Consider the following 63404-nt stretch of genomic DNA (forward strand, 5'->3'; position numbering starts at 1 on the left):
GAGCCCTGCCCTGGGCACTAAGGGTACAATACAAATTAGGTAAACATGATCCCCACCCTGCCTGAGCTTGACAGGCTAGTGGGAGACACAGATGACAAAAGAAATGTTCACATGTTGAGGTATATGGGGAAGTCATTCTGGCTTATGCATGAGTTAACTTGAATTTGATGCGAACCAGAACAGTGTGTTTGTGGCCTATCAAACATACATTGTACATCTGCTCTAATTATTAAGGAAAAGGGCACATTGACCAGAAGTAAAGAATGTCCATGGTAAAAATAAAGATGAGGGCTTCCCTGGCGGCGCAGTGGTTGAGAGTCTGCCTGCCCACGGGTTCGTGCCCCGGTCCGGGAAGATCCCACATGCCGCGGAGCGACTAGGCCCGTGAGCCACGGCCGCTGAGCCTGCGCGTCCGGAAACTGTGCTCCGCAGCGGGAGAGGCCGCAACAGTGAGATGCCCACGTACAGCCAAAAAATAAATAAATAAAAAAAAATAAAAATAAAGATGGAATACCTCCCTTCCCAGAAAGCCAATGCTGGTACTCCTTCGATGATAAAGACTCCCTTCCCACGTGCCAAGGCCATACTGACTCACTGTGTATGTGCTGGTCTGGTTTTTTTTTTTTGAAACCTTCAAGGAATGTATCCCTGACTTGTTTGATGTTCTTTGTTCTGTGTCGAAAACTGTGCTTTTCTAGAACAGTTCCCCAGAGTTACCTGAGAGGCTGTCTTCCTGGCTCTAGTCCTCAGTTTGGCTCAAGTAAAACTTTATTCCTATTATAGATTGTTTATTGATTATTTTTGTCGACACAGATAAGTAAGGAAATGCTTAAAATACAATGGGGAAATGCAGGGGCTGGGAGACCCACCAGGACCTAGACCAGGGCCCTGATGAAAAGCTTCCTGGAGAAAGTGACAGGTAAGCTGAGACCTGAAGAAGGAACAGGAGCTGGTCAAGAAAAGGCCTGAGAAAGAACATGTCAGGCAGGAAGAAAAGCACATGGAAAGGCCCTGAGGAGAGAGAACAGCAAACCTGAGAAGCCAACAGCAGGCCTGTGTGGCTGGCTCAGAGATGCCAGGTGGAGAACTCATGAGAAATGGGCCTAGGGGATAAGTGCCATATGTAGCCCCTGGAATGCAGCAGAAAACAGAAAACAGGGAGACAGCTGCCACCCTCAAGGACACCGGCAGGAAAGCCAGTGGTTATGCTGTAGAAGTGTAAGTTCAACCCTGAGAGTGAGCCTAGGGCAGTGTGGGAGCACGTGGGAGTAGTTTTATGCTCAGCCTTGGGGGTCAGGCCTAGGGCCCAGGACATGAGGCTCAGGGATACATTCGGTGTATCCACAATACCCTCAGCCTCTGAAAACAGCTGGAGGATGAACGCTGAGGGAGCAATCACGAGTGCACCTTGGTTTGACTGCAGCTTACCTCTAGGAACATCTTTTATTCTGAGGGTGAGAACAGCTGGGCTCGAGTGAGCTGAGCTCTGCCTAGTTTTGTTTTTTGTTTGTTTGTTTTTTTTGCGGTACGCGGGCCTCTCACTGCTGTGGCCTCTCCCGTTGCGGCGCACAGGCTCCGGACGTGCAGGTTGAGCGGCCATGGCTCACGGGCCCAGCCGCTCCGCGGCATGTGGGATCTTCCTGGACCGGAGCACGAACCCGTGTCCCCTGCATCGGCAGGCGGACCCTCAACCACTGTGCCACCAGGGAAGCCCTGCCTAGTTTTTTAAGTACCAGAGTTGTGGCTAGAAGCAGCCCTGGCTAGAAAAGCAGGTGAGGAGAGGGAGCAGTAGACTTGGCCCCCGGATCCCTGCTGTAGACTTAGGGGTGCAAGTGGAAGAGCACGGGATGAGAGAGGGAAGCAGATGTTGCAATGATTTATTGCCAGTGATTTATTTTATTTAACAAACACTCATCTAGTACTTACTACGGGCCAGGCACTGTTCTAAACACTTAACAAATTTTAATGCCTAACACTCCTAGGAAATAGGCATGATCGTCAGTGTCATTTTACACATGGGGGAAATGAGGGACAGAGCAGCTAAGTGCCTTGGCAAGGTCAAACAGCAAGTGACAGAGCCACCATCAGAACCCAGGCAGGCTGCCTGCAGTCTGTGTTCTTCACCACTGAGCTATGCTACCTTCTGCAAAGGAAGGCAGTGGCAAGAGCTAAGAATTGAACCTGGGCCTCCCACATAAGACAGGTGAGAATTCTACCATTCCACCTCCTAGGACACTGATAAAGTGCTAGGAGGCCTGCTCTGTGGGGGTCCCAGGGAAGTGGGAGGAGCCACGGGAAATGGTGGGCACTTGCAGCTTTGGGGAGCTGCTAGACTAAGGCCAAGGCTCCAGGACCGGGGAAGGGCAACTAGGTAAGCAAGAAGGTCAGGGGACCAGGTAAAGTGTGCCAGCCCCTTCCTCCCTTATCAATGTCATCTCTTTGTTTTGTTTTTTTTTTTTTTTGTGGTACGAGGGCCTCTCACTGTTGCGGCCTCTCCCGCTGCGGAGCACAGGCTCCGGACGCGCAGGCTCAGCGGCCATGGCTCACGGGACCAGCCGCTCCGCGGCATGTGGGATCTTCCCAGACCGGGGCACGAACCCGCGTCCCCTGGATCGGCAGGCGGACTCTCAACCACTGCGCCACCAGGGAAGCCCAATGTCATCTCTTGCCATTGTCTCCTCATTCACGATGTTTTAGTCACACTGTTCTTTCCTTCCCCAGGCTACTTGCTGTGGCCTCTGCCGGGAACGACCCCACCACCTGCACACAGACACACAACCCCTCCCCTTTCCCCAGGCTGACCCTACACTCATCCTTCAGATCTCAGCCTCACTGTGGGTACTTCAGAGAGGCCCTCTTGGATCCCATCTCTGAATTAGATCCCTTCTGTTATTCTCTCATAGTAGTAACCGATTATTTCCCCCTTATAACCTATATTATAGGTGATAGATCCACTTGTGCTTAATGCTTGACTCTCCTATTAGACCACAAGCTCCCTGAGGGCAAGGGCCCCACCCTATTCTCACTATAAATCTTGCTCCTAGCATAGTGCTAGGCACATATAGACACTCCATAACATTTTGCTAAACGAGTATACGAATTTAGAGGCCTTTCAGAGACCTACTGGTCCAACGCTTCCTTCCCTCTACCATGTGCCGAGTAGGCAGTCATCTACTTTCTCCCTGAATATTCCTAATGTCAGAGAACTCACCACTTCACCAAGACGCCCATTCCATTTGTGAAGAGATTTAATAGTTAGAAAGATCTTCCTTTTTTAAAAAAAATCTGACTCCCTGTTACAACTTGGTCCTAGTTTGGCCCTCTGGAGCTATATGCAATCAGGACAGTCTTTTAAGCAGTTGTAGAAGCCATCCTGCTCGCCCCTCCACCCTCAAGCCTTCTCTGTGCCACTCCAACAGTTCTTTCAGCTTTGCGAGCCTTGGTTTCTTAACCCTCTCCACCCTGGGCCGTTTTCTCAAGAAACACCCACTTTGATCAGCACTCAGAATGTAGCCTGATTTATGAATTGTCACCCCCCAGCCTCAGCCACTCCATCAGCTGGGATACAGGTACAGCAGGATGATGGAGAGGGTGGACAAAGTGAGAACAGAAAGCTGTTTCTTTCTCTCCAGTGAACTGGGGACGTGTTTCTCCAGGAAACAATAACATTTAACGATGGTTGGGGCCCCGGGCTAGTCCTGGACCAGATGTACTTGTCAGCTGCATTCTAGGTCAAGTGGCCTTTCTGGACCCATTTAATACCTTTTCTCTGGGAAAAAATATGTTTGGGTTCCAAACAACCAAGTTATATATAGACCCTTTAGATAACCAGCTTACAAATTGGGAATTGCTTCTGGAGAAGTATTTAGGTAACACCGAGTGGGAGAGTGAAGGGACGAGAACAGAGTGGGCTTGTTCAGAAAAGTTTCCAAGAGGTTTTTGAAGCAAAGGCGGGGCAAGTGGGAAGGCATACGGGCTTTAGAGCCAGACAAACCTGGGTTCAAGTCCCAGCTTTGCCACTTCCTGACTGCTGTGAGGCCTGCTTTACTTAACTTCCCCTCAGGTTCCCTTCTCTAGGAAAGGAAGACAGTCATTGCAGAGTTGCTTGACACATAAGTGCCGATTAATGGTAGGTATTGTACTGTTTTCAGAATGGGGGTCTTTTCCCTTGACGTGTGGTAACAAGACCCACGACCCACTGAAGACCCTGACCCCGATATGCTGCTGCCCGACGTGCGGGAGGCCGGGCTGTTTACAGAGGGCTGTCCACTGCCTTCCCTATAGAGACGCTCCAAAGGCCGGGGGTGAAGAAAGGGCTCCAGAGGGGAGCTGGGGGAACAAAGGCATTGGGGGTCTGAGTGTCCCCAAAGATAGGTGCTTCAGTGCACACTGTTCCTGTAGAGGTGTGTGTCTGCGCGGGTCCCGTGTGGCTCTAGTGACTGTGTATGTCCAGATGACAATATATGCCAATATATGCCAACGTTCTGCCTGTCAGTGGGACTCGGGAACTTCCCCTCTGTCTCTCAGGCTCCCTTACTCAGCTCTTTGCAGTCCCCAGCCTTATCGCTTAGCTGTCTGCCCTCTGGCCTCTTCCCTTTGTTTACCAACTTGGCTGGCCTTCTCCTCTGGGAACAAAGGAGGTGTTCAGTTCTGGGCAGTGCCTGGCTCCAGCTAGCTGCCCCCATTCTCTTCCCCTCTCCCGGAGCCATGCCCCACCCACCCCCGCCACTTCCTCCATCTCAGGCAGACCCCTCGGTTCAGAGAGGCCCCCTCCCACAGTTCCACGGAGAGGGGAGGCTGAACTCCTTGGCTGGCATCCCCTTTTTCTCACCCTCTGGCCCCCATTCCTGTCCCCGACAAGGTCCCTGAAGCTTCACTTGTCTAGGCTGGAGGCAGCTCCTCTCCCCATTGTCTGACCAGGATTTGGAAGCTCTGGTTTCCATAGCAACCCCTGGGCATTTAATTAAGGGAGGAGGCCTTCATCTCTTCTAGTCTGGGCAGTTCCAAATCTCTACCCGAAAAGGATACCCTGAGGGGGTGAGGGAAGAGCATTGTCCTCCAATATAGCACAGTTCTGGCTTCTCCACAGAGCCCATTATAGCATTCCCAACCCCCCCGGCCCTACCAGCCCTCTCCCCACCTCACACCAGAGCAGGCTGGGGAGACCTCTCAAAACAGCCAGGGCAAACCCCAGGTCCCAGAAGAGCAGGGGTTGGTGGGGGCAGGCAGTAGCTATAAGCCACCCCTTCCCCTGGCTTTGTTTACTGGACTAGTGGATTGGAGATGGGATGGAGTCGAGCGGGAGCTGGTTCAACCCTGGCCCTGTGACCCAACTGCTCTTCGAAGCCCCTGAAATGGAATATAAAATGTTGTATATAAGTTCATTATAGGCTTTTTTCCTGGGTACTGGGTACTTAGCTTTCCTCAGATCCACAAAAGGGATCTGTGATCTCCAACTCCCTAGATCTGCCATTTGCTAGCTGTGAGACCTTAGGCAAATTACTTAACCTCTCTGTGCCTCTGAGTCCTCACCTGTGAAGTAGGGATCATAATTCTTACTTCCTCTGCAAGACAGTTGATATCTGGTGAGCACTTGGTAAGGGGTTATTCTTGTCATAGTGATTATGACAATGAGAGGGGGCTAAATGGAGGACCCCACCCCTCATTCATTCCACACCCACAGCCCCTCAAAGTGACAGGTCTGCCCTCTCAGTAGGAGGCATTCACCTCCTCCCTCCTCCTTCCTTCTCTGCCCCGCCCCAGGCTGCTGGAAAGTGCTCCAGACTCTGATCGGAAGCTGGCAGCTTTCAAGAGCTTCATCATGAGGTGGAATTTCCAAGCTCAGGTCACCAAGTTATCCCAGTTCCTGAAATTCCTGACTTCGATTTCTCAGCTGTTGCCATGACCACTTTTTCCCGTTTCTGGTTAGGTTAGTCTGTGTGTGTGTGTTTCCTTTTCACTGTATTTTTAGACTTCGGAAAAAATAAACACAGTTCACACACTAGCACCTTCCTGATCTTTCGGTTCTTCACAGGCATGGGGGTTGGGGCAGTTCTTTCCATGACCATTCTTCAACCCTGCCCCACCCCATCCATTCTTACCTTCTGTTGAAAATTTCCAGACTTATCCCACCCACCTTCCATCACTGCCTCTCCCATCCCCTCAGCACAGATAAATGTCGATTGTAACATGATTCTGGACTGTATGTGTCTCTGGGTCTTTCATCCTTTCTATACTTTTGTCTTGTTTCCCTCCTGGAAACTTCTCCCACTCTGGTGTTTTTCCCCTCCCTTCAGAAGAGGCAGCTCTATTTCTGCAGTTCTATTTCTGCAGTTCTTGGCTTGTCCCACTGTGACAGCGCCCTGATTCAAAGGAGGAGCTGGGGAGCCAGATGAACCGAGGAACCTGCACCCCACCAATTAGGTTTAGGCTTCGTCATCAATAAAACAGCATTTACCTAATAGAGTTGTAGAGAAATTTAAGTGAAATAATGCAAGGGAAGTCCTGAGCACAGTGTCTTGTAGGTGGCAAAGGCCTTGATAATGGAGCTGTCATTCAGTGAACCTGAGGGCCCTCCAGGACGCGGGGCTACTTCTCAGCCCTCTTTCATTCAACTCCGTCCACATGTCAGTCAGAGTCCTGGAGCTGGACTTGGTGCCGCCAGTGTCTGAAGACACAGGTGATATTGAGAGGTGGCAGAGGAGAGGTGTGAGAAGAGCTGAGAATTAGATTTGCGATGCAAGAGAAAAGGATTTGGATTATTCAGTCTGGAGAAAACCGGAAGGAGGAAGGCAAGGCTCTTAATAATAACGGACTTCAGGGCTCTCTGTGTCAAATTCTGTTTTCTCTCCCTCAGGGAAGAGGAAGTGTTGGGGTGGAGAGACTAAGAGTGGTGAGCAGAAGAATGTTGCAGCTGTGGATGAAACCCTGGCTCAGGAAATCCAAAATCCCTGCCAAGGAAACCAAGGCTCACAGAGGTTGCCTAAGGTCACAAGGTAGTAAATGCTTGAGGTCTTGGACACAGACCTCAGCCCACTGAACACAGAGCCAAGGCTTTCAACCGGCATGCTGTAGCCAGAGGCCAGGAGCCCCAGGCGGTCAGATGGGAGGGCAAGCCCAACAGAGACTCCTAGTTTGCTTAAGCTTCCCAATCTCCAGGAAGTGCTGGAAAGAATGGGAAGTAACGCAGTTACTGGAGACATGAGAACTCTCAGTGAAAGACTGAGTGATTCACCCAGTTCACATAACTAGGAACTGCTGGGAACAGGATTCAAACCTGGGCCACGTGGCTTGAGCCTGGGCTCCCCACCTGTGCTGCCTCTGGAAGCGTTGAGTCAGGTTTTGAATCTGGTGGGGCTGACTCCTGAGCGGAGGTGCTAATGAAGTCCTGTACCACCTCTTGGACCCTCAGAGGACTGAGGATTGAGTGAGACAATGCAGACAGGGCACAGCACACAGGAAGTACCAACATGCTTGTTCTCGTTATGTCTGGCTGGCTCTGGTTCTGCCTTTCCATTAGTTGCTCTGTGTCTGGGTTTATACCTTTGGCCTTCACTAACCTAGAAGCAAGTTTCTGTCCTTCTTCAGTATCTGTCCTCAATAAACAGGATTGTGGGCTAACAGGTGACCGCCTGACCCTCTCCATCCCACCCACTGCCAGACTCTGCTTATCTGGAGCACATCCTTGGTGTGCCCTGGAAGACTGGACTGTAGGTAAGCCGGAAGGCATCCAGAGAGTAAGTCCAGCCTCGCATTTTGTAGATGAGGATGCTGGGGCCCAAAGAGAGAGAGAGTCTGGATCAGGGTCATTCCTTCGTTCTATTAACATTCACCGAGCACTGCTGTGCTCCAGGCACCATTCTAGACACTGGGGATACGGCAGGAAACAGTAGCGAAAAGACCCCACCAAGTCCACTTTATCAGAGTGGAGGAGAAAGACAATCAACAAAAAAACAGACAAAAACATAAGCCAGAAAAATATCATAGTGACAAGTGCCAGAGAACATGAAAGGGAATGGTCAAGTGGCTACTTCAGTCGAGTTGACCTCTCTGGGCAGATGACACTAAACCCAAGAACTAAGGGATAAAATGGTACCAGTGGGGATAATCAAAGAGCAGGGCACTCCAGGCAGAGGGAATGCAGCGAAAAGGCCCCAAGTACAAGTAGAGTACATTGTACCTGGTAAAGGTGAATGTTTTGGGGAACTTTAATTTCAGCATGAATGTGTGTGTATGTGCTGTAAATGTGTATTTATATGTAAATGTATATGTACATAAATTGTGAGTGTGTATATGTTTTAGGCTGTGATGTAACATGTATTTCTGACTATGACTTGGGACAGAAAAGTTTGAGAGCCATGATTGGAGGAAGCAAAAGTTCAGCATGGCTGGAGCATAGTAGGAGAGGGGAAAAATGCCAGGGGGCAAGGCAGGTCATGTATGGCTCTAAAAGAAACTGGACTTTATTCAAAGTGAACCTGACCACATAGGAAGACTTAAGCAGAGGATGGACATGACCTGTGTAGTTTCTTGGCTTTGTTTTAATCTTGCCATTTAGAAATAGAGAAACTGAGTCTCCTTACTTACAGTCATTTTCCCACCAAAACAGGTTTGACTTGCTTTTGCAGGCGAGAAATTTGAGGGCAGGCAGAGGAAAGTTATACTTCTGTCCATCTTTGCCTGATCAAGGACCTCCTGGAGGAACCTGGGAGAGTGGACACACAAAGATTCCCAGGGAGGGACTTTCCTGGTGGCACAGTGGTTAAGAATCTGCCTACCAGCTCAGGGGACACAGGTTCGAGCCTTGGTCCGGGAAGATCCCACATGCCGCGGAGCAACTAAGTCCGTGCGCCACGACTACTGAGCCCACACGCTGCAACGGCTGAAGCCCGTGTGCTCTAGCGCCCGCGTGCCACAACTACTGAAGCCCGTGCAGCTAGAGCCTGTGCTCTGCAACAAGAGAAGCCACCGCAGTGAGAAGCCTGTGCACCTCAAGGAAGAGTAGCCCACACTCGCCACAACTAGAGAAAGCCCGCGCGCAGCAATGAAGACCTAATGCAGCCAAAAACAAAAAAAAAGGAAAAAAAAACACCCCAAAACAAAGGTCCCCAGGGAGGCTGTAAATGAAGGTTGAGCAGAAGGAACTGAGAGAGTGGAGGAGGGTGAGGGATTTGCCACACTGGAGGATGAGGAAGTGGCTGGACATGGGAAACTGGACAGGGAGTATGTCTGGCTCAGGGTTCACATCATCTCCCAGCTGACTCCCATGTTCCTGAGGTCCTCTCCCCCCATAGAATTCCCCCTAGCATGAGGGCTCCCTACCACTCACTCAGCAAGCAGCCACCTTGGTCCTGACCAAGCCCTGGTGATGGCAAGAGAAGGCAGGAAGCCCTACATGCTGTGGTCTCACCACTGTCCTGTGCTCCGAGAGCCTATTCCATGTACAGCAGCTGCACTCACTTTGGCCACATTCTGCCCCTCTGTTCCCCACTCCCACCCCCCAACTCAGCCCAAACCAGACAGAACAAGGCTTCTTCAGGACCACTCTCTTTACCACCTCCCTGTTTCCCCTCCTGCCCCATCCTCAACCGTCATTTTCCTCCTAATTCTTAGTCTAGTTCAGGTAGCTTTTTTTTTCTTTCTTTCTCCTCCTATATAAGCCTTTAAACACACACACACACACACACACACACAACCACGCATGCATTCACTGGTCGTCTTCCTCCATTTCTTGCTTCCATGCCATCCCATTCCCCTAGAACATTGTCTATATCTTGGCCCACCCCTCAGCATTTTATTCTTGTTTTACATCATAGCTCAATGCTACTTCCTCCAGGAAGTTTTCCTAGAAAATTCTCTTTCCTTTTGTTCTTCCTTCTGATCTCTCACCAGATTCATATAACACCACGCAGCTCCCAGAAAGAGGAGCACAAGAGCACAAGAAAGAGAAAAGCCCCAGGAATAGGCCTGGCCTTCATAGCTAGACTTTGGCCTTCTCCTATAGAACATAACACTTTCACAGAATACCAACATCAAACGAGGCCAGCCAATGGCAGCTGCACTCACTTTGGCCACATTCCTCCTTCCAGAGGAAGACCTCTGGGCTTCCCTGGTGGCGCAGTGGTTGGGAGTCCGCCTGCCGATGCAGGGGGCGCGGGTTCGTGCCCCAGTCTGGGAGGATCCCACTTGCCGCAGAGCGGCTGGGCCCGTGAGCCATGGCCGCTGAGCCTGTGCGTCCGGCGCCTGTGCTCCGCGGCAGGAGAGGCCACAGCAGTGGGAGGCCCATGTACCGCAAAAAAAAAAAAGAATAAGACCTCTTCATAGTCACATCCAAACACAGGCAAAAACAAAAACATTGTCCAAACCACAAAAATGAACAAACAGGGACTTCCCTGGTGGCACAGTGGTTAAGAATCCACCTGCCAGTGCAGGGGACATGGGTTCGAGCTCTGGTCCAGGAAGATCCCACATGCCGTGGAGCAACTAAGCCCATGCACTACAACTACTGAGCCTGCGCTCTAGAGCCCATGAGCCACAACTACTGAGCCCATGTGCCACAACTACTGAAGCCCGTGCACCTAGAGCCTGCGCTCGCAATGAGAGAAGCCACTGCGAGAAGCCTGTGCACCACAATGAAGTGTAGCCCCCACTCGCCGCAACTAGAGAAAGCCCGCGTGCAGCAACGAAGACCCAATGCAGCCAAAAACAAACAAACAAACAAATAAACATTAAAAATAAAAAGAACAAACACCCCCCTATCCTAGCTAATAGGAGTGGCTGCTGCTCCTTTACCAATCACAGTGTTAGCCCTGCTTCATTCTTTTTTTTTTTTTCCTTTTTTTTTTTAGCTGTGTTGGGTCTTCGTTGCTGCACACGGGCTTTCTCTAGTTGTGGTGAGCCGGGGCGATACTCCGTTGCAGTGTGTGGGCTCCTCATTGCAGTATCTTCTCTTGTTACAGAGCATGGGCTCTAGGTGCGTGGGCTTCAGTAGTTGTGCCACGCAGACTCAGCAGTTGTGGTTCACAGGCTCTAGAGCGCAGGCTCAGTAGTTGTGGCGCACGGGCTTAGTTGCTCCGCGGCATGTGGGATCTTCCTGGACCAGGGCTCGAACTGGTGTCCCCTGCACTGGCAGGTGGATTCTTAACCACTGCGTCACCAGGGAAGTCCCCCTGCTTCATTCTTATTTAAGGTACCCAACTGTAGAATCCTCCAGCTTCTTGACAGCCTCAAACCCAGAGCAACCTCGCTTCCCTGACCTCTCCCCAAATCAGAAAATATAAATCCAAATCCTAAGCCCTTTTCTTGGATGCCCCATAGTTCCACCATGGTGTGAGTTGTTCTCCTTATTGAAATGAGTCCACAAACCCAATTTTGTTCAGCTACAAGTGCCTGCTGGTGGTCTTTGGCTGGAGGGCGTTGACAATCAAGAACAACATACAGGGACTTCCCTGGTGGCGCAGTGGTTGGGAATCCGCCTGCCAGTGCAGGGGACACGGGTTGGAGCCCTGGTCCGGGAGGATCCCACATGCCACGGAGCAACTAAGCCTGTGTGACACAACTACTGAGCCGTGCTCTAGAGCCCGCAAGCTACAACTACTGAGCCCGCATGCCACGACTACTGAAGCCCGTGCACCTAGAGCCTGTGCTCTGCAACGGGAGAGGCCACCGCAATGAGAAGCCTGCGCACTGCAATGAAGAGTAGCCCCTGCTCGCCACGACTAGAGAGGGCCCGTGCACAGCAACGAAGACACAACGCAGCCAAAAATAAATAAATAAAATAAAATAAAATAATTAAAAAAAAAGAAAAACATACAGGTATACTTGTATTTTTTTTTTTTTTCTCGTAGGTGGGCCTCTCACTGCTGTGGCCTCTCCAGTTGCAGAGCACAGGCTCTGGATGCACAGGCTCAGTGGCCATGGCTCACGGGCCCAGCCGCTCCGCGGCATGTGGGATCTTCCTGGACCGGGGCATGAACTTGTGTCCCCTGCATCGACAGGCGGACTCTCAACCACTGCGCCACCAGGGAAGCCCCTTGTGTGTATTTTTTAAAACTACAAACTCCTATATTTCAGATTTTAAGTGTATTTAATGATATTTTAGTACCAGATTTCCTTTCCTAATTATGTTCTCAGGCAAACTGCCCCACCCCCCTAAATCATCTGCTCTAGCTGGTTGCATTGATTATTCAGTCCTTGGGCACACTTAGCATTTTCCTGCATCTATCCTCTGCCCTCACCACTCTTGTATCAAAATTGAGGTCCAGGGACTTTCCTGGTGGTCCAGTGGCTAAGACTCTGTGCTCCCAATGCAGGGGGCCCGAGTTCGATCCCTGGTCAGGGAACTAGATCCCACATGTATGCCACAACTAAAGATCCTGCACACAGCCAAAACAAACAAACAAACAAATAAATAAAATTGAGGCCCAGGTGAAACCACCCTCTTGGATAAGCCTTCCAGGATCACCTAACCAGATCTGACCCCTCCCTCCTCAGCACTCCTACTGCACTTGGTTTCAATTACCCACCAGGCTTTTGCTTTATCTCCCCATCATTGCTGTAAACTCCGTGAAGACAGGGACTGAGTCTTAAAAACTTGGTTAGCACTGTAGTGGCTGCTCCAGCTAAAAAGCCCAAAGTGTCAGGTGTTCCCATGGCCAGGAGCCAGGGATCCCTGAGATCATGAGAAGTTATGGTTTAGGACTGAGAAGTGGAGCACCTGAGTCATACTAAGGAGGGGAGAATGGGCCTTGCCCTGCTAGACCCCTGGCAGGGTGGCAGGGTGCCTGGGAGTTCTTTGTAAGGATCCCTAGGGCAGAGAAAGTACTGGGTTTGTGTACGCTCTGGTAAGAGTCAGAGTGGATTTGAATTTGCTACCACACTGAGCACCTTGGTATATTATGCCACTGTCCCAGATAAGGACCTTATCACAGTAATCAGAGCCAAAAAAAGATAGGGCAGCCCTGAGCTTTGAATGTGTGGTACACACACACACACACACACACACACACACACACACACACACACTCACATTATCCAGGCTAGTGGTCTTTAAACTGTGTTCCCTGGAGTTTGTTCCTTAGAGGTACGCCAGGAGGGGAGAGAAGGCTGAGTGAGCCCCACTGCAAGTCCCTAATTCTGATTCAACCACTGCAGTTTTGTTTTTCATCTTTTTTCACGTTTTGGAATACTGCATAAGATTTAATTTGTAAAGTAGTTTACTATGAATACATGTTAACAACACCATGGAGGTGCAATCAGCAAAATCCAGAACGTGGAAAACACTATAGAATAAACAACCTGGTTTCTTCATCAGATAAATTGAGAGGGAAAAAAAAGGAGATGGAACCTATGAAATAAAAGACACTTAAGAGCCATATCAATGAAATTCAACGAGTGGACCTTGTTCAGATTCCGATTTAACTAAACCAAGGTGTGACACAATTGGGGAAATTTTAGCACTGACTGGATATTTGGTGATATTAAGGAGTTATTTATTTTCAGTCGTGACAATGGTATTTTGATTATGTTAACGAAGAATCCTTTTCTTTTACAGATGAGTACTGAAATCTCTATGGATTAAATGATATGATGTCCAAAATTTGTTTTAAAATCATCCAGGACTTCCCTGGTGGTCCAGCGGTTAAGACTCCGTGCTTCCAGTGCAGGAGGCATGTGTTGGGGGCGTGGGTTCGATCCCTGATCCAGGAACTATGATTCCACATGCTACACGGTGTGGCCCCCCAAAAAATCCTTTGGAAAAGTAAATAAAAAGTAAAATCATCCAGTAAGGAGGTGTAGTGGGGAGAAGTGGGTGGGGGGATCGATGAAGCAAGATTGTGTGGATGATTATTGAAGCTGGGTGTTGGTTACCTATGGGTTCATTGTATTATTCTTTCTACCTTTTTAAATGTTTGAACATTTCCACACAAGTTAAAAAAAAAAAAAAGAAAAGTTAAAGGAGGGCTTCCCTGGTGGCGCAGTGGTTAAAAATCTGTCTGCCGATGCAGGGGACATGGGTTCAAGCCCTGGTCCGGGAAGATCCTGCATGCCGCGGAGCAACTAAGCCAGTGCGCCGCAGCTACTGAGCCTGTGCTCTAGAGCCCGCGTGCTGCAATGAAGAGTAGCCCCCTTTAGTCGCAACTAGAGAAAGCCCACACGCAGCAATGAAGACCCAATGCAGCCAAAAATAAATAAATAAATGAATGAATTAAAAAACAACAACAACAAGTTAAGGAGATTCCATAAAGAAGATTTGGAATTATAAACTTATTTTTTAAAAAGTAACAGCTTTATCAAGATATAATTCACATACCATACAATTCACCAACTTAAACTGTACAATTCGGTGGTTTTAGTATATTCACAGAGTTGTACAACCATCACTACAATCAAATTTAGAAGTTTCATCACCCCAAAAAGAAACCCTGTACCCATTAGCAGTACTCTCCATTCCCCCAGCCCCTAGAGCCCCAGGCAACCACTCATCTACTTTCTGTTTCTTTGGATTTGTTCTGGACATTTCATACAAATGAAATCATATAATATGCAGCCTTTTGTGACTAGCTTCTTTCACCTTAGGATAACATTTTCAAGTATAACCTTGTTTAAAATTTTTCTGGTCTTGGTGGGAAAGAACAGTCTTATAAATTTATTACTCTGGCTTTGGATTTTCAAATAAAGACACTTGGAAGAGGTTTGAACAAACTTGGGGGATGGAGTCTAACTGCAAAAAAAAAAAAAAAAAAAAGGCTAAAAAACCCTTCTTTAGTCCAAAGCCCTCACATTACCTTCAAGGAAACAGGGGCCCGAGAGAGAAGAGACTCCCAAACACACACAGCTTGTTAAGGGCAGAGCTGGTCCAACACCCAGACCAGCTGAATTTTGGCTCCATCCTTTTTTCATGTTGCCATGCTGCCTTCTGAACACACACACACACACACACCCCACAACTCATAAACTTGTGACCCACAAAATACCTTTGGAGACACATCTTGAGAATCAGCCATGATGGGGGCTGCTCCATCTCCCTGCTCAGGCTTTCTGCTGCTCTCACCTGAAATGCAGCCACTCAGGGAAGAAGCAGTGTTAGCACCAGCTCCCAGAATTTCAATCTCAGTGGACCTTATGAATGACAATCTTATTAGAGGCCAGAGGAAGCTGTTTGCAGAGCAAGAACAGTTTTTACTTATTTGAATGTTTATTTGAAGTGGCTTGGGCGTGGGTATGTGTAGGCACAGGCTGGTAGAGAACATGGGGGAGAGAGAGGGCTAAAGCCTTTGGGGCTGCCATTGGAGGGAACCCAGTTGAGGGTTAAGAGGCTGTATGGGAACCCCACTGATGCCTCCAGAACTGAGTCCAGATGAGACTGAGGGAGGGAGACACCAGGAAAAAGGCTGAGGGAGGAAACTCTAGGCTGAGGCAGACTGTGATCTTACAGCTGTTCCTGGAACGCTCCCAAACCATATTTATGGGCAACTCAGAGAAGCTGTCAGGCTGCTGGAAAAGGGCAAGAAGAGGACAAATTCTATTGGCAGAACATTACCTGAGGGCTGAGGATGAGGCCTGGGGAATGGTAGGGGGAAGAAACTTCCAGAGAGCCTGCCTGGGAAAGGAGGGTAACCAGCCAGTGGTAGCACCTGGATAACTGTCCTTCTACCCTGGAGGTTCCCTGAGGTGATTCCTGATCCCTGGAAGGGGAGCCTTAGGAGATGGGCAGAGGACAGTGCAGGACTTAGCCTCAGAGCCCTTAGCCAAGCAACTTGGACTTGGATGCCATAGGCTTTGATGGGAGGCACACTGGCTAGGTTACATTCTCAAAATACTCTCCATTCTCCTGTCTATCGAGAGCATTGCAATCTTACCCTTAAAGATCTGTCCCTTTGGGTCCAGGGAAGATTTTTAAAATAATTAATTAATTTATGGCCACGTTGGGTCTTGCTTGCTGCGTGTGGGTTTTCTCTAGTTGCGGCTAGCGGGAGCTACTCTTCCAAGGTGTGTGGGTTTCTCATTGCGTTGGCTTCTCTTGTTGTGGAGCATGGGCTCTAGGCACGTGGGCTTCAGTAGTTGCAGCACGCAGGCTCAGTAGTTGCAGCATGTGAGCCCTAGAGCGCAGGCTCAGAAGTTGTGGCACAAGGCTTAGTTGCTCCATGGCATGTGGGATCTTCCTGGATCAGAGCTTGAACCCATGTCCCCTGCATTGGCAGGCAGATTCTTAACTACTGTGCCACCAGGGAAGTCCCCAGGGAAGACTTTTAAACATCCTTCGTAACAGGGAAAATACCCCTGGGTGGGGCAGCAATGATGGTGAATTAGAGTAAAGCTCAGGTGGAACAGGACCCCGGCCATGCTCCAGAGGCACTGGGCTTGACGAGGTGAAGGGACCTAGAGAAGAAGTCTGGGGTGCTCTCACTTTTGTCCAAGGTCAGTCTTACTTCAATCCCTTATCCCCAGGAGGCCTCATCTGGGCTGTCTTCGTTCCTGACTAATCAGTGGGTTATTCAGGCTGCGGACGTACATCCCATGGGTCTGTCTAGCAGAGAGGCAGTAAGATGAAGGGCCCTGAGGGCTGAGGGCTGGCAGGCAGTTACGTAGCTCATCTCAACCTCATCTTGCCCTCCAGCTTCCTAACCCCAAAGTCCCAGTCCCAGTCTTCCATTCTGGACTTTAACCAGGTGACACACGCAGTACATCAGCGTCAGTAGGTGGCAACCTGAAACTGGACCTGTGCCTGATTCATCCAGGAGGCTGAACCCAAGCAGCAGAACAAACACTCCTAAAGCAGCTCCTGTCAGGCCTGGAGTGAGAGGTTGTCTGGCTGAACAGACAGCGACTTTGTTTGTTTTGTACTCCTTGCTCCCATCCCCACTTGCCAGACTCCCTCATTCCTTTCTCTCTGCCCACCTGTGGGTCAGGAGCTCTGTGGGTTTTTTCCAGATGATACAAGAAAGTTTTAAAACTTATTTATTTTTGGATGAAGGTGATTTCTGAGAAAGAGACAGGAGTTGAAGGGGGTCCAGCAGGAGCTGATAAAGGGGTCCAGCAGGAGCTTCTCTGGGAACTGGCTTGGGTGGGGATTAGATAGAACAAAGGGGTCAGAAATTTCTGGGACCACACCTTCCCCAAGGGGTGTCACCTGTCTACAATTTAGGCAAGTCCTGTTCTCCAGGGACCACTCCAGTTTGACCTCACTATCCACATTCTTAGCTAGTTTGTTTTTGACGCTAATTGGTGGCCACACAAGACCATTAAATTTTGCTTCATCCCCCTTCCTACCCTCAACCCCAATACAAATGCAAAACAACGTGGGAATCCCCTTTCAGAGGAAGCAAAGGTGCAGCTTTAAGAGAAAGGGAAGGGGAAAAGAGGGCTCTGACTCAGAGCCTCCTGCCATTGGCTGCTGGAGGGGATCCCACCTCAGGGATTGGCTGTGGCAGAGTCCGCCCCCTCTTGTGATTGGCTCAGCCAGGGTGATATAAGGAGGCTGTGCCGGCCTCTTTTTCAGTTGGAGAGAGACAGGGAATCCGGCTGGGTCCTGTGCCGAGACGCACCTGGCGCAACGTTCTCCTCTCTGAATCCGAGTCCAGGTCCCGCGGAGGCTGCAGCCATGAAGGAGAGACGGGCCCCCCAGCCAATCGTGGCCAGATGTAAGCTCGTTCTGGTGGGGGATGTGCAGTGTGGGAAGACAGCTATGTTACAGGTGTTGGCGAAAGACTGCTATCCCGAGGTGAGTTGCTCGCCCGACCGCTGGCCAGCTTTCCTCCTTGCCCGCATGCCTTCTGGGGGTAGATTCCCACCCACCCAGGGGAGCTGTCTCACCCCGCCCCACCCCTCCCCATCCTCAGCCGCTTTCTGGCTGGAGGACCGCCCTGCCTTAGCTTCCCCTGAGACCTGTTCCACTTCTGCCGCCCCGCAGGCTCCTCCTCACCTCTTCACCCATAGGTCCCCCCCATCAAATCCCCTCCTACCTCCCTTCATCCTGGAGTCTGTTCTTGGGAGAGGGAACTGAAGGCATTTGAGAGTCTGGGGTTTTTTCTTGACGTAATACCTGTCCGTCCCTTCACCCATCCTCAAAGGTTCTATGCGCTTATCCCCAGGCAGGCTTCTGCTGCCCTGCTGGTCCAAGGGGCTTGTGGGGAAAAGATAAAGCGCTAGAATTGGCTTGTGGCCGTGAAATTGGAAGACAGACAAATCTGAGGACAAGAGGATTCCTTGTGTGTGTGTGTCTCCCTGACCATCTAGGATATGGGGGGCTTGTCCCTGGCAGGCAGCCATTCACATTTCTTACTCTGAGATGGAGCAAAGTGTCTGTGCCTCTACACTCCCCCCCCCCCGTCCCATGTGGTCCCTCCTGCCCCAGGTATCCCCTCCTCTCCTTATCTCCTGACACTTTAGTGTCTCACTAGGATGAGCGGCTTCTTGTGTAGCCAGCACTAACTGGAGGGTTACAAGGGTAGGGACACCCAGGGTGTGAATAGTTCCTCTCTTTTCACAGACGTATGTGCCCACTGTGTTTGAGAATTACACAGCCTGCCTGGAGACAGAGGAACAGAGAGTGGAGCTCAGTCTCTGGGACACCTCAGGTAAGACTGCTGGCCCCAAGTCCCCCCCTTCCCCCCCTCCACTGGTCTGCTGCAGCTGCTGTCTTTTAGAAATTGTTTCCCTCTTTGATGGGGAGAAGGAGTTTGGTGCTTGCCAGGAAACGGAAAGAAGGGGACCTGAAGATTCTTTGGTTGGGATTGCGGGGAGGGTTTGACCAACTCAGTTGGCTGGTCCAGGGGTGCAGAGTGGATAAGCTCCAGAAGCTACTCACTTCTCTGGGTCTGGCTCCATCCTTCAGAGGGCTGAGATGGTGAGGTGGATGGACCCCGGAAGACTACTGGAGGAGACAGTTAGGGCTTCTCCATTTCCACTCCCTGCCGCCCAGCACACGCACACACAGCCTTTACTGCCCCAGAGCAAAGCCAAAGAAGAGGCAGGAGGCAGTGCTGCTGGAGGCCGTTGTGCGTGAGGCAAGGAGACAAGCCTGCTTTGGGGGAAATATTGCTCCTGACTCAGTTTTCTCTCCTGCGTTCCATCTCGGGCCACTGCTGCCTCCCTGCCTGCCGCAGCTCAGCCCCTCTGTCATACCTCTGCGGCTAAGGATGAAGCGATGCATCGTCAGTGTTTTGGAGGGTGGGGGCTTAATATGGGGCATGGTCACGTTGTACATAGTTGGGGGGGTGTTGGCTCTGACTGGGCTGAGGTAGAAGATGCTCTGTCTTTCTGGATCATGGAAAGCAATATGTTTCAAGCCTCTCATCCCGAAACCTGCAGTGCTAGTCTATCCTTTGCTTTGATTCTGACCCCTTCATTATCTCTTTAGCCCAGCCCTTTTTTAATAGACTGAGCTCAGATTCACAATTAAGGACTAAAAGCCAGGAATAGGAGAAAGAAAATAAAATCCACTTCTCTCCAAAAAATGCATATTCAGGCTGAGTTTAAAGAGGAACTATAAATCACTAGGGGTTTCCTGTTACATATAAATATGCCATCCTACTCCTCCAAAGAGCTGTTATTCCCATCATCCAATTTTGAGGTCTCGAAAGATTGGAGGTAGGGGATGGGTAAACAGAAAATGAGACTTCCTTTTGCTCCCCACTCCCCAAAACAAAACAGAAATTCCTCAACCTCAACGGAGGTATGTTTTCCTCCGTTGCAGTTCCAGGGGCTGGGAGGCAGGATTCTGGTTAACCTGGACTGTGCTGTGCTGGCTGGATTGGACTGGAATGCAGCTTGGCTGCATGATGTATGGTTTTTCGTCTGCTGTACTCTGCCCACCTCTCAATCTTCCCAGAATCTTACTGCAGCTCATCTCTTTTCACTACCACCACCCCAAAGAGCCCCTCCTCCTCCTCCCACAGTCAGAATGCAGCCCTTGAATCCCAGTCCAGATAATGGAAAGTCAGCAAGGTGGTCTCTATTCCCTGTGTCGCATCCCCCCCACCCTTCCCCCCGAGTTCTGAAAGGATGCAGGCATCCTCAAACTCCCTCTTTCAAATGAGGTGCCCACAAGGAAGAAGGAGAGGCAGGGGTGTGTGGGATGGGGCTTCCCAGCACTGGGGCCAGGGTTGAACCTGTTCCCATTATTCACTTGCTGGTCTTAGGGGAGGGGGATCGCTTGGAGCCAGAATGGAGGCCTCCTCCCCTCCCCCTTCCCCAGTGCTGCAGTGCTCCCTTTGCTCAGTGATGCTGTGTTAAGACCCCACCTCAGAGAGGGATGGGGACCAATTGCTGAAGGAGCAAGCATCTATCCCAACTCCCCTTTACTCCTTTTTTAAAAAAAAATTTTAACAACTAACCCCCCCCCCCCGCCTCAGCTTGGATTCCCCCCAGTTTCCATGGCGATTGCGGTTCAGGGAGAGGGGCTGCTTACTATTCTGAGCACGGATTGTCTGGGTTCCCAATCTGCTACTCTTCCTTCCCCAGGGTGGAGGGAGGAAGGCTCAACCCCTAGCATTCTCCCATATTGGACCACCTGAGTCTGCACTGCCTACTCCCCTCCCAGTGAAGGACCCTTATTCGAGCCTCTAATTCCCAGCTATTGGCGCTGCTGTCTCTGAGAACGCCTCCCTGAGATCTTGGGATATAGGGGCTACAGCTTTCCTTTTGCCCTTTACAGCGTAAGCTGATTGAGGTGGGAGGAGGAGGGGGACACTGAATTCTTGATGCTCTCCCTCCCCTGCCAGCCTCCTAGAGTTCTGACCCCACGGCAAAGAAGCAGGGCAGCCAGTTATGTAACATGCAAATTTGTTCCTTCACTGGGGAGACCCTAGAGCAGAGGTTGGGCAGCAGGCAGACTCTAGAAAAGAGACCTTAAACAAGGCCTCGTCTCTCTGTAGGGGTAGGAGCAGCTTTCCCTGGGACTCAGAAAACGGGTGGACCTTCAACTAAGCCCACTGTAGGAGATCCAGACAGGGCCAAATTATACTCCACCTCCCTTTTATTTTGCCCCCTTTCCCTTTTTTAGGACTAAGGAAGATGATATTCTTGTACCGCCTTCTGGCAGGCAGTCAGGTCCCAAGCTTCAGCACTGGAGCACATTCCCCTGGGAGATGGGTGGGGCCATCTCACCTAAGGGACCAAGCATGGTATTCCCAGGGCTCTTTTGGTTTAGGCCTGTAGGGACGGAGAATGCCATGGCTCACCATCAGCTCTCTCTCCTCTCTACCAGGATCTCCCTACTATGACAATGTCCGTCCACTCTGCTATAGCGACTCAGATGCAGTATTACTATGCTTTGATATCAGCCGTCCAGAGACAGTGGACAGTGCACTCAAGAAGGTAAGGCTGGATAAACTCTGCTATCTCTAGCTCAGCCTGAGAACAAAAAGGAATCTTGGGGACCTTGTCATCTAATCCCCTCTTGTGTAACGGGAAGAAACTGAGGCCAGGGAAGGAAGAGATTTGCCTGAGGCCACATTAGCTACAGCTCCGGGACTAGAACCCAGATCTCCAGTCCCCTCTGCATCCTGCCTTTGCCTCTATCCTGCACTGCTCTGTCAGAGGCCCAGCAAGGGAGGGAAGTGTTGAGGCTCAGGAAGTGAGGGATTGAGAGTAGAGAATCATCTGGTGATATGGTTTGAGGGTCGGGGAAGGGGCCTTTTGGTGGCAGCTTTTATAGACCTTGATCCCAGGCCTCCTGGACTGGGCAAGCCAGGCAGGCCTGAGCTGAACTGCTGGTAGGAAATGCCTTGGTCCGAGTAGCAAGGTCTGCCCATACTGAGGAGTCCCAGGAAAGCTTGTGGAACTCGGCTAGTTTCCCAGAAGACTCTGGGATTATCTCCTTCCCTTGGAAAGAGACTGGTTGGCTTCTTCCTGGCTTTCTGGACTTGTGAAGCCCTTTGGGTTGAGGGGCAGACCCATGCCCCATATGCTTGGCAAAGAGTGGGAGATTTGCCTCTGTGCTCTCTCTGGTGACTGGGCTGTTGAATTTGGGGACAGACTCTTGGATCAACATTCCTGTGGCCCCAAAGCCCTCATGGGCAGGAAGATGATGTAATTAGTGCAGTGGTGGTGCTGTGACTCAGAAGGAGGGCTGAGCTGGTGATATACTGGATGGTGTGTGTGATGTTGCCAACTGGGTTTCTCCGGGTGTCCGTCAGCCACTGACTCTCCTTCCTTCCTCCTTCCCATCTCCTTGCACGGCTCTTCAGTGGAGGACGGAAATCCTCGATTATTGTCCCAGCACCCGTGTCTTGCTTATTGGCTGTAAGACAGACCTGCGAACAGACCTGAGCACTCTGATGGAGCTGTCCCACCAGAAGCAGGCACCCATCTCTTACGAGCAGGTGTGTGTGTGTGGTGTGTGTGTGGGCCCTCATATGTGCTGGGGGCTGAGTTGGGGAAGGCTACAGGAGAGGGCTTGAAATATGGCCCCTGCTCACACTTACTCGCTACAGCAAGAGAGAATTGGTATTCTGTGGGGCCATCTATAATCAGGAAACTAGTTACCTGGATAGAGGTGCTGGGTACCAGTTTACCCAGATTCATGCTATAGTTTGGCAGGTGAGCCATTCCTGTGTGTGCCAGTGTTTCTCAGCTGGTTTTTTTTTTTTTTTTTGAGGACCACCTGCATTAGAATCACGAGAGGTGCTTGTTAGAATTCCTGACTCCTTATCTATAGAGTCACTCTGGGAGAAAAGTACGGGAATTGCATTTTTAATTAAATCCCTGGATAACTTCTTATGCACATGGGACTGTAAGGATCATTTCTTTTAAACCAGTGTTTCACATTGCAATCATCTGGGGAGCTCTTAAAAATCCTAATGCCTCGGCGTACCCCCAGAAATTCCGATTTACTTGTTCTGGCATCAGTATGGTTTACAAAGTGTGCCAAGTGACTTAAGGTGCAGTCAGGGTACACCTTCAGAAGATAATCAGCAGAGGGTGGTGGTGGGAGACTGGCAGTTGGGTCCATCAGAGCAGCCCTGGGGAGGACCACTAACCTTAGAAGGCAGTGTTTCAGAGCCATTTTGGATCACTGCATTGATGACCTCACTCCTCCCGCAGGGCTGTGCAATAGCCAAGCAGCTGGGTGCAGAAATCTACCTGGAAGGCTCGGCTTTCACCTCAGAAAAGAGTATCCACAGCATCTTCCGGACCGCGTCCACGGTGTGTCTGAACAAGCCCAGCCCAGTGCCCCCGAAGAGCCCCGTCCGAAGCCTCTCCAAGCGACTGCTCCACCTCCCCAGTCGTTCCGAACTCATCTCTTCCACCTTCAAGAAGGAAAAGGCCAAAAGCTGTTCCATTATGTGAAGTTGGGGTTGGAGAAGGGAGACAACCTCCCACTTCCTCCCTTGGGTTGCAGAGGCATGGGGAGAGGGAGGAGGAGACAATTTAGGACACTGGACGCGAGGTTTTCAGACAGCCACGGTGAGGGCTTGGAAGGAGACAGGAATGGGACAAGGAAAGAGCCAGGCCCGGCTTGAGGACCTGACACTGCGAAAGAACCATCACACCCCAAGCCAGGCACTAGGTGGTGGAGGGGCCGGCTGCCCCAGTGCCCTCCGCTCCAGAGGCAGGAAAGGGGGGGGGCTTTGGGGGGGCATGCTGGCCTCATGGCTTTGGTTGGGGGCCTACGGGAGCCTCACCTTCAGCATCATGCCTCTTCCACACAGCGTTTCCATGCAGGCCAGGGGATGGGAGGGGTCCCTGAGCCCTTCCCTTCCCCTCCGAGGAGGCCACAGAGGAATGGAGAGCGGGGAAGCCAAGAGGCAACTCCTCTGGGAGCTGAGCCCAGGTGCTTCGTAACTGGTAACTGAAATCAGAAGAGCAGGAGCTGGTCAGAGCCAATGAGAAGGAAACCTCATCTTTGCATAGCCCATGCCTCATGGAGAGGTGACATCATACATTCACATGCTTCTCACCTAAGTCCCCAGGGTCCAAGGGAGAAGCCCCAGACCCCCTTCTCTTGCAGCATGGGGGTGGTGGTGCTGCAGGATGCAGGGCTGGGTGGGGGTCACAAGACTTTTTCTGCCCTTAGGGCAGTATAGCTGGCATTTGTTTTATAGACTCTTGTCTTTGGAACCGGGGGGAGGGGGGAGTGTTTCAGTCTGTTACATGTTCTGTGTTTAAAGAAGAAAACCTATTTATTACTGAACAATATAGCACATATAAAGAAGTTGGCTCCGTATCCTTAGTTCCTCTCTCTGTTTCCTTTGGTCTTCGATAATGAGGAAAAGCTGTCTTGAGGTCCTTTCTGTGGGTTGCAGAGTGGCTGCCTCCACTGTTCCCTGGCACTTCCAACAAGGATCGCCTCCCTCTGACCCACCCCCTGCCTCATCCCCTTCCCCACCCAAGTCCTGCTAAGCCAATGAAGATCTCCTTAGCCCTAGAGCAGGGTTTCTCAACCTCAGAACAAATGACGTTTTGGACTAGATAATGCTTTGTTGTGGAGGCTGTCTTGTGCACTGGAGGATGTTTGACAGCATCCCTGGCCTCTACCTGCTAGGTGTCAGTAACACCCCTAAGTTGTCACAACCAAAAATGTCTCCAGATGTTGCTAAATGTCCCTCAGTGCAAAATCACTCGTGCTTGAGAACCTTTGCCCTGGAGAGTCTGGAGGAGAGAGACAAGGTCCAGTGGAATCATCAGAAGGAGATCCAAGCTGCTGAGATCCCAACCCCTGAAGAAGGTAGACAGACTGAAGCCAAGGCTGGGAGGTTCCAAGGGTTCTGGTCTCCTCTGAGTTCAAGGCGAGGTGATGCCTTCTGCTTTCTAGAACTTGCAAGTCCATGGCCTGTTGATGGCAGCGCAGGGGCCTTAACATCCCTTCTCTTCAGCTGCTTATAGCTCTTTTTTCCAACTTTCATACTGTACTGGAAATAGTTACTGTGTATTGAGTACTTACTATGTGCTCAGCATTGTGCTGAGTGCTTTACCTACATTATCACATTTTAAAAAATTTTTATTGAAGTATAGTTGATTTACAGTGTTGTGTTAATTTCTACTGTAGAGCAAAGTAATTTAGTTATACCTATACATATATATATATATATATATATATATTCTTTTTCATATTCTCGTCCTAAACTCCCATCCCAAACTCCCGATCCCCTCTACATTATCACATTTAACCACATAAATGAAAATAGTTAACATTTGTTAAATGTTTACTATGGGTCAGGGCTGCTTATAAGTTCTTTATATGTTACTTATTCCTGTGATAACGCTATGGGGTACTACTGACGTCATTCTACAGACAGGGAAACTGAGGTTCAGAGAGATTAATGTGCCTCAGGTCACACAGCTAGAAAGTGATAGAACCTGGATACAAATCCAGGCAACCTGGCTCCAGAACATGCACTTTTTTTTTTTAAGTTTAACCATTTAATTTTTTTTTCACTTTTTAAAAATTGAATGAGTCTTCAAATTCTATAGTGCTTTACAATTTTCAAAAGTTTCACACACATGATTTCATATAATCCCATAATAACTCTTTTTGCCCCCTACCCCTATATTGCCCCTTCCCTCTCCCCACTGGTAACCACTAGTTTGTTCTCTACAGAACATGCACTTTTTACTGCTCTGCTATCCTATCCTGTGTGGCAAATGGTATTATTATCCCTCTTTTATAAAAGAAGAAATAGAAAAGCCAGAGATTCCACATAACTTGTACAAGATCATACTCTGGTTAAGTAGTAGAGTCAGGATTCAAACCCAGTCTCAATGTTAACTGTAATTCCATGGGCCCCTTACTGCTAGCCATGTGGTACCTAAATAGGAGACTCTCTCCCTATGGTCCTTACTAGAATGTAGTCCCTCTGTCTCCATCTCCAAAGATGCATATTTGTGAAAGAACTAGCAGGGTAGGACAAACCATGCAAGTATCCTTTAAGCTCAATGTCTTACATGTGCCGTGAGAGAGGTGTGCACCAGTACTAGGGGAACTCTGCCACTCTGAACTTGGACAAGCTTCATCAACTTTCTGGGTCTCAATTTACTGATCTTTAAAGATGATTGAGAATGGTAGCCTGGAAATGGGGAAAGAGTATCTACTCTGAAATTAAATGAACTTGGAGTTGAATACTGGCTCCATTCTTTTAACTATGTGGACTTAGAATCTTTCTGGGCCACAATCTCCTTATCAGTAAAATGGAGATAATGCCCATCTTATACTATTAGAAGAACAAGTTAAGTTAGGGCTTCCCAGGTGAGGCAGTGGTTAAGAATCCGCCTGCCAATGAAGGGGACATGGGTTCGAGCCCTGGTCCAGGAAGATCCCACATGCCGTGGAGCAACTAAGCCCATGCGCCACAACTACTGAAGCCCATGAGCCTAGAGCCCGTGAGCCACAACTACTGAGCCCGCGTGCCACAACTACTGAAGCCCGTGTGCCTAGAGCCTGGGCTCCACAACAAGAGAAGCCACCGCAGTAAGAAGCCCGCGCACTGCAACAAAGAGTAGCCCCCACTTGCCACAACTAGAGAGAAGCCCGCGTGCAGCAACGAAGACCCAACGCAGCCAAAAATAGAAATAAATAAATAAATAAATAATTTAAAAAAAAAGTAATGTAAGTTAAGTGTCCAGCACAGAGTTGGGTACTAGGAGGTATCAATACTTAGTAAATAGCAATTGCAGCTCTACACCTTTGGTCTGATTGTTAGCTCCATTCTGTGAGTGGATAGCCCTCCGGTGTTCACTGGGTGAATTACACCCAACAGACCTCAGACAACTTTTCCATTCTCTCTGTGTGATCCAAGCGGGCAGCTCAAAGGCTGCAGAGTTCTAAGAGCAGAAATGTGCCTATCCCAGGGTTCCTTTGGGCCTTTATGCCTGAGACTCAGAGCTTTAGGATTATTTGGGCCTATCCCAGGCTCTGCTTCAGTAGAACTGAACACATTCAGAGAGAAAAACCAGAACTAAAGCTATGTGAGATTGAAACCAAAAAGCTGGTGATGGGAAAAAGGGAAGGAAAGAGGCATTAGTTACTTCCTGGTATCTATCTAAATCGTCCTAGAAGTTGCCAGAGTTTTTGTTTTTGTTTGGGAGGAAGGGGGGTAGAATTATGAACCATATGACCAAAGAGAAACAAAGTGAAAGTACAATTTTGGGGGAAAAATTCTCATTGGAGGACTGAAAAGAGGGAACTAGGAGAAAGAAAGAACAAAAAAGTATTAAGATAACCCAAACAACTGGCCAGATTCCAAAGAGCAAGAGAGTGACGAACGCAAGTCCTATCTGGAATGTTGAGAAAACCAGGTGCCACAGCCCAGGAGATACCATCCTTCCAGGAGGCCTTTGGAATCCATTGTGTGGGCTCATTTTGAGTTGTCACAGTAACCAGAGTGTTACCGCTGGGCCAGGGTTGCTAAAATGTCCTCCTAAACGTGGGATCGTCTCACACCGTGAATTGTCCCACCCTCATTGGGAAATACTAGGCTGCTCCTGTAACTTAACTTTTAGTTTGTCCACCCGTAAAATGGGGCTAATAATCTATCTCATAGATTTTTTGTAAAAACGCTTTTCCATAAACGGTATTTATAGTTGTTACTGTAGTTGCTAGTTATAATTACTTGCTATTGCTATCTAAGGAAGGCCTTAAATTTCTCCGTTGTAAGCCACAGGCCATGATGTCATTAACTACAGTTTCTAGGAAAACCAGCATATTCCAGGAGGACTGCGTCCGCGGAGAGAAAAACCTTTTGAGAAAGGCCGGCCCACGAAAAACTCTTCCTCTCGCAGACTCAAATGTTTGGCGAACCACATTGCCCAGCGGCCCTCGCGGCCAGGGGCCGACGCTCTCACCGTGCATTCTGGGATTGGTAGTTTGCAGGCCCTCGCTGTCGGCCTGCGCTGCCCGGTACCAGGAACTCCCCTTCCCAGCTTGCCGCGCGGCCGGGGGAGCAGCCCGGCGACCAGGAAACGGGAAAGATGGCGATTGCTCGGCGACGTTGAGGCCGCGTTGGGCGGTTCGGACTCAAGAGTGGTGAGTCTCGGGCGATGGAAGCGTTTTCCAGGAGCTTGCAGAGAAGGCGAGAGTGAGGGCACAGCGGTGGCTCCTGTCTCTGGGATAAGACGGGAAGAACGCCTCAGGGAAGGGGCACGAGCTTGGAAAGCTCTGGCGGGCAGGAGCGAAAGGGCGCGGGCCCCAGCGGGAGTGTTGGCTCCTGGGGGCACAGAGCAGGTCCCTGGACGATGTTCCAGGTCAGACCTTTTCCCACGCGCACAGCACCTGTGATACCCTCAGTTCGACTTTATTCCTTCATGTTTCGAGTAGCCCTTGCTCCAGCCAAACTGAAACTCTGGCTTTTCTCCCAGAACCAGTCATGCTTTCCCGCCTCTGCTCCTCCTGTATTATTTCTTTTTTCGGGAATGACTTCTTTCTGGCACCTTCAGTTATACATGTTCAAATTCTACCTATATTTCAGTGCTCAAGAGCTACTTCCTCTACAGTCTTTCCAAATTCCCTTTTACAAGTGAAAGTAAACTTCTTCTTTGAACTCCTGCAATAATTCATCTGAGCCTGCATCTTGCTATGTGTCTCATAACCCTCTGTTGTTTTGTAAGCTTCCTGTGGACAGGATCTTCCTGATTTCCTTTTGTAACTCACACAGCGCCTAGCATGGTGCCTTGCATATAATGGATGCTTGATAAGTACATAGTTCATTGAATGAAAAAAAGACTCTGCCCCTGCCCTACAAGAACTGAGGAACTCAAAGATGCGGAGGTTTGTGATAAGCGGAACCTATAATAAAAGTTTCCTACGTTTACTTTCTTCTTATTTGCACTTCTCATTCTCTTCTGAGCTCACTCCACTCAGCCTTCTACCCCCTCCATGCCACTGAAACAGTTCTTGTCAAAGGTCACCAAGCCATCTCTGCTTTTACAAATGCAAGGGTCACTCCTTTATCTTCTAGTCTTTCACCACTTGACACAGGTAACCCCTCCCTCCTTGAAACACATTTTTGACTTCTGTGATGCCGTACTTTACTATTTTTTCTTCTTTCTCACTGGCTGTTGTTTCTTTCTAGTTTTTTCCTCTGGCTCCTCCTGTGCCTGACTTCTAAATGTTACAGTGTTCCAGAGGTCAATCCTGGGTCCTCTTCTAATTTCTTCTTTAACTAGAATGCCTACTTAGGTAATATCATTTAGCGTCCCATGGCTTTAAAAGCAATCTATATATTGATAACTCAAGTTACTGTCTCCAGACTGTCTCTTGAGTTGCAGAATTACATTTTCAACTGCCTTTCTGGAATCTCCACTTGGTTTTCTTATTGACATCTTACACTCAATATGGTCAAAATGAAACTTTTGATTTCTTCTAAGTCTTTTCCTTCCCCAGTCTCCTCTGGTCGCTAACGGCACCGTGAACCATTCAACCAGTTGGTCAGACCGTAAATTTAGGAGTTATGTTTGTCTCTCCTCTTTGTTTCCTCCCTTCGTCAGTAAGTCCTATCAGCTCTGCCTTCAGAATGTACCCTGAAGCCCTCTACTTCTTTTCACCTCCATTGCCACTTTCCTAGAACAAGCCACTGTCATCTCTTGTGTAGACGACTATAATAGCATTCTCAGTGGTTCTGTGTCCACTGTTGCCTCCCTACCATATATTTTCTTGCAAGTCACCAAAGTAATTCTTTGAAAATGTAAAATAAGACCACATCAGTTCCTGTTTAACACCTTTCTAAAGTTCCCACTGCAGTTAGATTAAAACCCAAGTTCCTTTACCCTGGCCTGAAACACATTTCCATGATCTAACCCCTGCCTACCTCCCGGAACTCATCTCAAATCAGTCTTCCACCTCGGTCACTGCCACTGAGCCACATGAGTCTATTTGTTTTGGCCGTGCCGTGTAGCCTGCGGGATCTTAGTTCCCTGACCAGGGATCAAACCCCGCCCTAGCAGTGAAAGCATTGAATCCTAACCACTGGACCGCCAAGGAATTCCTCACACGAGTCTATTTTATTTTTTTTACTTATTTTTATTTTTGGCTGCGGTGGGTCTTTGTTGTGGCACGCAGGATCTTCGTTGCGGCGCGTGGGCTTCTCTCTAGTTGTGGCACACGGGCTTAGTTGCCCCGCAGCATGTGGGATCTTAATTCCCCAATCAGGGATCAAACCCTCGTCCCCTGCATTGCAGGGTGGATTCTTTACCACTGGACCACCAGGGAAGTCCCACACGAGTCTTTTCTTTTTTTTTTTTTTTTCCGGTACGTGGGCCTCTCACTGCTGTGGCCTCTCTCGTTGCGGAGAACAGGCTCCGGACGCGCAGGCTCAGCAGCCATGGCTCACGGGCCCAGCCGGTCCACGGCATGTGGGATCTTCCTGGACCGGGGCACAAACCCATGTCCACTGCATTGGTAGGCGGACTCTCAACCACTGAGCCACCAGGGAAGCCCATGAGTCTATTTTCAATTGGCAAACATGCTAAGCTAGTTCTTGCCCCAGTGCCTTACTGTCCCTTCTGCCCAATAAATTCTTTTCCCTGATTTTTGCAGACTCTATTTCCCATCATTCAAGTCTCACCTTACATGTCATCTAAAAAATTCTTTCCAGAGCCTTCTATCTCTTGTTCATAATGCTCCCCATCACGTCACCCTGTTTTACTCTCTTCATTAGCACTCATTACTGTTTGAAATTCTCTTATCTTTCTGCCTAACTGTTGTCTGCTTCACTGGAGTTTAAGCATTATGAGATCAGAGACTTTGTTTTGTTTACTGCTGTATCTCTAGTACTTAGAATAGTTTCTGGCACCTACCAGGTACTCAGTGAATATTTGTCGAAAGAATGCTGATGTCCAGGATGATTTATAGAGAAGATGGCCTTTCCTCTGGATTGTTTTCTTTTTTTCTTTAATAGAAGAGGGCTATTTTATTTATTTATTTTTATTTTTGGCTGCGTTGGGTCTTCGTTGCGGTGCGTGGGCTTCTCGTTGCGGTGAAGCATGGGCTAGAGCACGGGCTCTAGGCTTATGGGCTTCAGTAGCTGTGGTTTGCGGTCTCTAGAGCGCAGGCTCAGTAGTTGTGGCACATGGGCTTAGTTGCTCTGCGGCATGTGGGATCTTCCCAGACCAGGGATTGAACCAGTATCCCCCGCATTGGCAGGTGGATTCTTTTTTTTTTTTTTTTTTTTTTTTTTTGCCGTACGCGGGCCTCTCACTGTTGTGGCCTCTTCCGTTGCGGAGCACAGGCTCTGGACGCGCAGGTTCAGTGGCCATGGCTCACGGGCCCAGCCGCTCCGTGGCATGTGGGATCCTCCCGGACCGGGGCACGAACCCGCGTCACCTGCATCAGCAGGCGGACTCTCAACCACTGCACCACCAGGGAATCCCGGCAGGTGGATTCTTAACCGCTGTGCCACCAGGGAAGTCCCTGGATTGTTTTCTTAGGGCTATAAGTGGACGAGACATAAGTATAATTTCCATGTGATATGCATGATGTACTGGCAATTTTGAGGTAAAATGGGTTGTCTCCGCCTTTTGAAAGTGCTACTTGTTCATTTTTTTCTCTTCTTTACATACTCTCCCTTCTTAAAAATATATGGCAGGAATTACATGGGAAAGGGGGATCGTAAGCTAAAGCTTAGGGAACTGTTATTTCGTTGGAACCATTTGGGGTTAAAGTAAGTTCTGAAAAGGATATCCTGAGGCTTAGGGATGGTGGTGGTGATGGTGGAATAGAGGCAGATTCAGACTTGCTGTCTGAATTTAGCACCTGGCTGAAGTAGATTTTGTAGTCTGAAGGACAGTTGACAGTGTGGCATGGTGTTCAATGTCCCCTAGGCAGTATGGGGACAGAACAAATTGCTGCTCAAACTTTTCATGGGACTGGATCACAATCAAGGTTGTGAAAATCTGAGTAGGGAACATGAGTCAGAACGTCTGTGATCTCTAGTTTCTGGTACACTTCTTCCCTCCCTCTTTCCCTCCTTCCCTCTCTCCATTCCTCCCTCCCTTATTTTAAATTCTAAAATAATTGTAGATTCACAGGAAGTTGTAAAACCAAAGTGTATGGAGTCCTATGTACCCTTCACAAAGTTCTTGCCATTGCATAACTAGAAATACATTTCTTTTAATCTGAGTAAAAGTGAGTTTCTCTATTTGAATTTAGATTTCCTTGAGGTGCTGATCATAATCCCAAATCTCTAAGTTAAACTCCTTTTTTCTCTTTTGAGCTTTCTTTATGAGCTCAAGAGAACTTATCTCCCTTAGATGTATATATGTTGACTGATCCTGGTGGGCTGGCAGACACAGTAGACTCCTAAGATAAGCAAAACAGGATGTTTCTAGAGATAGCTAGTATACTATTCATTAACTAACATTTCTTTTAATACTCTTGCAGTCTAATTATAAAAATAGGGTATATTCATTGTATACTTTTGGAAATGAATATATACAAAAAGGAATCCCAGAGAAATAACATAGCATTAATGAATAAGAATGGGCCTCTGGAGCCAGACTGCCTAAAACTCTGACACTCAACACCCGTGTGTCCTTAGGCAAGTTACTTTATATATCTGAGCTTCAGCTTCTTCATCCATAAAGCATGCATACCAATATATCTACCTCAGAGGGTTGTTTTGAGATTAAGTAAATTATTTGTAAAAAGTTTAGAGCAGTACCTAGTACATAATAAATACTCCTCTTACCCATGACAGATGGCAGGAGAGCTGGCTGATAAGAAGGACCGTGAGGCATCACCTTCCAAGGAGGAAAGGAAACGATCTCGGACTCCTGACAGAGAACGGGATAGAGACCGAGACCGGAAGTCTTCCCCATCTAAAGACAGGAAACGGCATCGTTCAAGGGAAAGGCGTCGAGGAGGCAGCCGTTCTCGTTCCCGTTCCCGTTCGAAGTCTGCAGAAAGGTAAAGTAATTTTCTGTTTGTTACATGGAAAGGGAGTGTACATTTCAAACTCCTTTATTCTTGGTTCCTCTGACGCCTCCATATTAGGGCATTAGTCTTTCATACATTTCTCTTAGTTCTTAAAGGTTAAGAGGGAACTTGTAAGATGAAGGTCCGGATGATCGAGGAAGGTAGTCCATCTGTTCACATAATCCATGGCCTATCATTGCCACTGATACTTAGCAGTACAGCTCTGAGCTCTAAGACCTTCTTAGAATTCCCTCATAACTTCTTGGGAAACACATTTTCCAATTTGTAAAATATTACTTCGGGGAGAAAAGAGCATGGGAACCTTCTTAGGGCTGCAGTGAAGCAGGATACTCAGGAAGTGTCATGTACTTTCTTAAATGTGCTGTCTTCAGAGAACGCCGGCACAAAGAACGGGAGCGAGATAAGGAGCGTGATCGGAATAAGAAGGACCGAGACCGGGATAAGGATGGGCACAGACGGGACCGCAAGCGATCCAGGTACCTGAGGGGGTGGGAGTAGTGGGCTTTAGGGCAACGCTCTGGTCGCTTCCTCTCTGCACCTCAGCTGGCTCAGCTTCGGGGGAAAGTAAATTTTCCATAGTGAATCCTATTGGCAGTTACTGTAGAACTGTCTTTTTTAGAAGGCACACACCTTCTTTAGAAAGTATAACCAGTTAGTGAAGTCACCACTTCTTGAGGGTCAGCTTGTTCTTAGAATTTAGAAATTAGTTTGAAAAGGTTACCAGCCAACAAAAGAGCTCCATTGGACCATTCAGTTTTCTAACCAGAATGTACAACATATATTTATTGGGATAGCTTAATACACCAGTATCTTGATCTCTTTGTTCTGGAAACTTACTTTTTAAAATTTATTTTATTTTTTTTCTTATTCATATTTTGGTACGTTGGGTCTTCATTGCTGTGTGCAGGCTTTCTCTAGTTGCGGCGAGCGGGGGCTACTCTTTGTTATGGTGCGCCGGCTTCTCATTGTGGTGGCGTCTCTTGTTGCAGAGCACGGGCTCTAGGTGTGTGGGCTTCAGTAGTTGTGGCACGCGGGCTCAGTAGCTGTGGCTCGCGGGCTCTAGAGCGCAGGCTCAGTAGTTGTGGCACATGAGCTTAGTTGTTCCGCGGCATGTGAGATCTTCCCGGACCAGGGCTCGAACCCATGTCCCCTTCATTGGCAGGCGGATTTTTAACCACTGCACCACCAGGGAAGCCCTGGAAACTTTCTGTACAAAGTTTTTATTAGGCCCTGAATCTGTAGATTAGAATACAGGGCAAAGAAGAGAATTCTTGCAACAAACGCAGTGGGGTTGAGATCTCTTGCATATTAAGCTTATAGCAGGTGTGGGGAGAAGATTGCTGGGGCTGGTAGGAAGCAGAGATGAGGAAAGGACATATATAGCAGTATCTGGGAAGGGTGTATGTGGGTGGCCATGTCGGCTAAATTTATTGTGTATTCTAAAGTAATGCAGGATTTTTTTTTTCTACTGACATGCATATGCTGTTTGGAGGAAATATTTTTTTAATCAAAATATAGTTGATTTACAATATTGTGTTAGTTTCAGGTGTATAGCAAAGTGATCCAGTTTCGTGTATATATATATATATGTGTGTGTGTATATATATATATATATATATATATATATATATATATATATATATGCACACAGACACACACACACACGTGTGTGTGTGTATATTCTGCTTCTTTTCCATTATAGGTTATTACAGGATATTGAATGTAGTTCCCTGTGCTATACAGTAAATTCTTTTTTTTTTTATTTTTATTTTTTGTAAATTCTTTTTTTTAAGAAATTTTTTAATTGTACGTTTTTTATTTTTTAAAAAGTTTTATTTATTTATTTTTGGCTGCGTTGGGTCTTCGTTGCTGTGCGCGGGCTTTCTCTAATCGCGAGCAGGGTCTACTCTTTGTTGTGGTACGCAGGCTTCTCATTGCCGTGGCTTCTCTTGTTGCGGAGCACGGGCGCTAGGCACACGGGCTTCAGTAATTGTGGCATGCAGGCTCAGTAGTTGTGGCTCGCAGGTTCTAGAGCACAGGCTCAATAGTTGTGGCTCGTGGGCTCTAGAGCACAGGCTCAGTAGTTGTAGTGCATGGGCTTAGTTGCTCCACGGCATGTGACATCTTCCCGGATCAGAGCTCGAACCCATGTCCCCTGCATTGGCAGGCAGATTCTTAACCACTGTGCCACCAGTAAATTCTTGTTGTTTATTTTATATATAGTCATGTATTTGTTAATCCCATACTCCTAATTTAACCTTCCCCGCCCCCCTTCCCCTTTGGTAACCATAAGTTTGTTTTCTGTGTCTGTGAGTTTGTTTCTGTTTTGTAAATAATTCATTTGTATTATTTTTTAGATTCCACGTATAAGTGATACCATATATTTGTCTTTCTCTGTCTGGCTTCACTCAGTGTGATAATCTCTAGGTCCATCCATGTTGCTGCAAATGGTAATATTTCCTTCTTTTTTATGGCTGAGTAATATTTGGAGGAAATATTTTTGATATCAGTAGTGAAGATCCACTTCCCAGAAGAGAATAGTCTCAGAAAAGGAGATTCAGGTAGAATGGGGCCAAGACAGGGCCATCGTTAGGTTTCAGAGCAGGCAGAGTGACCAGGCCTGCAAAAGGAGCTTCAGGACATGTTGGATGACCATGGGCCAGTCTTGCTAAGTCGTGGGAAAACTTCCATCCTCTTTTGGCGAGCTCAGTCTGAGCCTCATCCAGGGGCTAGGCTAAGAGTGATATGGACTTTTCCTGTTCCTTTGCCTTTAAGTTTATCTCCTGGCCGAGGAAAAGATTTTAAATCTCGGAAAGACAGAGACTCTAGGAAGGATGAAGAGGATGAACATGGTGATAAGAAGCCTAAGGTAAAAAGAGGAAGGATTTTTTTCCTCATCTTCCTCTTCAGTTCAAGCCCAACTTTGTTCTTCACAGGGAGAGAGCCTCTATGGACTGAAGTCCTGTGTTTTATCTTCAGGCCCAGCCATTATCCCTGGAGGAACTTCTGGCCAAGAAAAAGGCTGAGGAAGAAGCTGAGGCTAAGGTAAGAGCTTGAAGGTCTATATTAGTTGGCTAGGGCCGCCATGACAGAACACAAGGACTGAGTGACTTAAACAACAGAAATTTATTTTCTCACAGTTCTGGAGGCTAGAAGTCTGGGATCAGATGGGGTTGTTTCTTCTGAGGCTTCTCTCCTTGGCTTGTAGATGGATGTCTTTTCCATATTCACATGCTCTTCCCTCTGTGTTTGTATGCTCCTGGTATCTCTGTGTGTCCAAATTTTCTCTTTTTATAAGGACACAGTCAGATTGGTTTAGGGCCCAGCCTTGGAGCCTCAGGTTACCTTAATCCCCTCTTTAAAGGCTCTGTCTCCAAATACAGTCACATTCTGAGGTACTGGAGAGTAGGGCTTCAACATGTGAATTTTGAGGGAGACACAGTTTAGCCCGTAACAGGGTCCTGGGCCTATTTATGTTTTCCTTAACATGTTTAATGCCTGAGCAAATATTTTTGGGCCCCTGCCATCTTGTCATCAGTGATGTGATTATACCCTGTTCCCAGATCCTTTGTTTACAGTTGTAATCTGTTCTGTAGCCCAAGTTCCTCTCCAAAGCAGAACGAGAGGCTGAAGCCCTAAAGCGACGGCAGCAGGAGGTGGAGGAGCGGCAGAGGATGCTTGAGGAAGAGAGGAAGAAAAGGAAACAGTTCCAAGACTTGGGCAGGAAAATGTTGGGTTCGTTTTCTTACCCTGTAGCCCCTAGACAGGGTAGGGAAGGATGGGATGGGATTGTGGTGTAACTCAGGAGAGCTAGAAACCTATTTGCTCTGAGTTTGGAAGAAGGAAGGATGGGGCAAATTTCTGAGAAAAATATCTTTCTGTTAGGTCTCCATTTCCCTCGTATCATAAATCTTCCCCCCTTTTTTTACTCTTTTGGTGTCTGTTGTCTGGATCTCCTCCATGCCCTCTTTTTTCTTCCACTGAGTTCTTCTGCACCTTTGCTTTCTTTGGTCTACAGAAGACCCTCAGGAACGGGAACGTCGGGAACGCAGGGAGAGGATGGAGCGGGAGACCAACGGAAATGAGGATGAGGAAGGGCGGCAGAAGATCCGGGAGGAGAAGGATAAGAGCAAGGAACTGCATGCCATTAAGGTGCAGGCCTCAGCTCTGTCTTGGTGGCCCCACGCTCCTCACACACTAAGGAGGTTTGGTTGTTTGGCCACTCTGATCTCTGTATATGAGATTTGGGCCTCCCGTTTGATGGGCTTTGTGTTCTGTGCCCGGGCAGGAGCGTTACCTGGGTGGCATCAAGAAGCGGCGCCGGACGAGGCATCTCAATGACCGCAAGTTTGTCTTTGAGTGGGATGCATCTGAGGACACTTCCATTGACTACAACCCCCTGTGAGTGTCTTCAGGCCTCAGTGCTAGGTCTTATAAACTAGGCAGTTGCTAGAGAGAACCAGTGACTACAGAGATAGAAGTAAGATAGGCTGGGATGAGGAGATGGGTAAAATAGTAGTTAGCCAGCCCTCTGGGCGATGAAGGACCCTGGCTGGAAGGGGAGCTGGTACATGTTGGTAGTCTGCACCTCCATCCTTGTGCTTAGCAGCTCCTTCTCTTCCTCTTCCTCTGTCTCAATCCCAGGTACAAAGAACGGCACCAGGTGCAGTTGCTGGGGCGAGGCTTCATTGCGGGCATTGACCTAAAGCAGCAGAAACGAGAGCAGTCACGTTTCTATGGAGACCTAATGGAGAAGAGGCGGACGCTGGAAGAAAAGGAGCAGGAGGAGTGAGTGGGCAGGGCTGCGGGTGGTTGGGCAGAGCCGAGTCTACAGGAAGGAGATGGAGGATACGAGCCCCTTCGTTCCCCATGTCCTGCTCCAGGGCAAGACTCCGCAAACTTCGTAAGAAGGAAGCCAAGCAACGCTGGGATGATCGGCATTGGTCCCAGAAGAAGTTGGATGAGATGACAGACAGGGACTGGCGGATCTTCCGTGAGGACTACAGCATCACCACCAAAGGTGGCAAGATCCCCAATCCCATCCGATCCTGGAAGGACTCTTCTCTGCCTCCACACATCTTGGAGGTCATCGATAAGTGTGGCTACAAGGTATGAAGGAGCAGATTGGCCCAGAAGGCCTTACGTGTTCCCAGATTCTAGGGGGTACAGATTTAATCTGAGAACAGAGAACTTTGTTCCTAGACTGTTCGGTGCCTTCTCTGCCAGTGGGCACCAAGGTGACGTCTCTCAGTTTCTGGTGGAAGTATTGTTTGTTGATTGTGTTTCTTCTCGGGTCCGATTCCTGTTCCCTGTGCTTGCTGTCCTCCCATTGTACTAGCATATGTGCCCACTCTGTCAGCGGCAGCCCAGGTAGTATAATTTTGCCTGTACACATTACTGTCTCTGGGTCACTACAGGAGCCGACACCTATCCAGCGTCAGGCAATTCCCATTGGGCTACAGAATCGTGACATCATTGGAGTGGCTGAGACTGGCAGCGGCAAGACAGCAGCCTTCCTCATCCCGTTGCTGGTCTGGATTACCACTCTCCCCAAAATTGACAGGTGACATCAGCTGACACCAGGTGGAGTGGGTTTGACTGAGCAGGAGAGGTGAAAATGGCAAATGAGCATTTGGTTTTCTTTTTAAGTCTATAATCAGAAGCCTTTAGTCTGGGTCAGATATTAGGGAATAATTGGATCATGATATCAAAGAAGTGTATGATTTTATTGCTGGCAAGGACCACTCCCTGGAGAGCTTGGCTATCCCAGAGTCTGATTTTTTTTTTTTTTTTTTTTTTTTTTTTGCGGTACGCGGGCCTCTCACTGTTGTGGCCTCTCCCGTTGCGGAGCACAGGCTCCGGACACACAGGCTCAGCGGCCATGGCTCACGGGCCCAGCCGCTCCGCAGCATGTGGGATCTTCCCAGACCGGGGCACGAACCCGTGTCCCCTGCATCGGCAGGCAGACTCTCAACTACTGCGCCACCAGTGAAGCCCCCGGAGTCTGATTTTTAAGAGCGATTGTTACATTCTTTTCCCACCACCCTCCTCATTCCCTTTAGTTGCCCTTAAGAGTGACTTTGTCTTGCTCCTGTTTGTGGTTGGATGAGAACCAAAGCTCATGAAACTGTGCAATGCCCCATTTACTACAGGATCGAAGAGTCAGATCAGGGCCCTTACGCCATCATCCTGGCCCCCACTCGTGAGCTGGCTCAGCAGATTGAGGAAGAGACCATCAAGTTTGGGAAGCCGCTAGGCATCCGCACTGTGGCTGTCATTGGCGGCATCTCCAGAGAAGACCAGGGCTTCAGGCTGCGCATGGGTTGTGAGGTTTGTTCACCTAGCCAGCAGCCAGCCCGCCATTTGGGAGGGCTCTCTGGGGACTCTGTTTCTAGTTTCTGCCATAGATGTACAGTAAATGAAGAAAGGGGCTGGTTTGTATATTTGTGCTGTTATTTATGGAGGACTTATGCACCAGGGATTGTACTCTGTATATACAATCATTAATTCTCACAGCCACCTTAAAGAGAATAGATCACGGTATTTCCATTTTACAGGTGAAGCTGAGAATCAGGTTAATAACTTGCCCAGAGTCACAGCTGGTGATGGACAGAGCTGAGATTCATATGTGAAGGCTGTGCTCTTAATCGCTCTGAAAGACCATGTCATTGATTTTGTGTTGCCGCCTTCTTAGTAGGGTAGGGGAGGAGAGCTTTTTACAAGAAGTCTGCTGTAGGAATCAAGTCTTCTGCAGGCTTCTTAGTGTAATCCCTTTATCCAACCCCCTCTATAGTATCGCTTAGTCTCTCTTCCGTCTAAGAAAGTTCTGTTGATGTTGCTTCTTTTGTCTAAACCCTGGACCTTACTCAGAGACCCCATTCATTCCTGAAGAAAATCCAAGGTAGCAACAAGTGATTTCATGCCACTTCTCAGGAACTTTCACTACCAAACATAACTGGAGGTTGGGGTCAAAGTTCCTTAGCATTGGGGATCTGTTGCCCAAGTGGGTGGATAGTTCACAGAAGAGAGAAGAGAGGGGTACCTGCTGGGGCCACACATGATTCCACTGTACCCCCCAGATAGTGATTGCTACTCCAGGACGTCTGATTGATGTGCTGGAGAACCGCTACCTGGTGCTGAGCCGCTGTACCTATGTGGTTCTGGATGAGGCAGACAGGATGATTGATATGGGCTTTGAGCCAGACGTCCAGAAGATCCTGGAGCACATGCCTGTCACCAACCAGAAGCCGGACACGGATGAGGCCGAGGACCCTGAGAAGATGTTGGCCAACTTCGAGTCAGGAAAACATAAGTACCGCCAAGTAAGGCTGCTTCCCTAGGCTGGGAAAAGTTGGGCAAGTTGCCAAACCTGCTCCAGGGCCCTTCTTGCCCTAGGCAAGTGCATGTTTCCAGAATGGTGAGGCATGGCTCACCATGTACAGTCCTCTCACAGTCCTAGCAGTGTAGCCTCTTAGCCCTGGAAAAATGATTCCAAAGAGTCATGCTACTGCCCGCCACAGGTGCTGGCAAATGCTATCAGCCCTTCCTGTTATCATAAGATGTAAAGTACTCTGCTGAACAGGCACTGAGGAGAGAAGTGGGAAGGCAAAGGACAGTTCTCTCTCTGTCCGGCACTACTTCTGTCAAAACTCACACCATGGCTCATGTTCTCTTCCGCAGCTTGGGCTGCGCTGCCTGTGCTGATGGTGGGATGTGTGATGTGTCTGCCTGGGCCCAGGGCTGAACCTCTTGTTTTCATAGACAGTCATGTTCACGGCCACCATGCCCCCAGCGGTGGAGCGTCTGGCCCGGAGCTATCTTCGGCGACCTGCTGTGGTGTACATTGGCTCTGCCGGCAAGCCCCATGAACGTGTGGAACAGAAGGTCTTCCTCATGTCAGAGTCTGAAAAGAGGTATGGGGGCAGCTGAGCCAGGGGAAGCAGAATGGAGAAGAGGCTTTTTTTAGTGCGAGTGGTGGCTGGAGGGCGACTGTTCTGCCATGTTGAAGAGCTGGGCATTGGAGATCCTGGAATTGGTGTTTGTAGATCAGCGTTGGGCATTTCACTTGGAGTGGAGGGTAGTATGCAGCTCATTTTTCTCTTCCTCTTCTCTCCAGGAAAAAGCTGCTGGCAATCTTGGAGCAAGGCTTTGATCCCCCCATCATCATTTTTGTCAACCAGAAGAAGGGCTGTGATGTTTTGGCCAAATCCCTGGAGAAGATGGGGGTGTGTCTGGGAGGGGAGAGCAATGCCTGGTCTCTTTGGTGCTGCTTTCTGAAACCAGACGGGCCCCCTAGGCTTCTGCTTTCAGTGCTTACCTATTCTTGAACCTCTCCAGTATTTAACAAGCCAGGGTCAGAGGGAAAACGGTGGTTGATGGGGATAAAGAGGACTTGGTCAATTGCTATGACTCCCTGTTCATTCCAGCAGTGCCAGCCACAGCTGCCTTGTGTCTTCCTCCAAGTGTGCTGGGGCCAGGGAGAGGTTATGAGACACATCCTGGCAGGATCTGAGGATATGGAGTAGAGTGGGTCGAAGTGTTCCGTGTTTATTTATGTTTGGGAGGAAGGATGCTGTAGTCAGGAGGGAGATGTTAGTGATCAGTGTCCTTTACTCCTGATACTGGTGTTGGAGGGGAAGGGTGTGTCCTCTCCACTCAGGCTTAAACTTCCTTAAATTTCTTGGTCCCTGCTTTCCACCCTCATCTCTTACCCTCATTCTCTCTTTCACTACTTCTCATCTGTCTGGCTCCACATATCACCCCTGATTGCTTTACCTTTGACCTTGTCCTGTGTGTCTCCCCCCCCGCCCCATCTCTCCTATCCCTTTCTTCAGCTCATCTGTTCTCTCCTTACTTCAGTTGCCCTTGTTCTCTTCTGCCTCCTTCCCCTTTCCATCTCCCCTGCTGCTCTCTGCAACCCTCCCTCCTCCCGGTCCACCCACTCCTTACTTCTGTCTTTCTACGATCCCATTGCTCTTTCTTCACCTCACCATTCTTCCAACAGTACAATGCTTGTACGCTGCATGGTGGAAAAGGCCAGGAGCAGCGAGAGTTTGCACTATCCAACCTCAAGGCTGGGGCCAAGGATATTTTGGTGGCTACAGATGTGGCGGGTCGTGGTATCGACATCCAAGATGTGTCTATGGTTGTCAACTATGATATGGCCAAAAACATTGAAGGTAAGTGCAGGGGAAAGCAGCTTCAATCCAGGTAAAGGGAGATTCCTTGCCCATTTCTCCTCGAATAGCTCCACTGAGGAGGCTATTGCTGCCAACTCTCACAGCTCTGAGCCTAGGGTTGCTTGTCCCAGTGAGAAGAGCTCCTGCCCTGTATCTCTCTTGGGTGTGTTGTCCCAGCTCCTGGGATTGCACTCTTGTTTTCTGGGTATGGAGAAGAGTGGAGCTGGGCCACTCCGTCTTAATGTGGTAGGATGACCACCATCAGCAGTGCTAGTGGGGAGAGCACCGTGGGCGCTGCAGATCAGGCAGCACGAGCTGTGTTTACTGCCCTCAGAAGCGTGGTGGGGAGGATGAAACCTTTAGAAGTGGAGGCTCCAGACACTGCTCACCAGGGCATCTGGCCTGGTGCCCTGAGTGACATTCCTCCCTCTCCCCAGATTATATCCACCGCATTGGCCGCACGGGACGAGCAGGCAAGAGTGGTGTGGCCATCACCTTCCTCACCAAAGAGGACTCTGCTGTGTTCTATGAGCTGAAGCAAGCCATCCTGGAGAGCCCGGTGTCCTCCTGCCCCCCAGAGCTAGCCAACCACCCCGATGCCCAGCACAAGCCAGGCACCATCCTCACCAAGAAGCGCCGGGAAGAGACCATCTTTGCCTGACACAGCGCTCTCCCTGCGGTTCAAGGCTGTGCCCTGGAGCCTGTTCTTCAGGACCCTCACATCTCTTCCCAGGTCTGCACTCTTATGGGGGCTTAGGAAACAATCAGACTCCCTGGCCCAGACCCTCAGGTCTGAAGGCCTGAGTGTGGGGCTGTAAGAGGAGAGGAAGCTAGGAGGCAAGGAGAACAAATTACCCTAGGTTTTGGCCCAGCCCTGCCCCTCCGGCGGGCTTTGGGATTGCATTGGGCCATCAGCTCTTGCCAGGTATGGGGGCAGCCAATTGGCACTGCCCTCCTAGACTGAACAAAACCTGGCTGCCGGGCTGGGACTTCTTCGGCACAGACGTGACTGCATAAGCTGCAGCACCATCATTGCCCTAGATAACCCAGGGGATCTGGCACTGAGGAGTATGGATCTTGGACTCTTATTGTCATTTTGACAGCTGTTTGCCCTTTCGGATTATAAAACAAGTGGAGAGCCTTGTTTAGAGTTGTGCACGGCCCCTGTGCCAAGGGGTACTGTGCACTCTAGGCATCCCTCACCCAGGGAATTTTTTAGCAGGTGTGGGGATGGGGAGCTGGCTGAGTCCTTGAAGTCAGAGTGAACTTTCTGTTTTCTATTCTCTGAGAAGAGTTTGTATGTTCTGAGAATAAATACACGAATATTAAGGCTGTGTCTTAGTTCTAGCTAAACTCATCTCCCAGGTCCTCCCTGGTACCACAGAAGACCCGGAGGACAGCATTGGGCACAGTGGATTCACTTGGGAGATGAAAGAAAATCAACATCCAAAGAAGAGCCTAGGGTCTGAGCTGATAGTTTAAGTCTATAGGAGGTGCCTGAGGGGAGATGGAAAAGGCATTGACAGCAGGACTGTGATGCATCTTCCCTCCCCCGCTCTGGCCTGGACACCCTCCAGGGAGCTTTGCACAAGGGTGAGAAAGGAAAGCAGTTGTGAAACTTTGGCAGGTGAAGCACAGTCAGAACCACTCTCCCTGTTGCAGTGTGCTTGACACCAAGTCTTCAGGACCTTTGCTTGTGGCTCCCTAACTGCCGAGCCTACTGCTCATGGGAGGTTGTGGAGACAGGCACCAGAGGCACCACGGAGAGGTGAGCTGGGCCCGGCTGAGTTTAGGTTGTGGGGAGAGGGCTGCACGGCCTGGGTCCTCCCCCAGTACTCATATCACATGCTCTTCCGTACCCATCAAAGAGCTGGGCAAGTACCTGGAGTTCAAGTTGCAACTACTTCAGGACCTTTTTGGCCTGAGGTAGGGACCGTGTAAGGTGACTAAGCCTCTTCTCCGCCTCCCCAAACAAGTCCCTTCCGTGCTGCTGAAAGTTTCCGTCCTGGCCCTGGGCATGAAGGGGTGCCTGGGAGTATAGTGCCTCCCCCAGCTCTGTCCTTTTCCCTTCCCACTTAATGGGTTCTTTGTGAGAGAGAGGCGGCCAGGATACTTCTTCACCTCCTCCAGACTTGGGCCATGCAGTGAGGAACTTGGCTACTTGAGCCAGCAGACATACACCAGGAGCCCGAGGGACGGTGCATGGTGTTTATTAGTGATGACGGTGAGGTGGGGCAGGGTCCTGTGGAGCATGCTCTGTAGGTCACACACTAGAGCCGTAAGGTGGGTACATAGGGCCTCTGGGGGCTGTCCACTGGGTCCTGTCTCTCCCCCTCTAACCCTAACTTAACAAGCAGCTGCTATGAATCAGGGAATAAAGTCTGAGGCCCATGTCCCCTAGGAGGCATGGAGGCCAAGAACAGAGATGACAGGATGCAAGAGCAAAAGAATGAGTGGGGCAAGGAGGCCCCTGAAGCTGTCCATACATTCTCCGCTACACACGACCTCCCTTCCCAAAGCCCCAGTCCAGGTTGGCTCCCGTCTGCCATTGGGCCTGACCATGTTCCTGGTCCCTGGTCCCTGGTCCTTCAGATGTTAGGAAGCTTCCTGGCAGGTGAGGAGAGCCCTTCCCTTCAAGGGCTTCAGCTGTGAGGCCTTTGGCCTTAGCCCAGCCTGCCTGGGCTCCAGCCTCGTGTGTGGATGCCCCACCCCAGCTGATGGATGGGAGTGCCACCCTGTTGGGCTTTGATTGTCTCATTTCTAATGTGTGGCAGTGAGGCGAGTGGAGGCTCTCAGACCCCAGAGCACAGCCCCTGAGTCCCTTGGATTAGGATAGTAGCTGCTCAGGGACCTTGTTCCTTCCTCATGTCATGCTGCCCACACCCCACCTTCTTGTCACTTTGAGGGGGCATCCCTTCCCTGAGTCTGGTGGGAAGGCCCCTGCTAAGGGGATCCTGGCCTGAGGGCACGGCCTGAGGGCACTGCCTAGTGGGGCAGCTTCTTGTGCAGGAGGAGAGGAAGGTGCCAGGGGTGCAGCACACACAGCTAGTACCTGGAATGGGAGCCTAGGGGGGTCACTGTGCCCAGGAGGTGAGGGGGCCCCGTGCTTCTCCCAGAACCTCGGGACTGCAGGCAGCCCTGGAGCTGGGGCTGGGCAGGGGGTTTTGGGGCTGAGCCTAGTGCCAGCCTAATGCCAGTCTAACTCCAACCTGCCTGGAGCGGATGCCCCAGCTAGCTGTGCCTGTGCCTGCCAGGGTCGGGCAGCAGGAGGCTGTCAGTAGCTATCCTTGGGCCAGGGCCGGTTGCGCTGCCAGTTCCGGTCATTGTGGTTGTGCTCCGAGTCCTGCGCCAGGAGCCGGTCTTGGGGGTCGTGCCCGTTAGCACTAGGCAGCCCCGAGGTGTGTTGGCGGTGAGGCTGGTACAGGTCCTGATAGGCATCTGCATAGTCCTCCTCCAGGTGGCGGGAGCTGCGCTGCGAAGATCCTGTCCAGGCTTGGCGGGAGCTCTCGCTGGCCTCATCTGAGGGCATCAAGCTGTCCCGCTCGAGGGGTGAGTGCTCCTCGCCACGCTCCCCTAGCAGCTGCTGGTTCTGGGGGCAAGACAGAAGCTCTAAGTGAGGCCATGCGGACCTCGCCTTGGCCTCCCTCCCACCTCTAGCAGGGTGGGGATTTCTTCCCCCTCAACTCTCAGTCCCTGGGTACACGAAATAGTGCAAGGAAGGAGAAGCATACTCCTTCCGTGTCTGAAGTAGAGCGTTCTTCCACTTCAGACATGGAAAACTGGAGCTTTTGACTCCCACAAAATTCAGGCTCTGCTTCCAAGACAGACTAAGGAGAAGGGTTTGGAAGGTGTGTTTCTTTGGAGTCCTAAAAAAGTAGCCTTTGATCACGCATCTCATTGCTTTATTCCCTCTCGCCAGGAAGTGCCTTTGCCCATATGCCCTAGCTCTGCTCTCTGATCCTTTGGCCTTCAAACTGGAGGCCAAGGGTGATCCTCTGGGCAGGGAGGGGGCATTGTTTTGGCTGGCTTAGCCTGAGCATCTGTGCCCTTGGAAATGGTTACCTGAAGTCCAGGTATGGTACTGGGAGGGCCCAGAAGTCCAGGGCCGGGGGCTGGGTGGTGGGTGGCCCTCCAGTAAACCTCCAGGTACTCAGCCAGGTGCTCACAGGCATCCTCCAGCTGGTTCTCATCCAGAATCACATCAAATGACTCCTAGAGGGAAGGAAAAGGGGGAATATTGGTTTCTTCTCAGCAGGAGCCCTCCACCCATCTCCATCACTCCCCCAGCCCTGGAAAAGCAAGAGCGGGCACAGGAGTAGCACTCACTGGTGGGCACTGAACCAGCTTATCATACGCCATCATCTGTACAGTCAGGTGCTTCATCTGTGACTTCCCCCGGGAGCGGATGAGACGCTGGAGTACCTGAGGGAAAAGGGCAGAGCTGGGCCTAGAAAGAACTGGGCATGTCCCCGACCTGTGACACTGCATGAGGAGCAGGCGAGGATGACTTAGAATTGTGTTAAGGGACAGCAGGAAAAGGGGATTCGGGAGCCCTTGGGCAGGGACCAAGCAGAGTTGTACCACATTCTAGGAGGGCAGCCCTGTGGGCCTTCTCCATCACCACTGTTGACTTACTTTCGGTGAGGATACTTTGACAAAGACGATGATGGGGGCCAGTGAGGTCTTGGCCAGCTGTGCAGGGTGGTTGATGGTGTCAGCATCCAACACTACTAGCTGCAGGGACTTGGCCAGCTCGAATATGCGCTCGATCTCACTCTGCACTTCAGCTATGGAGGGAGGGAGGGAGGGAGGGAGGGAGCCGCAATGCTCACCAGTGGCTCCACCCCATCTGACTCCAACAGGGCTTTGGGGGCTCCCAAATGGTGGATGGGAAGGAACTGGAGGGAGAGCATGTTCATCAGAGCCTGGGCAGGCAGAGGAACAGAGAATTGAGACTGGGTTCAGTTCTTGCCAATCCTGGGGCAGGTGGAGAAGAGGTTGGGCAGGAATGCAAGTTGTCGGGGAAGAGAAGCGTAGGAGGAAGGTTCTCACTAACGCTTGAGTGGGCAGAGAAGCAGGAATGGGGACTTCTCACCAATGCTGGAGCGGGCAGACGAACGCTCAATGATGGTCCTTTTGCCGGGATTGTTGAGCACAGATCGCTTTGCCAGTGACAGGTCCGCTGTGACTCGGGTGATGGAGATCCTGGGGTGGGCATGGAGAAGCACAGCCCACCTTTAACTTTCAAGCCTAGGCCCCTCCCTACCCAGGTCCTACCAATTTTCACTTTAGAGAAGCCCTTGCGACAGGCATCTGGAAGGAGACAGTGATTTCTCCCTGGTTCTCATGCCTCTGCAGGCCAGGGCAGCTTACCTGCCATCAAATCTATGTTTGAGGAAGTCGAAGAGAGCCTTCTGCATCATGTCTGTGACCTGGGTGCGAGGGGTGAGGGGAAAGGCATGGAACTCACTGGGGGCCGTCTTGGAAGGGGACAGCATCCCCAGGTGCGGCCATTGAGCCCAGCCCCTCCACACGCAGACCTTGGGGGATGGGGAGGGGGGAAACATCCCCCTCCCACTGTCCCTGGGCCCTTCCTATGGTAGGTTTGGTAGAGGCAACTCTGGGGTCAGGGACCTCTTCTCACCTCATAACCTTTCAGAGAGGGTCCCACCAGCACCACAGGCCGCATGGAGGGCACCACATCATAGGGGGGAATATGTTCCGCCTGCAGAATTGACCTGAGTTCAGGCAAAGTCATGGCTGTGTGGCCTGCCCTTCACCTGACTGGGGTGGGGCAGATTCAGAAGTTCTGGGCCCCCTCCCCTCTGTGTTTTCTTGCCCCTCCAACAATGTCTGCCCAGAAACCTGTCCCCACAGCCAGAAGCCATGAGCCCCCCAAGCCCCCGTCCCTTCCTTGACTCACCTGCTTTTGCTTCTGCTTGGCTTTTTGGAAAAGGAAATAAAAGATTAAATTTGGTGAAGCGGGGAAAGGCCCTGGGGGCACGGTATTCCCGTCCCCAGGGGAGACCCTGGGCTTCTCCCAGCTCCAACCCCTTCCCACACTGTTCACCTGGGAGACTCTCCCTTCCCCCTGTGTCTGAGTTACCCACCTACCCAAGACAGGTGGGTTGAGGGGAGGCTACCTAGAGATGGAGGAGGGGAGCGTCGGTTGCCAATGTCACTCAGGCTGGATGGGTTCCCAGATCTCCTAAGAGCAGAAAGGGAGGTCAGTGAGCGTCTTTGTCTGTTCTAGACAGTATTTAGTCGTTGTATACATCTTACATTTTAGCTAGTGAGGGAAGTGCATGTGACGGGAGCATTTGTGTGTGTGAGCTTTGATGTGTGTGCATTTGTGAATGCATATGCTAGGTGTGAAATGTGCATATTTGTGGGGGGGGATATGTGTGCATGTGTGGTGATGTGGACTGTGGGTAAAGTGCACACGTCTGGGGTGTATGTTTATTGAGTCACAGCCCTGCTCTCACCTGGCCTTCTGCTCCTGCTTGAGCCGGATGCTCTCGAGGCGCTGGGGGCTGGGGATGAAGGCGATGTCCCCACCCTCTTTCACTAGCCGCCCGATCCACCAGTCATTGCTGTACTTCTGGGGGTGGGGTGGAGCGGAAGGGGCGGTGAGAGGAGGTGACCCAGGCCTCAGTCCTGGCTCTTCAACGTGAAGGAGCCAGGGAGGCATTGGGAGAGCGGGTCTGAGGAAGGCAGTGTAAGGGGAGGGGGGCAGGAGAAGGTGCCAGAGGGAAGGGCAGCCAGGCTTGAGACCCCCCAAGACTTCAGCGTGAGGCATCACAGCTGTCACAGGGAACCTAAGATGCAACTAATCTAATGGCTTACTTTTACAGATATGGAGACTGAGGCCCAAGCCAGGCCTTAGGAGGATGGAGACCCTGAAGATCAGGTCTTGGATATGAGGGTTTTACGGGGGTGTGTTGAGCATAAGAGTTGAGGAGCTTGGGGAACTTGTTTATAAATGAGGACCAAAGCAAGAGGAATGGGAACTGGGGCAAAAACAGAGAGATTAAGTGGCTTCTATTTGGAGGGGGGTGGTCACCTCTTTAATGTGCAGGAAATCTTTGGCCTCAAAGTTGACTCCAGAGCCCTGGACTGGGCATTCCTCATCCAGCACACCACAGTAGCTGACATTGGTCCTCACAGCAAACGCCACAGGTTTGTGCTGGAGAATTTGACCATTGGTGCAAATGAGGGGAGCCTCAGAGCACCCCCTCCAGTTTCAGTGCCCCATCAGCAGAGGGCGGAGGCCCCATCAATCCACCCATCCACACACACACTCTTTCATGCTCACACACATCCTGCCCATTGACCCCTCAAGACTTAGGACCTAGCACAAGTTTCCACCCAGTCTGGCCTGTCCTGCCCTCAGCCGGCAAGATGATACCTTGGCCCTTTCAAGCTGCTGCTGAGCCTGGCTCTCCACTTCACGCCGGGCACTCTCCCGGTCCTCCTCCAGGGATACGTCTGAGTCCAGAGATGGGCGGCTGGTATAGGAGCCAGCTGAACCCTGGCATGGGGGAGAGGCTGTGACCCGTGGGCTCAGGTGTGAAGGGCACTAGAGAGGCACCTCCGAACCCTACAGTGGTGCCTCCACTAACCTCAGCCTCTCCAGCTCCACGGGGGTGGCTGGGCCCGCCAGTCCCTCCTGTCTCCCCAAGAAGGGCCCCAGTGCCTCTGGGGCTGCAGAAAAGCCGGCCCAACCCATATGTGCTATGATCTGGGCCCCTCCCCCCAAGCCTATTAATACTACAGCCTCGAGAGCTTTCCCTTCCCTCCTTCCTCCCTTTTCTCCCCTTGACCATGTCCTGTGAGGCAGAGGGAGGTGAGATGTACTGAAGATGAGATACTGGAGATGATTTGGAATCTTCGGAATCCAAAGACCCAGCCCTCTTGTTCACATCAGCCTGCAAAGCAGCTTGGAAATTATTTCCTTAAAGTGCCTGGGAGGAGTACAGCCAGCCAGGAACAGTCAGGAGACACTGGTTGGCAAGGCACTGGTCCTGAGTGTCAGGATATAGCCGCCCACCCCCTTAGATCCCATCTCCTCCAGTCCCTACTCTTCCAGGGTGAAGAGGAGACCACAGGGCTCCCAACTCCGGAAAGTTACTCCCTCTCTACTCTCCCCACCCCCACTTTCTTTCCTCTCACACCTGCTGGGACAACTGGCCAGGTGTGGGCAGCAAACAAGACAGACTGAGCAAGCGACACAAAGCTATCTCCCTAAGCCCAGGTGCGGCGGGGCCACACCTACCACCTGGCCTCCATCTCCCCACCCCTTGCCCAAGGGGTATCAGCCCTGGAGGAAGGCTGAGTTGGTGCCAGGCAACCCAGCCAGGAGCAACCCTGGGGATGCAGGGAGAGGGTCTTTGGTAACCCGAGCCAGGAGAGTGTCAGAGTCCTGCCCATTGGAAGGGCCTTTGGGCAATGAAGGTGCATTTGGAGGGTTGCCAAGCTCACCTTCAAGGCCCTGAGGGAGATGCACAACTGAACAAGGGAAGCTGGACCTTAGGGCAGGAGGACAGAAGTCAGGATGGCTGGGTTTCCCCCTCAGTCTAGGGAAAAGGGAGTCTTTTGTTTCCTGCTTCAGTTTCCCCTCTTTATGGGCAGAAGTCTGAAAGTGATACTTCCATCAATTCTGAGGGGCAGGTGGCAGAGATAAGGCAGGAGCCTAAAGGGTCCGTGTGGGAATGTGTATGTGTGTGTGTGTTTAGTAGAATGTTCTCAGGCTGAGGAACATTCCTTCAAGCCTACTGTGCATGAAGGCAGCATAGGCCAGATTCTTGGTGTGGAAGACAAACTCACACACCTGCCCCAGCCCCACCATGGGCAAGAGGACTGGTCAGACTGATGTCAGCCCAGGTCCTAGAGCGTAAGCTAAAGACAATGTCTGTGGTAGACCCAAGGCATGAAGATAGCACAAGGAGGGAAAGTCCTGCATATTACAGAGAATGTTCCCCATCTCTCTTGAGAACCAAATAAGGCTGGCTTGGCAGCAGGATAAAGAGCAGCTGAGCCCCAGGAAGAACCTTTGCACTGTCAGTCGAGTGGGGGACCTCCTTCCAGGGGCCTGGGGCACAGGAGACACCTCTGTGGGAAATGGCTGTCTGAAGTAAATAGGGGCCAACAGGCTAGGAGGCAGGAGGCAAGGCAGGATGACCACTCACTTTGATAAGTATACATCAGATGCTTCCTAGCTGCCCAGACCTGTGCTGGGAGAGGAGTCTGAATTTTACCCTCTGTACTCCAGGATCTCAGCCTAATTTAGTCATCTTTGTGTCCCTGCCTGGGGCACCTGGGTTACCTGGCCTCTGACCCTAAGACGGGAATGACAGGATCTCTCCCTAAGTGTTTAGAGTCATGCTCAGTTCCCAAGTCCTCAGAGCTCACCCATCACTCGGGGAACAGGGCTGCCCTGCCAAGCATACTCTGGGGTCTTGCCTCCTCCAGCCCTGTTATGCCCAAACAGCCAGAGCCTCAATACTTGGCAACTGCCAGGAGTTGGCACAGTGCCCTGGTGGTGCCCCCCTTGCCTGGTGAGTGTGTGGGCAGGCTGCAGCTCCACTCTTGCCTGGCACGGGGGAAGGAGAGGAGGGAGATGAGCCGTTGGATTTATTTAGAGCCTGATTTCCCTCCTACTGCTTCAGAGGGGGCCCTGGGGAGAGCAAGGAGCCAGGCAAGAGAAAGGGAAGTGGGGGAGGGTAATCCAGGAACCAGAGAAGGGTGGGGAGCGAGCAATGGGTTAGCAGGCTGCCCCCAACACCATCCACACGTCAGGCTTCACCTTGCAACAGTCCTAGCCTTCTCAACCAGGGACAGGAAGAACCTTCTACGGCCCTCCAGCCCCACAGAGAGGTTCATTCTCAAGCTCACCTTGGCACCCTGGGCCGTGCCAGCTGTCCCTTCAACTGTCAGAGGGGTGTTCACCACAGCCTTGAAAATCATCTGCTCTAGCCGCAATGTAATTAGCCCCAGAGGCCCAATCAATGGGGAATTGGGCCCCAGCAGGAGCCCAGTCCCAGGAAAGGACTGACAGCTGCCTATTCTGAGCCCTAGGACTCATCTACCCTGGACTTGGCAGCAAGAGATGGGAGAAGCCTCCAACACTCCCCTTCCGACTCCGGAGTACTCTACCCTCCATACCTGTCAGGGACTCCTCCTAAGCCATCTAGTTGCTCTCCTAAGGAGGTCTTCTTGTAGGATATTTGAGAGAAGGGACTGAGCTGCTGCTGCCCATCCTTGCCCCATCTTTCCAGGCACTCTCCCTGCACTCTGAGCTCTGGGAATCACTGCCTAATGAGCTGATTTGTCTCAGTGGGTCAGGAGATAAAAGCAAAGAGGAGAATTAAATATTTATCAGCTGCCTGGTTCTCTGAGCGAAGAGCTTCCTCTCCATCCCCAGGCCCTCCATGCTGAGCAGGAGCTCAGGATGCCCGCTGCTCTGAGGATGCCTCAGCAGGAGGAGTGGAATGGATGGGGCTCAGTCAGCTGGCTCATCCATGTGCTGGGTGCCCAGTTTTCAGCCTGGGAGAGAAGCTGGGCTGGAAGCAGGGTGAGGAGATAAGGCAATGCTCAGGGATGGACAGCAGAAGGGGATAATGGAGGTCCTCAAGTTTTATGATCCCTCTGTCTGAAGAGGCTGGTATCGGATTCTCTGCTGTTCTCCAGGCTCCCTGATTCGTCCTTTACTTGAGGCACAGGAGGCCTGGATTGTCCCCCGCTGCAAGGGCCCCGGCTTCTCCTGTAGCTGTTGTGTTCAGACCCCATAAATCCTCCCTTGGGAACTCCAGACGTTGCGTGAGGCCTCTCTAAAGCCTCTGTGCCCTCAGCCTCCAGCCCCTCCTCCCTCCACCCTTCTGTCCTGGGCTGTGGAGCCACCTGCTCTGAGCCTTTCCCCCACGCGGGCCCCTCTTGGCACACACCCGATGCCCCTTGCTCTAGGACGGGGGCACTGGGGAGTCTCTGGCATGAAAACCCATCTCCCCACTTTCCTGGAGCGCCCTCCTACACGCCCTGCCCCGCCGCAGAGGCGTCTTTCAAAGTCCTGAACTGGGGTAAGGGTCCAAGGGAGATGAGGTGTCACCCCAACTTCCCCACCCCCAACCCTCCCCGTGGGCACTCACCGCCTCCGAGTCCTCAAACCCGGGCACGTAGGAGTCGTCATACATGGGGGAGTCCGGGTGGGGGGAAGCGAGCGGCGCCAGGGGCGGGGGCGGCCCGGAGGCAGGGGCGAGGACAGCGGGCCGCGCCCGGGAGATGCCACCGAGCCCCGCAGCCCTGCGGGCGGCGGCGGAGAGCGAGAGCGCGAAGGAGGGAGCGAGCCGCGAAGACCAGCTGCTCCGAGCTCAAATCACCGCTCCCCCCACCTTACCCCCCCCAAACCCTGCCGGTCCCACCCCGAGCGCGGCTGAGGAATCTGGCGCCGGCTCCGACAACAATAGTGCCCGCCCACCTGCCCCCCCCTCCCCGGGAGCGGGCGCGGGGGACGGCTGGGGGCGCCGGCCACCCGCGGAGCCCGAGACCCAGCCGGGAGAGGTGGCCGACGGAAGCCGGGTTGAAGGTGGGTCCCCAAGCACCTATGGGGCAGAGGGGCGGCGGGGAGGAAGGGGAGGAGAGACTGCGGGCGGGGCGGATCCTGGCTTGGAGGAGGCGGGGCGAGGAGAGATGCGGAGACAGAGACAAACGGCAACCCAGGAAATACTCCGCCGGGAAACAAAGGGCTGGAGCGGGGGAGGGGACGCGGAGACTGCTTGGGAGACGAGACCCCACCGAGAAAGAAGAGGGCGCAGGTTAAGGAGAGACAGGAGAGAGAGATAAAGAAAGGAGGTACAGAGGCAGAGGGAGGAAGAGGGGAGGCAGGAAAGTGGGAGACTGGGGGAGACAGAAGAGGCGGGGCGGGGGCGGGCGGCAGGCGGGGGAGGGGCGGCAGGTGAGAGGGCGGTGTGTCTGGGCCCTGGCGGCACGCGAGACTCCAAACGCAAACCCCGCAATGGTACTGGGGAGGAATGGATTTAGCGACCCCAGGCCAATGCCGAGAAAGTAGCCCCTGCCCTCCTTCCGTCCCCCGCACCCAGGCGCTTGGTCCCCTCAGTGCTGGGACTCTTGCAGCAAAGGACCTTGTTGCGCAACCCGTGCGAAGGGGGAGGATTGGGGCCCGGCCACCCTACACCTGTTGCGCGGGCAGATTTCATCCTAGTCTGGCCAGGATGGGGGTTCCCTTCCTCACTTCCTTGCCAAGGACTGTGCCAGGCATTGCCAAGGCATCGTGGGAACTGCCGTAGGGAGGGGCTGTTTTAGGCGAGCCTAAAGGGGAGAGGAAAGAAACGAGAGAGCCGAGGTCGGGGGATGGTCGTGGCTGGGACAGAAGGTGAGAGAGCCTGGCCACGCGGGGGTTGGGAGGGGGAAGGGCAAGTGTCCCCAGAGTCACTAGTGTAAGGCCAGATCCCCTCCTTAGCAAAAGGATGGGGCTGGGCTGGGGTGGCCAGTATCTGGGTTGGAGCCATATGTACCGCTCTACCAGTCAGTCTCCTTCAAAAGGGGCACCCAGATTTGACGTTGGAGACTGAACAGCAGCCCTTATCTTGAGGAAACTTCCTCAAAGACCCACCCATTTGAGCTCTAGAGCAAAATTATTGCTTTGAATTTTGATGGCCTACCTACCCCTTCATCCCCTCCCTCCCCGTCCCCTGGGGGTGGGGGTGGATGTGAGGTAGACAGAGGGTTACACTTGGAGAGCTTCAGAGCTCAGTCCTTCTCCACTCCCAGTGTCTCACACCCACGAGGGTGAATCCGCAATTTGCTCATCCCTTTTCTTCCTGGCTACAGGGGAATTAGTAAACCAAAACTCTGACAGTGCTGGGTGAGATCTACGATAGGAAGCACTGTACGTGCGAGAGAGAGGAAGACCACCCAAACCAACTGGGTTCCCACTTATGTCACTGGTTCATGTTCCCTTAGCAAGAAAAAGAGAAGGGGCCTCATCTTAAGACTATCTTTAGTCTGCCTTTAGTCTGTCACCATCCTGTGAGTGGTGCATTCCAGCCCTGCCCAGCATCTCCCTCCTGCTGGATTTGGTGAACAACTTTGTTGGAGCCCCTATGGCTCACTATTGGGGGAAGCAGTCTGCTTTCACGGTTCCCTCTCCTGAGGCCAGCACCATTTGGGGTTTGGTTATATGTTGGATTCTTCTGTATTGGAAGTTCCCAGACACTGTCTTCTCACTTTGTGCCCTCTCCCAGTTCCTCAGTATTCATTATATCCTCATTTATTCTCTGTCTCTTCAATTCCTTCTGTCCTTCCAGAGGGGCAGAAAGGAGGCATGAAATGTGAAACAATAAGACCCTCAAGGTGCTCTCTCCTGGGAGATGATTCTAATGAAGAAGACAGCTACTGGGGCTTCTGATTCTCTCCCCATCCCTGAATTTACTCTCCTGGCCTCTCCTTTAGGGACTCTCCCCACCACCAGGGTGTCCATGGGATTGTAGGTAACAGTGGATCTGCCATCAACCTCACGCCTTCCTTACACACCTTGTTGTCTTCATCCCCATCTGGGACAGTGGTGTCTAAGTCTGCTCACAAAGCAAGATTTGCCATGCTAACCGCCCCCCCAGGAGATGTGTTCAGGTTCCTCATACCTGGCCCATCCCCTGGGTCCTGCAGGAGCTTCGGAGCCTCTTCCTGGTTCCCTTCTCTCTGAGTTGCTACTCACTGCCGCCTTCCATTTCTCACCTTACCCACACCTGCCTGCTCTAGTTCTCATGCCTGTCCTGTAACAAGACATGTGCCTGTCAGTATCCATGTGGTCCCTAACCCCCTTTCTTTTCCCTGGCTGAGCATAAGAAGAGAAAGCTGGCGGGGGGGAGGGGAGAAAGGATTCAAGGAGAGGATTCCTCCTGCCTTCCTCTTTCTAGGAGAGAGTCATTAGAGTGGCAGCTGGCAGGTACTCAAGGCATGGAAGCAGGACATGGGGGTCTTGGTGGTGGTGGGGAGCCTGAATAACCATGTTTGGGAGTTGGAATTCTTGGGTGCCTCCAGAATGCATTCTGGCTTCTCCTATAAGTGCACCAGGAAGCGGGACAGATCCCAATCCCTGCGTGTTGAATGGGGAAGCTGAGGCAGGAGCTAGGACCTCTAGGAAGTCCTTCTCCCCAGCAGTATTTAAGATCTGGACAAAGCCAAAGCCCCTAGCGTTTAGCTGCTGGGCTGCCCCCAGGGAACCCAGGGAGGGCGCCGGGGTGGGGGTGGGGGCGCTTGGCAGAGTCCTCCTCTCTCAGTCCTCACATCTAGCCCCTTTCCTGGCTCCCCAGACAGTCCTCCCTCCCCCTGCCCCCACCCCATCCCAGTCCCAGTGCTTAGAAGCTGCCAGCACTGGCCGCTCCCTCCTTTTCTACCTGCCACCTCTACCCTTAGCCTCACCTACTCGGCCTCCCTCCCTCCCCATCGCTGCAGTGTCCCCCCAAATGCGGGCCCTCTTCCTAGCTCGGAGTGGGGCTCTCCTCCCACCCACTGGGGAGGGGACCCTCGCGTTTACCTCATTCAGCAGGAAGGTTGCACTGGAGTCAGAAAAAGACATAGACCGGGCTGGCGGCCTCTCCCCCTCCCCCGGGCCAGGGGCTCCGAGGCAGGAGCAGGACCGGGCCGCTGCTCTGCACACAGGCTCCCGCCTGCACGCCTGGCCTCGCCCCACGACCGCCAGGCTCCGACGGCTGCTCCCTTCCCTCTCTCCGGGTTCCCTCCCCCTTTCCTCCTCCCTCCTTCCCTCCCTCCCTTCTCTCTTCCTTTCTCTCCGCCTCTGTCACTCTCTCCCTCCCCTGTCGCCTTTCAGTCCTGCTCTCTCCATTTCCGTCTCTTCCTCCTCTCTACGGTCCATGTTCTCTTCATCTGGGCGCCTGCCACTGTCCTTCCATCCCTATATCTCGCCTCCCTTCTCCGACCCCCCCTCCCCCACCTTCTTCCTCAAACGCCTCCCCAGAAAAGATAGGGACTCCGGAGCTCCCACCGCCACAGGCAGAAGGGCGGCAGTAGCTGGAGGGCTGCCTGGACTCCGGAGCTTTAGGCCCCTGCTCTGTGCGCCCGGCGCCCATCCTCCAGCGCCCGAGGAAGAAAGGCGCCGCGTTCCCAGCGACGGCTTCGACCTGTCCTCAGCAGAGGAAAGGATCGAAAAGGAAGAATGCTTGTGTACGGCTCGCTAGCTCCAGCGTCAAGCGCCCCCTCTGGGTTCCGGGGAAGCTGTCCCGTCACTGCTCTCTCCTGGGTTCCGGGGCCGCGGGACTCAGCCCGCAAAGGCGAAGAGCGAGGCGAAGCGGCTCCTCTCCGACCGGCTGCAGCGCCCCCTGGGCTCATTCGCCCGGAGGACGCACACGCCCTCCAGGTGGTGGCACCCGTCCGGGGTCCCGTCTGTCGGCCGGCAGGGTCCGGCCCTGCCAGCAGGGGGCGCTGCCCTGGCCAGAGCAGAGGCGGCGCAACTCGGAGCCAGACCCCCTCCGAAGCCTAGGACGATCCCCTCACCCGTTCTTCTTTCCAGGAACTGCGGTCCCACCTCCAGACCCCTAGTATGGGACTCCAGGCTGCACCCTATCCCCACCCCCATGGGGATCCTTTGAGATCTTTGGCTCTTCTGGGGCCCTGGCCGCTCCTACCTCCATCCTGGTCTCCAGGGGCTCCCCCTCTGAGCCCGGCAGCGTCCGGGCTGGGTCTGGGTAGCAGGGAGTACGGAGTCGCGGGACCGTTACCCCCTCCCGCCCTGTTCGGCGGGCACGTCAAATAGGACAAGCCCAAGTTCTGGCGGGGGAAGGGGGGAGCGGATCAGCTTCTCATTGGTCCCTCCAAACCCCCAATACCCCCAGGCTGGACACTCCTCCATACCAAAAACGGCGGCTGGAGGGAGGCGGCGGCCGACTCCGTTGCCGAGACAGATTCATCCTGAAGCGGAGTGACCCGGGGTCCTCAACATCTCTCTCGGCATCAATTAGAACTCTTCCCTTTCAGATCGAGGGCGTTCCACTCTCCTCCTTGGCTCTTTTAAGTCCTTTCCCCTGGGGGTTTCCGACCCCCCCCATCCTTCCACCCTCTGGGGATCTTGGAAGACTTTCCTCCCTCTCTGTTCAGCTGACCCTGCCCTTGCCCCCATTCCAGAGGGAGGTACATTGGGGGAGAATCAATTCTCCTCTTTCCACCCCCAGCTCCTCCTCAGGGTTAACCTGAAAAGTTCTTTGGGAGGGCATCTCCTCCTCTCCCTCTCTGGTCTAGTCCATGGATCCCCTACCGCCCACCTACCCCCAAGTTACTCAGCTTCAACTATTCAGAGGAGATAAAGAGGTTGTGTGTGTGTTTTTAAAATGTGCATGGAGGGTTTTTGTTTTGTTTTGTTTTGGCTCTAATAGAGGGAGCAGAAGCTTTGCCTGTCATTTGGCAGTAAGACCCGGAGGGAGAGAGGCCCCTCCCTACACCCCAGCTGACCAGAGCTAATGGACTAGCTCCTCTGGGCCTTGGGGCAGCTTAAGTTTCCATAGGAGAAGTGGGGGAGGGAGGTGCTGGCCAAGGCAAGCAATTGTCCCTGGCTTCCCCCTCCCTCCCTCCTCTGCAAGAACTTACAGCCTAGAACACCATCGCCCTCCACCCCTTACTTTAAAATAGAAATATCAGTGACTTCTCCCTGAGCCTATCAGAGGGAACCTAAGTGCATAGGGGCAGCTCTGCACCCTTCACTTTTTCTCATTTCCATTCCAGCTGCTGGAGCACACCCCCCTCTCTCTTCTGCCACTGAGAGAAGGTAGGAACCTCAGAGCTAGAGCCGGGAGCCCAGCCCCCATGTCCCCAGAACAGTCCTCTCCCAGCCCCTTCCATGTGAGATGACTGGCAGGAGTATCCCTCTTTGGGCCCTGTCCAGGACCCACACAGTCTTCCTCCCCACTTTACCTCCCTCAGTACCCCCATTTCTGGCCCTGACCTCACAGTATCTGGCACTCTGTTCAGAGGGGCTTCTAGCCTGGAGGCTAGACTGGCTAGACTTCTAGCCTGGACCCTTCGGGTCCTCAGCTGCAGGCCCCCAGGGCTTCCCAGGCAGCCTTCATCTCTTCTCCCTAGGGTCAGCTCCCCCTCTTCTCTAACCTCCGAAGTTGTCAGGACCTTAGGATATTTGACAGGGCCTCTGCTAGCCCTTTTGACTAGGCTTTGTGCAGACGCAACTCTGCATAGGTGGTTGCCCTACTGATCTGGAGTTGGATTTCAATCTCCACTTGCCTCGTCAGCAAGGCAGAACTCGCACAGCTGTACTTAGTGGCCCCAGCATTTGAAAACCTGTGTACCACAAAGGACAGAGAACAAAGATCACCGTGTCCAAAAAAAAAAAAAAAAAAAAGATCACCATGTCTATCCCTTTGTATCTACTCTACCGTGAGCTTCTGAGGAAGCTCTGTGGAAGTAGTTTCCACATGGAATCCCCATGGCCAACTCCAGATATTACTCTGGGGAAGTTCCTCTAACATCAAACCTCAATCCCTCCTGCTGCAATCTCTGTCTTCTTTTTCTGGGCTCTGCCTCTGGGCCCATGGTGATATTTGATGCTTCTAGGCACTTTCAGGCTCCATCCCCTGATGCAGCATTTGCTATAAATAAGTCTGAAGAGTTTATTGCTGACAGTGCCCAGCAAGACTGCAGCTTCCTTCCCACACCAGCCCTCTCTAGAGGGACTGGGCTCTCAGCTATGGCTCCAAGGCCCACCTCTTGCCTGCTCTGGGGCAAGCGGTGTGACTGCTCTGTGGATTTGGGGGTTCCTTTTCATACCTGGGAAGGAGGGAAGGCGAGAGGGCTGAGATGCTTAGTCCTCATTCTCTTTCTGCCCAGAGTCTGGTTCAGCCTGGCACATAGTAGGTGCTTGACATATGTTTATTTTAGTCTTAGATCTCAGTTTCCATTGCATGTGATTGGTGATTCCAATTCCACAAAATGCACTGGAGAGAGGAACAAGTCTGGGACAGGAGCAGTACTCTAGGGCTGCCCCAGGTGGAGGAAGGGGTATGAGAGGCAGGATCCCCAGGGTGGCCTTGGGAAGGGGGGCTGGCCTAGACTTTACCTCCTTCTCTCCTTTGCTCTTGCCAAACTCTTAACACTTTAGGACCCTGAATCACAGCACGGCCCAAGGGGCCAGTTCAAGTCCTTCCTCCACTCCCACGTATTTACAGGCTTTATAAACATCAGAGGTTAGGCAGGGAAGTTGGGGTTGAAAAGAGATGGGATGGGGGTGGGGAATCCCTGGGAGGGGTGCTGAGAGTCGGATTACTGAGGCCTAAGTGGGGGCAGAGTTCCCCAAGTGGGGGCAGTGGAAGCATCCCAGGGCTTCCAAAAGCTGGGACGGAGGGGACTTGGGCATCCTTTAGGAAGGTGGCGCTGCTGATAAGAGGCTGAGTGTGGCTTCAAGAAGGCTCAGAGCAATGGGGATAAGGCTGACCCTGATGTATAGCTGGAGTGAGTGGGATGAGGCCCTGAGTTTGGATCCTTCCTCTCTGCCCCTCTGGCTCGCTGCAGTTTCTAAGCTCCTTTATCTATCACGGGACCACTGACCTCTGTTTGGATCAGGCCCCTCTCTAACAAGAAGTAGGGGGAGAGGTGCCTGTGGTGGGGCTGGAGACTGGGTGCCCTTCTACTTGCTTGCCCTAGCCTTCCAGCCCTCCTGATTCCCACCACTGTCATTTTAAGGATTGAGCTGTGGTAGCCATCTCCAGCTCAGAATGAGGGCATGGTGCCCGTAGCCTCCCCGGGAATGAATTATTGAAGGGAACGTTGTGCTAGCTGCTTGGGGCGGCTGCCTCTTGGGCTCACCATTGCATCTTATTCTGCTTCTCACTGCTCCTTCACCAGCTGCGAGGGGGATGAGGTCTGGGTACCTGGGAAGGGAGAGGCCTTAGGAACTGGAGGTATTAAGCAGAGGCTGGAACTGGATAGGGATGGGGAAGCGCTGACTCAGGCCCTGCAGACAAGCCTCCTAGGGAAGAGGGAAGAGGGAAGAGGACTTCACTGAACAGTGAAGAGTTGTGGCCCCTCATCATGGGTCAGGAGGGCAGAGGGGGCTGGCGGCCACCCTGGAGCCAGGTTGGGAAATGAGCCTGGAAGACCCTTGACTGGATGAGCTGCCCAGCGTTGGAGGTGTGAACTCCTACATGCCTCTGGAGTAACACAGAGCCAAAAGGAGTCTGGGTCCTTCTCTGAGTCAACACTAGGTCGTTCAGGGGAGCTCTGTGCAGAGCCCTCTGTCCCTCCCTGGGAAATAAGGCCCTGCCAAGGATGCAGGAGAACCACAGAGCTGTTGGGAGCTGGTGTTGGCAGATGGGAAGGGTGAGAGGTGGGTATAGTTAAGTGTCAGGGTCCTAGGTAAGCCACTGGTGGAAAGAATGCAGGATTCGGAGTCCAAAAACGGTCAGGCAAGCCCTAATTCTATCACTCACTAGTTCAGGCAAGTCACTTAGAAACAGTTTTCTGACCTTTAAAAAGGGGAAAGGGGCTTCCCTGGTGGCGCAGTGGTTGAGAGTCTGCCTGCCGATGCAGGGGACACGGGTTCGTGCACCGGTCCGGGAAGATCCCACATGCTGCGGAGCGGCTGGGCCCGTGAGCCATGGCCGCTGAGCCTGCGCGTCCGGAGCCTGTGCTCCGCAACGGGAGAGGCCACAGCAGTGAGAGGCCCGCGTACCGCAAAAAAAAAAAAAGGGGGGGGGGGGAGGGGAAGAACAGTCCTTGCTCAAGAGGTTCTGTGAGAATTCAACAGGAATATTTGTGTTTCATAAAATGTAAATTCCTATGTAAAAGTTAGCTGTTATTATAAACAGGGAAGCAGCACACAGTGGAGAGAACTGTCCACTGTCCACATATCCGGAGTCCGTGCCCTGTGGCTAACCCATAGTCCTTCCGCTTCTGCAGTTAAATGACTTTTCAAAGACCACAGTCAATGGTTGGATCTGGATTCAGACCCAGATCTTCAGATTCTCTCTCCTGGGTTCTTTCCATTCTACCATGTGGGCCGGATACTCTGGTCCACCCTGACCTTTCACCCCGCGCTCAGCACAGGGGACTTCCGCTGAAAAGTCCTCCACACTCGGATGCCACAGCGATTAGTACTTCATTCCTCTGTCTTATGCTTGGCCACACCCCTGTCTCCTTCAGGAATAACACAGCAAGTACATTTGTTGACTTTCCCCTGAGGCAGCATAAATGATATTATTGAGTATTTGGAATGTAGTTTAAAAATAGCTTTTTATTATTGCAGAAGCAGTGGTTATGTATTGGAGAAAATTAGAAAATACAGACAAACAACAAGACAAAACAAATCAAAACATATTAGTATTCTCACCACCCAGACATTACCGCCATTAATGCTTTTGGTGTAATCCTTCTGGATATCTTTTTTCTTAAAAAAATTTTTTTTAATTGTATAAAGTGTATAAAGTTGTATAAAGTGCACAGATGTTAAATGTACAATTCCGTAATTTGGGGGCACATATATCTATATATCGATATCTGTGTAATCACGTCCAAATCAAGGTCTATGACACCCTCACTCAGAAGTTTTCCTTATGTCCCTTCATGGTCACTATCCAGCCTCTTGTGGTGATGGCTGTTTAGGCTCTTATCACCATAGATTACATTTGCCTGTTCTTGAAACTCATATAAAAAAGATCGTACAGTGTGTACTCTCTTGTATCTGGCAGCTTTCCCACAATATTATATTTTTAAGATTCATCTTTGTGGCATTTATCAGCATTTTGCTCTTTTTAAAAAAGTTGCTGTGTGGTATTCCATTGTTAGAATACACCATAATTTATTTATCCATTCTCCTGTTGATGAACACAGGATGTTTCCAATTTTGTCTATAATGAATAAAATTACTATGAACATTCTTGAACATGTGTCTTTTTGTAGACATATGAACACATTTCTCTTGGATATATATACCAAGAGATGGAATTGCTGAGTTATAGGGTAGTCTGTATCTTTTTTTTTTTTAATGCACACCCACACATACACACAAATGAATGCTCTTTTTAAAAATTTTTAATTAATTAATTAATTTTTGGCTGCATTGGGTCTTCGTGGCTGCACGCGGGCTTTCTCTAGTTGCGGTGAGGGGGGTGCTGCTCTTTGTTCCGGTGCGTGGGCTTCTCACTGCGGTAGCTTCTCTTGTTGTGGAGCACGGGCTCTAGGCGCGGGCTTCAGTAGTTGTGGCTCGTGGGCTCTAGAGTGCAGGCTCAGTAGTTGTGGCGCACAGGCTTAGTTGCTCTGCGGCATGTGGGATCTTCCCGGACCAGGACTACGAACCCGTGTCCCCTGCACTGGCAGGCGGATTC

At 51.3% G+C, this 63404-nt stretch overlaps 3 protein-coding genes across 6 annotated transcripts; 2 read left to right on the forward strand and 1 right to left on the reverse strand.

Moving 5' to 3' along the window:
* The first annotated feature begins 17516 nt into the window (after positions 1–17516).
* Positions 17517–23959, forward strand: RND1 (Rho family GTPase 1). 2 transcript variants are annotated; one of them, XM_060113062.1, is made up of 5 exons: positions 17517–17722; positions 18491–18578; positions 21209–21318; positions 22191–22325; positions 23047–23959. In XM_060113062.1, the coding sequence occupies exons 1-5, from the start codon at positions 17603–17605 to the stop codon at positions 23290–23292; spliced, it is 699 nt and encodes a 232-aa protein (XP_059969045.1). In that variant the 5' UTR covers positions 17517–17602; the 3' UTR covers positions 23293–23959. The 2 variants fall into 2 exon arrangements, with proteins under 2 accessions (XP_059969045.1, XP_059969048.1); XM_060113065.1 differs by lacking the exon at positions 22191–22325.
* Positions 23960–27864: 3905 nt separating this feature from the next.
* On the forward strand, positions 27865–43364 carry DDX23 (DEAD-box helicase 23). The gene is made up of 17 exons (XM_060113118.1): positions 27865–27964; positions 32631–32839; positions 33241–33345; positions 35645–35738; positions 35849–35914; positions 36466–36604; positions 36888–37021; positions 37158–37270; positions 37514–37657; positions 37753–37978; positions 38287–38432; positions 39022–39199; positions 39949–40191; positions 40631–40782; positions 40986–41094; positions 41874–42048; positions 42486–43364. The coding sequence occupies exons 2-17, from the start codon at positions 32631–32633 to the stop codon at positions 42707–42709; spliced, it is 2457 nt and encodes an 818-aa protein (XP_059969101.1). The 5' UTR covers positions 27865–27964; the 3' UTR covers positions 42710–43364.
* An 878-nt stretch (positions 43365–44242) lies between these two features.
* On the reverse strand, positions 44243–56775 carry CACNB3 (calcium voltage-gated channel auxiliary subunit beta 3). 3 transcript variants are annotated; one of them, XM_060111875.1, is made up of 13 exons: positions 56600–56775; positions 49457–49579; positions 49112–49234; positions 48534–48649; positions 48192–48256; positions 47972–47991; positions 47693–47773; positions 47422–47480; positions 47144–47253; positions 46684–46835; positions 46375–46470; positions 46111–46260; positions 44243–45637 (listed from the first exon to the last, which is right to left on the reverse strand). In XM_060111875.1, the coding sequence occupies exons 1-13, from the start codon at positions 56639–56641 to the stop codon at positions 45323–45325; spliced, it is 1452 nt and encodes a 483-aa protein (XP_059967858.1). In that variant the 5' UTR covers positions 56642–56775; the 3' UTR covers positions 44243–45322. The 3 variants fall into 3 exon arrangements, with proteins under 3 accessions (XP_059967858.1, XP_059967857.1, XP_059967859.1); XM_060111874.1 differs by lacking the exon at positions 56600–56775 and adding an exon at positions 53193–53648; XM_060111876.1 differs by lacking the exons at positions 49457–49579; positions 56600–56775 and adding an exon at positions 53193–53648.
* Between the last annotated feature and the right edge of the window lie 6629 nt (positions 56776–63404).

This window comes from Mesoplodon densirostris, chromosome 11 (genome assembly GCF_025265405.1).
Source record: "Mesoplodon densirostris isolate mMesDen1 chromosome 11, mMesDen1 primary haplotype, whole genome shotgun sequence".
NCBI classification, from domain to species: domain Eukaryota; kingdom Metazoa; phylum Chordata; class Mammalia; order Artiodactyla; family Ziphiidae; genus Mesoplodon; species Mesoplodon densirostris.

Coding starts and splice junctions, on each gene's coding strand:
- RND1 (XM_060113062.1), top strand. CDS start 17,603: ATGAAGGAGAGACGGGCCCCCCAGCCAATCGTGGCCAGATGTAAGCTC. Junction 21,319..22,190: donor TGGACAGTGCACTCAAGAAG/GTAAGGCTGGAT, acceptor ACGGCTCTTCAG/TGGAGGACGGAAATCCTCGA. Junction 22,326..23,046: donor CACCCATCTCTTACGAGCAG/GTGTGTGTGTGT, acceptor CTCCTCCCGCAG/GGCTGTGCAATAGCCAAGCA.
- DDX23 (XM_060113118.1), top strand. CDS start 32,631: ATGGCAGGAGAGCTGGCTGATAAGAAGGACCGTGAGGCATCACCTTCC. Junction 33,346..35,644: donor CGGGACCGCAAGCGATCCAG/GTACCTGAGGGG, acceptor TTTGCCTTTAAG/TTTATCTCCTGGCCGAGGAA. Junction 37,979..38,286: donor TCGATAAGTGTGGCTACAAG/GTATGAAGGAGC, acceptor GGGTCACTACAG/GAGCCGACACCTATCCAGCG.
- CACNB3 (XM_060111874.1), bottom strand. CDS start 53,237: ATGTATGACGACTCCTACGTGCCCGGGTTTGAGGACTCGGAGGCG. Junction 47,481..47,692: donor CCTCTCTGAAAGGTTATGAG/GTGAGAAGAGGT, acceptor CCTCGCACCCAG/GTCACAGACATGATGCAGAA. Junction 46,261..46,374: donor AGCTGGTTCAGTGCCCACCA/GTGAGTGCTACT, acceptor CCTTCCCTCTAG/GAGTCATTTGATGTGATTCT.